Source organism: Bos indicus x Bos taurus, chromosome 26 (assembly GCF_003369695.1).
Source record: "Bos indicus x Bos taurus breed Angus x Brahman F1 hybrid chromosome 26, Bos_hybrid_MaternalHap_v2.0, whole genome shotgun sequence".
Lineage (NCBI taxonomy): Eukaryota > Metazoa > Chordata > Mammalia > Artiodactyla > Bovidae > Bos > Bos indicus x Bos taurus.
This window is the reverse complement of record NC_040101.1, coordinates 38,756,506-38,827,632: the sequence shown is the minus strand read 5'-3', so window position 1 is coordinate 38,827,632 and position 71,127 is coordinate 38,756,506. Positions and strand designations below refer to the sequence as shown.

General features: G+C 42.0%; 3 protein-coding genes across 5 annotated transcripts in view; 1 reads left to right on the top strand and 2 right to left on the bottom strand.

Moving 5' to 3' along the window:
* Positions 1–2,298, bottom strand: part of HTR7 (5-hydroxytryptamine receptor 7) — a 95,965-nt gene extending 93,667 nt beyond the window's left edge. For both annotated transcript variants that reach the window (XM_027529151.1, XM_027529149.1), the window contains exon 1: positions 1,467–2,298. In XM_027529151.1, the coding sequence (XP_027384952.1) occupies positions 1,467–2,011 (545 nt within the window). In that variant the 5' untranslated portion in view covers positions 2,012–2,298. The remainder of the gene's footprint in view (positions 1–1,466) is intronic.
* Positions 2,299–19,149: 16,851 nt separating this feature from the next.
* RPP30 (ribonuclease P/MRP subunit p30) lies at positions 19,150–47,063 on the top strand. 2 transcript variants are annotated; one of them, XM_027528694.1, is made up of 11 exons: positions 19,150–19,265; positions 20,746–20,801; positions 21,344–21,400; positions 22,573–22,647; positions 25,467–25,538; positions 31,321–31,410; positions 40,415–40,531; positions 41,084–41,113; positions 41,524–41,561; positions 41,925–42,004; positions 46,521–47,063. In XM_027528694.1, exons 1-11 carry the CDS (start codon positions 19,184–19,186, stop codon positions 46,625–46,627), a joined length of 804 nt encoding a protein of 267 aa, XP_027384495.1. In that variant the 5' UTR covers positions 19,150–19,183; the 3' UTR covers positions 46,628–47,063. The 2 variants fall into 2 exon arrangements, 1 of the variants encoding a protein (XP_027384495.1); XR_003508838.1 differs by lacking the exon at positions 41,524–41,561 and having other exon boundaries at positions 41,804–42,004; positions 46,521–46,540.
* Positions 47,064–59,071: 12,008 nt separating this feature from the next.
* On the bottom strand, positions 59,072–68,687 carry ANKRD1 (ankyrin repeat domain 1). Its single transcript, XM_027529110.1, has 9 exons — positions 68,363–68,687; positions 67,513–67,692; positions 66,481–66,618; positions 66,034–66,141; positions 64,454–64,552; positions 62,837–62,935; positions 62,631–62,729; positions 62,397–62,495; positions 59,072–59,914 (listed from the first exon to the last, which is right to left on the bottom strand). The coding sequence occupies exons 1-9, from the start codon at positions 68,387–68,389 to the stop codon at positions 59,804–59,806; spliced, it is 960 nt and encodes a 319-aa protein (XP_027384911.1). The 5' UTR covers positions 68,390–68,687; the 3' UTR covers positions 59,072–59,803.
* Positions 68,688–71,127: the final 2,440 nt, after the last annotated feature.

Sequence of the window (71,127 nt, the reverse complement as noted above, 5' to 3'; positions counted from 1 at the left end):
TAGTTCCTGTTGCCACAGTCAGACTATAAATGCGTATTTGCGGTCATGCTTAACTACAGTAATTCAGAACTTCAACTGTCAAGTTTGGAGCTAATATTCTCACGTAGGCAGTTCATGTTCTACTCTTAAAAATAATTCCTTGTTTGCTATCGGAAGCTCCTAATATAATACACAAAATAGCAGGATCAATTTTTTAAAATAATCTATATCTTTAACTAAATGTACTTTTTTCCCTGAAAATATCCCCTTCCTTCAGTAACTGTAAACCCTGGTGAAGCAGTAAAACAGCAGAACATATTAAATATATACAAAACACACACAGAGAAAACAGCCGTGTTTACAGGGAGGAAAAGAAGGAAAATCTCAGTTTTGTGCTAACTATCCTTTGAGACATTTTTTTAAGTGTGGAGGCACCAATTATTTCTCCTTTGCTGGAAGGTCTACACATTTAAAGGTTCCGTAGGTCCACTAAGAAAATAAGCAACTGTTTCTCTGTATCATTAAACACAACAGGATACCAGTCCTGTGCCGATTTTAAAACACTAACAAAATTCTAACTGTGAATATTAAGATTTAACATTTCAGTTTCGAGAGAAGTAAAGAGTTGTTTTGTCTACAAAGAGCATTAGAACCATACTCCAAATTGTCAATTGCACAGTATCTGTAGCACTGAAGGCCAGCTCCATTGCAGAATCTTGTAATGCTCGAGTCTGAAGAAACCTTGCAGGTCTCCTATTCCAATCTGACACCCAAGACAGGAATTTTTTCCTCAGCATCCCTGACAGATGGTCAATCTCTGTTTCAATTACTCCAGTGGGGGAGTTCTCAAAAGAAGATTCCCAAGGGATATGATGAAATGCTAGAATCAACCATTCAGACAGGGAGTACAGCTCCAGTAAGCCTGTAGATACAGACAGCGTTGCCAGACACTAAAACCAGACTTCCAAAAGAAAGTGATTCAGAATCAGCAACGTTAAGACATGGAGACCCCCCAATCCTGGGACCACCCTAGGTCTTTTTATTGGCCTGGGAAGTAGCCTCTACAATCTGGGAAGCAAGGTGGCTTTTCTCCTGCTGGTTTCTTAAAGAACTGATTCTTTCAGGCTCACAGCAAGGGTTTGTTAGCTAGCCTCAGAGAGGATCAAATTTCTTCCTTCTGAAAACCAAGCCAGGGGACCCCCCTGGTGGAATTGCTAATGCTTAAAATACTCCTAACTTTGGTCTTAAAATTCTCACTACAATAAACCAGGGCATTTCAAGCTCTTCTTTTAAAGGTATATACAGGCTAAGCTGTAACTGAAGTAGCTTGGTTGGTGTAGGGTTGACGTGTGGGGGTTGATGGTTTAAGCGCAGCCCTTCATCCCGCCGTGAAGTCTGGTTTATCTGACAAGGAAAGGCGAGCGCGCGGGGCTAAGCTGCCAGCACACCCACTGCCGGACCCCGTCACAGGGCTGCCCGGCCCTTACCTGTCGATGCTGATCACGCACAGGGTCATGATCGAGGCCGTGCAGCACATGACGTCCATGGCGATAAAGACGTTACAGAAGAAATGGCCAAAGATCCACTTGCCCCCAATGAGGTCGGTGACGCTGACGAAGGGCATGACCGCCACGGCCACCGAAAGGTCGGCCAGCGCCAGGGACACGATCAGGTAGTTGGAGGGCTGCCGGAGCTTTTTGACGAAGCACACCGAAATCACCACCAGGCAGTTGCCGGCGATCGTCAGCAGCGTGATGAGCGTCAGGATGGAGCCGATCACAACTTTCTCGGCTCTGCCGTAGTTGATCTGCTCCCAGCAGCCGGAGGTATTGTCCCGCGGCGTGTCCCGGGTGGGCCCGGGGCTAGCCGTCACCTCCACGACCCCGTGCAGCAGGTGAGGCGCCCAGGAGCCCGCGACCGGGCCGGCGCCGTCGGGGCTCAGGTCGGGCAGCCCGCGCCCCACCTCCGGCAGGAAGAAAGAGCGGAGGTGCCCGTAGAGGTCCGGGCGGCCGCTGCTATTAACGTCCATCATCGTGCCGCTGTGCGCCGCTGCCCATGGAGCCGGCGCCCCCGCCACGCGCTGCGGCTGCCGGCCCGGGGGCTTCACCTCGCCGGTTCCGCTCCGCTCGGCCCAGCCATGAGGCCCACGCTGACCGCAGGGGGGCGCCCCGGCTCGGCCTCACGGCTCCGCACGTCCGGGTCCCGCAGCCGCAGCGGACAACACGGGAGCGCGGCCGCCCCGGGGACTACTTGCAGGAGGCGTCTCCAGCACCCGACGGATGCCCGGGACGCGCGGGTTCGCTAGCCGGCGGGCCGGGCTCGGCTGGCCGCACCGCAGTCCGCAGCCCGCAGCCGCCGCGCCGCTCGGCCGAGAGCGCCCGGGAGGCAGCGGCAGAAGTTGCGGAGTGCGCCCCGCCCCTCGCGCCCGCCGCCGCCGCCGCTCCCCTGCGGCAGCCACGCCGCGTTCCCGTCGCCGCCGCCGCGTCCGGCCGCTGACCGCGCGCCCCGGGATCCCGGACGGGCTTCCCCGGCTGGGCAGGGGCCGCCGCCTCTACCGCGCTTCCCCCAACCCACTGAGCGGGGGGAGGCGCTCCTCGCGCCTCCCGGGATCCCGAGCCGCCTCGCTCGGGGGATCTTTCTTTCCGCGGGAGGCTCACACACCCTCCGACAGACCCGAACCCCCTTACAGTAGTAAAGATAGTTTGGTGGAGGAGGACTAGGGAGCCAGCGGATGTCCGGACTCACTGCAAAATGAAGAACCTGGGGAGGAAAAAAATGTTTTTAATCTTAATTTTGAAAAAGACAAAAAAAAAAAAAAAAAACTTTCTGAGCACTCTACCAAGCAACAGATAATTTCCAGTTATTTTGATCACTGATGGGAGAAAGCGAAGATGAAAAAAGAGAAGCAGCTGAATGTGGGGGGCGGGGGTGAGCTCAGATGGAGATAAGGGACAGCGAGGGACGTCTTAGGGTCCTGGCACCTAGGAGGAACTACTGGCTCTGGAGAAGGGCCTTCAGAGAGCTTAAAAAACCCATTGTGACAAATCCCCCAGGCGTATAGAAACCGGCCTTTCCCCTCTGAATGTAGACCTTGGCTATATTCAGACTTCAGAGCCTATGTTCAGACTTTAGAGCCTAATATATTGAAGTATTCACAGCCTAATATATTGAAATGAGGGCTAATTCTCCATGGCGTTCTGGAAATCTTGCACATAAGAAACGACCGCTTTTAACGTTCTCCAGAAGAATCCTGGAGACGTATGTTGATTTAATCCCTATTGCTTAAAATCCCCTTGGTATTGAAACCCAGTCAGGGTGGAGCTGGTTTTTTATTTGAGACTTATTTCATTCCATTTTGTTCAAATATTTTACCGGAAGCTAGCAGTGATTTCTTTAAAGACCCTTAAAAATAAGCAAATCTGTTTTCTAGTTAGGCCCTGCTGCTGCCGCTGCTAAGTCGCTTCAGTCGTCTCCCCGACTGTGCGACCCCATAGACGGCAGCCCACCAGGCTCCCCCATCCCTGGGATTCTCCAGGCAAGAACACTGGAATGGGTTGCCATTTCCTTCTCCAATGCATGAAAGTGAAAGGTGAAAGTGAAGTCGCTCAGTCGTGTCCGACTCTTAGCGACCCCATGGACTGCAGTCTACCAGGCTCCTCTGTTCATGGGATTTTCCAGGCAAGAGTACTGGAGTGGGGTGCAATTGCCTTCTCCGAGTTAGGCCCTAGTGTATCATAAATAAGAAGAAAGGGAACAGAAACCTCAAAATGTACTGATGTGAGTGCTGGGTTGGGTAACACTCTTCCATTCTTCAAGGTTTTTCATTTATCCTGTTTTTCCAGATAAGGAAACATAGTTGCTATTTCAGTCAGCTGGTAATAGGTTTCCAACCCAGGTTATTCTAATTACTATGTTCATATTCTTCCCTCTAAACACTCCCCCAATTTTTTTTTAAGTGGAAAAAAATAAATCCCTAAATCTTGGGCCAATATTGACAGCTCTTTCACTACTGTGAACCTGTCAGGAGCTCTCCTCTGTTTGGGGTAGGTGGATCAGTACATTCAGAGGAAGAGTGAAAGGTACTGTTTCATAGTTAAGAGGATGGGTGAAGAAGTGTCTTCAACCTTACGTAAATTAGTATTAAACGTAATTTCAGACAGAAGAAAAGTAGTTTGCAGTTGGAAGGCACCTGCAAAACCGTTCTCTTCAATGCAGAGAGCGAAGTAAAGGCTGCCACAAGTGACTTGTCCAAGATCATTCATGACTACAATGAAACGGATCAGGTTTTTGGTTTTGTGGTTTAGAATTGTCTCAAGGCCTCATAAAAATTCCTTAATGTAGTAAATTTCACACGATGTTCTCAGCTTTTCTCATTTTGACTTTTTAACTCATTTTGGCTTTTCTTACTTTTTCCTTCTTGAGAACTCTAATCAGGGCCACCTTACTTTCTGTCTTGGCTCTTTTAAGTAATATTCTACATTAATTAATTATACAAAGAATCTGAAAAGCAATATTCTATATTTGAATCTACAGTCAGTATAATTTGCCACTTATACTCTGGCCAGCCCTTACCCAGCCCACTTAGGTTTCATAGCAGCTTCTGACGTTTTTTGCTTTTGTTTTTTTCATTGTAAACATATAAATGCACCAAATAATCGGTAAAATAGTACTTTCAAATTTACTTCCTCTTCCACTTTCAATATAGCATTAGTTCCAAACTCCCCTTTTTATAGAGAAGTCACCTCTATTATATTATCCCTGGTGATGGCTGACTGTATTTCCTAAGAGTTGCTAGGTTTTAATTTATAAGCTGTCACAATGCATAAACACAGTTATCGAAAATCTCAGCCTCTGCAGCATTGCTTATGTTGAGTTCAAATTTCATCTATCATTGTATCATTCCAAAATCCAGACAGAGCAACCTGGAATTCTTGCAGTTTGCCTCTAACCTTGACTAACAAATAATCATATCTTAATAAAAATGCTAAAATCTCATTTATTCTTTTCCATAATTTTCTCACAAAAAAATGCTAAAGATACAGCTTCACAAAATGTTCATTAAAATACCTAACATTCACCTAAATGGGTTGTTTTGCCCTTGGTTTCCTGGGGTTTTAAAATCCATATCAGGGTGTTGTTGTCTTTCCTTTTCTCCTGCCAACCTACTCTGGCTGTTATTTTAGAGACAATAAGAGAAGTGTTGGCATTTAAATCAAATCATGTCTTTAGTTTTTATCCCTTGTATTTCTTTCATTAAAAAAATTTGACTCTGCTAACTCTAAAAAGTACCAGTCCTTGTCTAGACTCTCATCTCCTATAACAGCATTTTCCTAAAATTGTCAATGAGGGCACCTGAAACGACAGCTTTCTGAGGCTTCCAACTGGCAATCTCCTGCTCTCAAAACTGCTCTGGGGGAGGACAGAAGAGCAGCCGCATCCTACAATAGGAATTATCATCTTTTTATAAGCTCTTCTTCCTGTAGGTACTCATCTGGCTCATCTAAATGCATGTGCTTAATCACATCTCTGCAGACCCACACATATCCATCTGGAGAACATAAGCTTAGGAGAGTTTATTTTCCCATAAACCAGCATACTCTGATAGTCTAGATTTACTTTAAGAAACACAAGTAAAAATAAGGCTTTCTATGCCATAGGATTCATTGGCAACACACTAGTTGTTAAGCATACTGACGTCATCGTGACTGAGGCTCCAGTAATTTCCAATGCCCCGTGCAGCTGTCTTCCTGCAGGGTTACTCTTGCACATCCCCAAAGCTTCTCAACTGCTTACCTGAACATCCAATTGGCTCATTCAACTGAACTAATTGTCTGGGTGTTGTCCCCAGAATTAGACCGGAAAAGGCTAGGAGAACAATGCTTAGATAGGTATTGTGCTAAGATTAGTATATATAGATAATCAAATCCTACCCTGTCAGGCTGTAGAGCAGTAGCACAGAGAAAGAACATACATCCTAGCAACTGTCAATTTGCTAGGCCCAGTTGGAATTTGCTAGCAATTGGGAGGCCCAGTTGGAATAAAAGCAGTTAGTCTGGAACATAAGAACGTCCCCTTCTCTGAGACAGGCCCCCGCACCGTGACTAGCCTCATCCTTTACCGGTGCTGAAGACTCTCATGGCACTTTTTTCCACATCTTTATTATAGCACTTACTGCTGCATTATGCTTTTATGTTTAGGTGGCTGGATTTTCTGTCCAAGTGAGAACACCCCAAAGATAAAGATATTTCCTTATTCCCTCCACATACTGCTGCTGCTGCTAAGTCGCTTCAGTCGTGTCCCCGACTGTGCGACCCCATAGACGGCAGCCCACCAGGCTCCCCCATCCCTGGGACTCTCCAGGCAAGAACACTGGAGTGGGTTGCCATTTCCTTCTCCAAGGCATGAAAGTGAAAAGTGAAAGTGAAGTCGCTCAGTCAATAAATGGCTGTCAAATAAATTGAGTGTAGAAAAATGCCTTATAACCAAGAGTCGTTCATGATTTAAAATCACTCCTCAGCTTAAAAGTGAATGGTGAGTTTTGTTTTGATTCAGATGTATGTCTTTTAATTGTGATACTTTCATTTGCATTTTCACTTAATTCTGACTAGAAAAAAATGTAATTTTTTTCCATTGGTTCCTTTTGTTTAGAAAATTTTCATTCTCTTTACAAAGCAAATGTAACCTTTAAAATTTTTCCTCAAAAACAACAACAAAAAATATGAAGAGAAAATCAGAGAACAGATAAATCCAAAAACGCTCATTTATTTTCCTAATTACTCAACTTTTTCTTACCAGGACCATCTTGAAATATAAGTGGTACATGCACACCCTCTAGTGGTGAATTCATTCCTCATACAAATTCCACACAGAGCTTCAGCGGAAAGCGTCAGCTTCCATGGTCCAAACCGGAAGGATTAATTAAAAGAAAAATTAAGTTCCTTAACTTAAAGAAAAACAGATAATATGAATATTCCCTCATTAATTGAGTCAACATTTATTGACTAATACATCCCAGATACTGTTTTAGGAGTTCTTTTTTAAAAAGGACACAGCAAGCTGGAGATCCTGTTGGACATCCAAGTGGAAATATCAGATAGTAAGATATAAGTTCAGGAGACAATTTCTCAAGAAGAAGAGTAGATAGAGAAGAAGCCTGAGGAATTTACCCTAGGATGGATGCTCCAACATCCTGAGGTCAGGGAGAAGATGAAAGACCAACAAAAACTGAGGAGAGACCCTTGAGTTAGGAGGTGAACCACAAGAGATTGGATGCTCTAAGTCAGGGGAAGAAGATGTGTCAAGGAAAATAAATTGATGAACTGGATAGAAGGCCAAGTAAGGAAAGAGCTATTCCAGTGGAATAGCTGGAATAAAAGTAGACTAGAATGGGCTCCGGAGAAGGCAATGGCACCCCACTCTAGTACTCTTGCCTGGAAAGTCCCATGGACGGAGGAGCCTGGTAGGCTGCAGTCCTTGGTGTTGCTAAGAGTCAGGGACGGCTGAGAGACTTCATTTTCACTTTTCACTTTCATGCATTGGAGAAGGAAATGGCAACCCACTCCAGTGTTCTTGCCTGGAGAGTCCCAGGGACGGGGGGCCTGGTGGGCTGCCATCTATGGGGTCGCACAGAGTCGGACACCACTGAAGTGACTTAGCAGCAGCAGCAGCAGAATGGGTTCTAGAGATCAGGAGAAGAGAGAAAATGGCAACTGGGAGGGCAGACAACTTTTGTAGCAGTTTCATTCAAAAGAGTAACCGGGAATTGGGCAGAAGCTAGAGGGACATGTGATATTTAAAGATAATCAGAAAAGAAAAATAGGAAAGTCCTTCTTTTAAAAATTGATAGGATGCACCTTATTCCACATTTTCTAATCTTCTGTATAATTTTAGCAATCCTTCTATAGTCTTCAAAATAATATGTGAAATGAAAATTCCCATCATGTTCATGTCCCCATTTCCAGGCAAAATTATCCTTGATCCATTCTTTCAGTCATTCAATAAACATGTACCAACTATACATTGTGTTCAGTGCTGAGGATGAATAATTAAGACAAATTCTCCATTCTGCAGATGTTCACTACCTGGGGAAAGAGACCGACTAGATACAGTGCAGAATGAAAAGCCTCATAGGGAAGAAACAAAGATGGAGCCCAGAGGAAAAGGGCATTGGCTGTTCTTGGGGGGACCAAAGAATTCACAGAGCTAACATTTCAGTGCCAGCAGAAGTCTCATCAATAGACTGAAGGACAGGGGGGTGCAGTGCTGACAGGTGTTCATAACTCTATGGAAGACTTGCCATAATATGTCATGTCAAATGCGTTGGAAACAGCCAGGGTAGACTTGTTGGGAGGCAATCATAAAGAATCACGTGTGTCCAAACACTCGACGCTGGAGAAGGTGTGGAAGAATGGAACCTTCCTACGCTATTGGTGCAAAGGTAAATTGGTACAGCCACTATGGAGAACAGTATGGAGGTTCCTTAAAAAGCTAAAAAAAGAGATACCACATGACCCTACAGTCCCACTCCTGGGCATATATCCAGAGACAAACATGATCTGAAAGGATATATGCACCCCAGGCTTCATTGCAGCACTGTTCACAATAACCAAGATGTGGAAGCAACCTAAATGTCCATCAGCAGAGTAATGGATAAAGAAGATGCAGTACACATACACAATGGACTATTACTTAGCCATTAGACAGGATGAAGTAATGCCCTTTGCATCAACATGGATGGACCTAGGCAGTGTCATACTGAGTGAAGTAAGTCAGAGAAGGAGAAATATCATATGATGTCCCTTATATGTGAAATCTAAAAAGAAAGGATACAATTGAACTTACTTACAAAACAGAAAGAGACTCACAGGCTTAGAGAACAAACTTATGGTTGCCAAGAGAAAGGATAGTGGGGATGGGATAGTTAGGGAGTTTGGGGTGGACCTGTATGCACTGCTGCTGCTGCTGCTGCTGCTAAGTCGCTTCAGTCGTGTCCGACTCTGTGCAACCCCAAAGACAGCAGCCCACCAGGCTTCCCCGTCCCTGGGATTCTCCAGGCAAGAACACTGGAGTGGGTTGCCATTTCCTTCTCCAATGCATGAAAGTGAAAAGTGAAAGTGAAGTCGCTCAGTCATTCCCGACTCTCAGCGACCCCATGGACTGCAGCCCACCAGGCTCCTCCGTCCATGGATTTTCCAGGCAAGAGTACTGGAGTGGGGTGCCATTGCCTTCTCTGATCTGTACACACTACTATATTTTAAATGAATAAATAATGAGGACCTGCTGTATAGCACATGGAACTTTGGTCAATGTTAGGTGGCAGCCTGGATGGGAAGGGAGTTTGGGGCAGAATGGATACATGTATAAGCATGGCTGAGTCCCTTTGCTGTTCACCTGAAACTGTCACAACATTGTCTGTTCATCACCTATACCCCAACACAAAGTAAAACATTTGAAGAAAAAAGATATGGTGCTACCACCTCCCCCCAAAATAGAATTGTGTGTCATGCAAAGAAGGTATGAACGTTGCTGTGTGCTCATATGGCAGAGATCAGAGAGAGTCATGTTTCTTCTTGTAAGGGCCCTAATCCCATCATGAGGGCTCCACTCTCATGACCTAACCATCTCCCAAAGGTTCCATCTCTAAATGTGATGTAAATACATCATATTTGGGGTTAGAATTTCAGCCTATGAATTTGCACATATGCAAACATTCAGTTCATAGTACCTGCCTTTTAAACAAATATTTTGCAATGATAGAGGAGAGAATAAATAGATACATAAGTGTATGCATGCTTAGTCACCACTGGATCAAAAATATAGTAGATGCCTTTATCTACTTCTAACAAATATGTTTTCATTTTAATATGTTTAAATGTAGATTTGAGATCAACTGAATATTGTCAGTAGTCCCAACTTACATGTAACATTTTGAAAGTGAAGTCGCTTAGTCGTGTCCGACTCTTTGCGACCCCATGGACTGTAGCCTATCAGGCTCCTCCTCCATGGGATTTTCCAGGCAAGAGTGCTGGAGTGGGTTGCCATTTCCTTCTCCAGGGGATATTCCTGACCCAGGAATCGAACCCAGGTCTCCCACATTGCAGGCAGACGCTTTACCGTCTGAGCCACCAGGGAAGCCCAACATTTTGAAGTAAGGGCTAAATACGTATATTAGATGATGGATGGATGTACATGTGGGTATGTCTGGTAATATTTACATAAAAGAATCACCATGAATGTAACTATAAATGAAGACTGATACAGTTTGTCAACTCAAATAATAAAAGTAGCATAGCTGCAATGACATAAGTTTTTGAAATGGGGAACAACTCTTCTGGTTCTCTCATATATAGTTCCAACCAACTCTTATAGGTCCAAGCAAAGCAAAATACAGTCTTCCCTTTATTTACACAATAATTATATTCCTGGAAAATTCTTTGCATATAAAAATTGCTGTGCTTTTATATGTAAAACCTATTTAGGGTCTAGGCTTAGGTAGTGATAAGCAAGCTTTACTCCATGTGAATGTCTGGCAGGATATTCAAAAATCATGCAAGATGAGGGACAAGTGTTCATTATATGATACTCTCATTCACTGCAGGATAGTTAACATCTCTGGCCTCTTCCTACTCTAAGCTAGTGCCAACCACCTCACTTCTCGAGTATAGTGACAATGATAAGCTTACAACAACAAATTACTATGACGAGCAAAAAAATTACACAAATTTTCAAATCCCTCCCCACCCTGGCAACATTAACTGAGAGGTAGAATAGAGCGTATGAACACTGTTGTGGATCATTGATTTAAAAAGTGTTCATCAGATGAAAACAAGGTCCTCCTGTACAGAGCAGGAAACTACATTCAATATCGTGTGAAAAGAATATGAAGAGGAATGTATGTGTGTAAAACTGAATCACTTTGCTACACAGCAGAAATTAACACAATGTTGTAAATCAACCATACTTGAATAAAGTGATGTGAAAAAATAACAAAGGGCTCAGCAAACATTTTCCATAATTTATATCAGATAGTAAATATTTGGGGTTTTCTGGGCCAAGATGCAGAATTGAGGCTGTTTAAATAGCAAAACTTCCTTTTGTAGTTTAAAATTACATTAGTGACATTAGTTGAAGAGGGAAAATTAAGAAGTATTAGCACAAAGTTTCAAGGTTTAAATCAGAGCACACTTTTTGGATCAGTCTTCAGCTCCACAATTTACTGCTGCACTATGAGATTAGACCATAATTTTCATATTTGGAAACCAATTTCTAGGCCAAAAATGAGCTTAATTATTCCTAGTCAGATGAGTTTCCCCAAAACAAAATTTTGCTATTCATAAACAAATCAGATTATATGATTTTTCAAAAGGTGGGGAGAAAGAGTATTTAAAGGGGTGATAGCATGGACCAAAAGAACCACATCTGGCCCAGCCTCCACTGGTCAGCCAAGATGGAGACTTTTTTCCTTGACAGCATCAGTGAAGTAAATTTCTTTCAGCAGTTCACAATCCCCTCAGCATCCACTATACGCACTGCAGCTTTGTGGAACACAGACTGTGTGGGTTATGGTTAATTACCATGGCTGTTACTTGTATAGTTTTTAAGTTTAGAGCTCAAAGTGGTTCTGATCGACAGGACAATAAATTGGCTAAAATTCTGCCTTGACAAAATCTTGTCATATTGTGCTTAGGTTTCATGAGTCTGATGTTAACACTGACCCCTGCAGGAGTCCCATCTGTAGTCATGGTTACCAATTCTGACACATCTACTTTAAAATGGTCAAAATTTCTCTCCATACACAAAAATAAGCCACTTCCTAATGATGTGCCTCGTTTGGGCAGCATTTTCAAAAGACATTTGGTCATATCAAAATTCTCAACCACACCAATAGCTTTTATATATCTACTTACTTATCAGCTGTAATAGAATATGCCAGAAATAACCTAGCTTTTTCGTGCAATTTACCCTGAAAGTTCTAAGCTATATTTCCAACATACTGAAAATAGACTTTTAGTTGTATTTGTCTGTGAATACTAGTTTCTGTTTAGGACCTGCTCTTTCTTGTGCCTTCAATAAATATTCTTCACAAACTAGTCTTAAGTTCAAAAAAAAATTTAGTTGCCTGAGCAGTTTTTCTTCACTTATGGGATGATTTCAAGGCATCATTCCTACAATGATTCTATCAACTTGACTGGGCCACTGGGTGCCCAGATCAGTGTCAAACATTCTGGCTGTGTGTTTGAGTTTTTTCTGAATGAGATTAGCACTTGAATCAGTAGATTGAGTACAACAGATTAACCTCCCTAATGTAGGTGGGATTCATTCCAGTTTGTTGAAGACCTGAATTGAACAATAGGACTGACGCTTCTAAGGGCTTCCCTGGTAGATCAGTGGTAAAGAATCCACCTGCAATGCAGGAGACACAGGAGACACGGGTTCAATCCCTGGATTGGTAAGATCTTCGGGCGAAGGGAATGGCAACCCACTCCAGTATTCTTGCTGGGAATATCTCATGGGCAGAAGAGGCTGGTGGGGTATAGTCATGGGCAGAAGAGGTTGGTGGGGTATAGTCTAAGGAGTCACAAAGAGTTGGACACGACTGGAGAGAATGAACACACACACAGTATGCTCTACCAGGGTCCCTAGGAAAAGTTGGGCAGGTGGTTCACTGAACAAACTTACCACCCATGTGGTGAATAGGGGCAAATGTGAATCTGCCTGGAGGAAGGGCATCTTTTTCTGATCTGCACAGGAGCACCAGCAAGTACTCCATCATTGGGAACAAGAGAGGGGGTTCTATTTGAGTTACTAGTGTACCCTACCAGTCTACCACATGCATGCTGCTGCTAAGTCGCTTCAGTTGTGTCCGACTCTGTGTGACCCCATAGATGGCAGCCTACCAGGCTCCCTGTCCCTGGAGTTCTCCAGGCAAGAACACTGGAGTGGGTTGCCATTTCCTTCTCCAATGCATCAAAGTGAAAAGTGAAAGTGAAGTCGCTCAGTCGTGTCCAACTTTTAGTGACCCCATGGATTGCAGCCCACCATGCTCCTCCGGCCATGGGATTTTCCAGGCAAGAGTGCTGGAGTGGGGTGCCATTGCATAGTTCAGTTAATTTCTGTATTTATGTAACTGAATACATACAGCAGTGCTTCAGTTACCCAAAGTGCTGTTTAAGTAATTGAATAGACCCAGTAGTGCTACAGGGCTTCCCTGATAGCTCAGTTGGTGTAGAATCCACCTGGAATGCAGGAGACCCTGGTTCGATTCCTGGGTCAGAAAGATCCACTGGTGAAGGGATAGGCTACCCACTCCAGTATTCTTGGGCTTCCCTTGTGGCTCAACTGGTAAAGAATCTGCCTGCAGTGCAGGAGACCTGGGTTCAATCCCTGGGTTGGGAAGATCCCCTGGAGAAGGGAAAGGCTACCCACTCCAGTATTCTGGCCTGGAGAATTCCATGGACTATACAGTCCATGGGGTCTCGAAGAGTTGGACACGACTGAGTGACTTTCATCTTCATCAGTGCTACAATTGGGTTGATGTGGGTATGAAGATAAACACAAAGCCATGGGTTGCTTTATTAAATTGGCAACTTCTGACTCAGTACCACCTACTTTATGCCAGTTCTGGATACACCTCAGACCTCTGTGTCTTGTTCCTCAATTTCATGGGCCAAAATTTAATTCAAGCATCACCTCCTCTAGTAAACTGTATGTCCTCCCCAAATCTCTCAAACCTCCCCCTCAGTCTGGAAGAGAAGACTCTGCCAGATGTTCTGGACACACCTGTGCAAGTCATGTTATAGTACTGCTTTCTCGCCTTGCCCAACCTCGCCTTAAGCTGACAGAGGACCAGGGGGTGGGGGGTGAGTGGGCGGGGTGGGCGGAGTGTTTCTGAGCTCACTCAGGAAGGGTGAGCCAAGTGAGAAGAGTAGAAGGGCAGAGACCAACAGAGCATGTACTGACACTGAGGGGCCAGCCCAAGAAAGAGAGGTCTGCAGGGAGAGCCAGATGGGCTGGAAGGTTGCTTTGGATGCTGCTGCTGCTGCTGCTGCTGCTGCTAAATCACTTCAGTCGTGTCCGACTCTGTGCGACCCCATAGACAGCAGCCCACCAGGCTCCACTGTCCCTGGGATTCTCCAGGCAAGAACACTGGAGTGGGTTGCCATTTCCTTCTCCAATTCATGAAAGTAAAAAGTGAAAGGGAAGTCGCTCAGTCGTGTCCGACTCTTGGCGACCCCATGGACTGCAGCCCACCAAGCTCCTCCATCCATGGGATTTTCCAGGCAGGAGTACTGGAGTGGGGTGCCATCACCTTCTCTGCTTTGGATGCTAAAGCCCATTTTCTCTTTCATAGCTGTCTAAGAAAGAGGAAATAACTGAAAAGTCATCCTTTTTGAGTTCAGGATTCCTCCTTGATATAATAGGAATAACAATATCTCATTGGCTGGTTGCATGGATTAAATCAGACTGTAGATAGGAAATATGTAGAGTAATTATATAGTACTATGATTTTCCAGTCAGAAGTTTCCAAGGTCTTCTATCCTTTTTGCTGTAGCTACACCAACCCATCTCACCCCTAGGCCAAATTCTGACCCCTCTTCTCTGCTCCCCTCCCAGTGCCATCTTCTCTTTTTCTTCTTCCCATTCCTCCTCCCCTCTTCCACCTCCTTCCTCCCCTACCCTCTCCTTCCATACTTCTTTCCTCTCTCTCCAGCCCTCCACTCTCCCTTTCCCTCTTCTTCTCTCCCCTCTCCCTTCCCATCGTCCAACTCTCCCTCTGCTTGCTTTGCCCAGGAGACAGTATACCAAGCTTTGCCCGGGAGATAGTACACCAAAGCCCAGGATGAAGATGCTTGGATCCACATGCAGGTCTACCATGATCAAGTTTTAGATGACTCAGACACAAAATGCAGATGTTACTAAAAAGCAGGACTTATCTCATAGCTGTTTTTAAAATTAAATAAGATATATAGGTAATTACTTAACAAATAGGCTTGCCCTCAGTAAAGTGATCAATGACTGTCATCTGCTCATTTTCCTTCTTGCCCTTTTTTTTGCCCTTGTTATCTAAGCCCAGGATGAAGATGAAGAATGAATTCTAAAGGGTACGGTTCACAGCAACAGCGCCATGACTTTCAAAGAGAGAAGCTCTCTGTTGTCTAATGCTGGCATTAAATAATGAGTCATCTTATTCACCTTCACCACACATTGGTCATATTTCTGACCAATCTAGATTTTGTGGTCATAGTATTACCAAAAGGCAAGTTCATGTGCCTGGCATACAGTGAGGCCAAACAATATCAAAATGTCACAGTTTGAAACAGAAATTTTATTACAGGGCCATGCAAGCAGATGGGCAGCTCAAGCCTTAAAAACCCCAAATTCCCTGAAATCTTTCAGCAAAGCCCTTTTCTAGGAAAGGTGAAGGCGAGGTGTAGTTAGTCATTGCAAACTTCTTGGGTCAGATCCTTTGTTTTTGAGGTCAGGTCATGGCCAGGTAACGATGTTTCTGTAACTCTCTACCAAAGGAATGTTATTCTCTGTTCTGACAAGAAAGGGCAAGGTCTCAAGGCACAGCTTTTTCCCTCTGAGGTCAAGGACCTGGCTAAGAGGAGGTAGAGCTCAGCTGGCAGCTCCCTCAGAGCCAGCTCCTTGCCCAGCTGTCACTGCTGAGGGAGCAAGATGCCCAGGACCCAGCTGGCCCTCAGGTTCCCTAAATGGGAGGGAAGAGAAGGTCACACAGACTGCAGTCCAGGCAGATGGTCAGTAATTGCTATCAGGTCGCTGAGATGCGCTTGGGGGAGAGGTTCACTGCTGCCTTACAGCCTGGGCCAAGGCCAGTGGGTGGCCATGATAAGGGTTCTGGAGTCCTACAGGACAGAACCCCCAGTCTGTTTGCTGGGCTCCCCAGCTTACCCAGTGGCCCGGGACCAGGTGAGCTGGAGGAGCCTGGGGAGAAGGCAGGGAATCCACCTCTTACCTGATTTTCCACCTGACAACCACCACTCTGCCTGACTGGAGTTGGCTGAATGAGCCCACTAACGGCCACTCCTTGACAGTTGGTTGCTTGTGGGCGGGGTCCACTGCAGTGCTGACCAATGGCTGAGCAGGACCCCTCATGGTCCTGTGGTAACCTTTCCCTGGTAACAGGGTGCAGGGATAATGCCACACAGCAATGGTGGTGTGCCAAGGGCTGCACTCGGCTGCACTCTATTACAATAGTGTGACAGAGTATGACTGAGTGCAGCCCTTAGCACCCGGCCCTTGCTGTGTGCCATTAACCTCCTACCCTGTTACCAGGTAAAGGTTACCACTGAACTATTAGGGGTCCTGCTCAGCCATTGGTCAGCACTGCAGTGGGCCCCGCCCACAAGCAACCAACTGTTAGAGTGACCCTTAGTGAGCCCCTTCAGCTAACTCCAGTCAGGCAGAGTGGTGGCTGTCAGGCAGAGAGAAAAGTAAGAGGTGGATCCCAGCCTTTTTCCCAGGGCCCTCAAACTCACTTCCTGGCCTGAGGCCCGATGAACTGGAGGGGCCCAGGAAACAGGCATGGGGCAGTGTCCTGGAGGGATCCAGAGCCTGTCCCAAGGCCACCCACAGGCCAGACCCAGGCCTTAAGGTGGCAGTGAACCTCTCCCCACCCCCATCTCTGTGACCTAATAGCAGCAGTCTGCATAAGATGCAGTCTGGGGGACCTGGCCCCTGCCGTGTGGGTGGCCTGAGGAGCCTGAGGGTCAGGTGGGCCCTGGGCACCTGGCTCCCTCAATGACGACAGCTGGACAGCGTCTGGGAACCTGGCTCTGAAGACGCCTCCAGCTGAGCTCTGCTTCCTCTTAGCCAGGACCTGAACCTCAGACGGTGAATGTTGTGGGTTGGGATCTTGTCCTTTCTTGTCAGGACAGAGAATAATATTCATCTCGTGGAAGTTTACAGGAACACCATTACCTCACCATGACCTGACCTCAAGAACAAAGGATCTGACCCCAAGAAGTTTGCAACAGCTAACTACACCCCTCCCTCACCTTTCCTAGAAAAGGGCTTTGCTGAAAACTTTTGGGTTGCTGGCGGTTTTTAAGCATGAGCCACCCATCTCCTCGGATGGCCCTTGATAAACCCTTCTCTGTTCTAAACTCCAACATTTTGGTATTGTTTAGCCTCAGTGTGTATCAGGCACAGGGACTTGAGTTTCCATAACAACTGGTGAAGATCCTGTGAAATTAACACCAGATATTCTGATGAAAAGCAAAGGGTTTGCTTTATATGACTTCATTCTCTTTGCAGAAGTAAATTTTTATTCTTACTTAGGATATATCAAGTGTTGGGAAAGCAAAAGATTTCTTCTTCACTAAACTTAGCCGAAAGGAGAATTGCTTGCTACTACATGCAATTCTAGGGACAGGATTAAAGGCAAAAGGAGAAGAGGGCAGCAGAGGATGAGATGGTTAGATGGCATCAGTCACTCAATGAACATGAATTTGAGTCTGCCTGCAGTGCAGGAGACTTGGGTTCCATCCTTGAGTCAGGAAGATCCCCTGGAGGAGGAAATGGCAACCCACTCCAGTATTCTTGCCTGGAGAATGCCATGGACAGAGGAGCCTGGTGGGCTACAGTCCATGGGGTCACAAAGAGTCAGACAGGATTGAGCAATATACACTTTCACTTTCAAGAGATAGTGAAGGACAGGGGATCCTGGTGTGCTGCAGTCCGTGGTGCGGCAAAGAATCGGACATGACTTAGTGACTGAACAATAATAACGTGGGGCAGATCCCTCTTAAAATTCCCTTCTGAGACCAAGGGGAAAATCATGAGAGGAATACAAGTCAAGATGTGGCCTCAGGCTAGAGATTGTCTGTGTACTCTCTGTGATAAGTTAGCACAGAAATTGGAACTGTTTAGAAACTTTCACACCCATTAGGCCTTATCTGGATACCCAAGTCCCTAGTTATTGGACTCTTCTTATTCAGTCGAGTACACAGGAATTCAGATGTTTGATCAAACTTTTGAGGCCAGATTTGTCTACTGGTCATGCAGGAGGAAACAGGAATGGGTCCTAGAACAATTGGGTGGGTGGGTGGGGAGGGCAGTAACCAGGCCCTTCATCACAGATCCTTTGAAAAAGCACTGATGTTAATGTTGTTGTTGAGTTGTTAAGCCATGTCCAACTCTTTGTGACCCCATGGACTACAGCACGCCAGGCTTCTCTGTCCTCCAGCGTTTGCTCAAATTCATGCCCATTGAGTCGCTGATGCCATCCAACCACATGATGTCATCTGATGTCAACTGTAGTTTCACAGTTTTATGTTCTTGGATCATTGATCAATATTTAAGAAGAGTTCACTTACACGAAGTTCAAAAATGTGGAAATATCAATTGTGTTGAATTTGATTGTACATTTCTTTTTATTTCAATTACGCCCCTCTCTTTTCTACCCAGTTCTTGGCTAAACCCCTGATGGAGCTAACCTCTCATCCTAGAGAGAACCCTGCCATCTGGTGGCTGAGGATGTTGAGTGTAAGGAAGTAGCGCGCTGTGAACCCCCAGTTCAGACAGAGGAAAAAGACCTTTCCCCCTGGCAATCCGCTTTTAGGTCAGTTTCCCCATTTTCCGTTAAGTCCATTTTAAACAACGGAATGGCCTTTAACGGGGAAAAAAAGAACAAGTTCCCTACTACTTTTAAAGCATTTCCAGCCCTTAGCAAAAGGATTTGGTTCAAGTAAGCGCTCAGTTAATGGTGTATTTGTCCAGCTTCTCTGGTGGCTCAGAGGTTAAACCGTCTGCCCGCAATGCAGGAGACCTGGGTTCGATCCCTGGGTCAGGAAGATCCCCTGCATACTCTTACCTGGAGAATCCCATGGACTGAGAAGTCTGGTGGGCTACAGCCCACAGGGTCGCAAAGAGTTGGGCTTCACTTTCACTTTCATGTCCATTTTAAAAGAATTACTTTCTACATTATTTCCAAGGATGAAGGGTGGGAGATGTGAACTCCCACCCCGCAACCCTAGGAGAAACCAGACATTCTCATTTGGAAGAAGACGAAGAAGGACTGAAGCGAGGCTGCTAATCTCCACATGCTAACTTCTGCTGGAGCCTGAGAGCCGCAGACTACTGGAGGGCGGGGCTGACCGAGCCGGTGAACTGCAGTTCCCGGCATGCCCGAGGAGGCGGGGCCCAGAGGCTGCGCCGGCGCCAGGGTTCACGTGACTTCAGCATGGCGGTGTTTGCCGATTTGGACCTGCGGGCGGGTTCCGACCTGAAGGCGCTGCGTGGGCTCGTGGAGAACGCTGCTCACCGTGAGTCTCCCGGGCTTCGCGGGCCCCCGTGCCTGCGCTGTCTCGCTGTCCCTAGGCTGTAGAGCCATGCTCTGGAGAGACCCGGCGGGCCTAGTTCTGGTGTCCTGGGGCCTCCGGCGTGTCCTTGGAAACTGATGCCCCTGCGGTGTTGCTCTGACCCGCGGGAAACTCGAAAGCACTGGGGAGACGTTACCCAGTCCAGCTCCTTCTGTCTTGGGAATTGAGGAAACTGAGGCCCTGACATGGCGGGGGATCTGCATGGGCCTCACAGCTGATGGATAGAAGAAAACAGGGCTCCCAAGTGTACACCTACACGAGTGCTTTTTATATCGCCCCTTCCTGCGTCTCTTGACATTGTCCTGATGCTGTCAAATGCTGGAAACTGATGCAGAAGTACTGTGGGGGCCATGAGAATGGGGAGGGGGGAATGTGGTTCAGAGTGTTGGAATGTTATTTACACGGAGAGTAAGTGGAGGCGGAGGACTTTCTAGGAAGGTGGGAGGAGAGCAGAATGGCTAGAATGTTACTCCTGTTTGAATCCAGGGGAAACAAAAGCCGTGAGAGGTAAGACCTCATCTAAATTATTGAAGTGAATCGCAACTGCTAAGTGGGGATAGAAGGGTTTCAAAAGAAAAGGTTTCTTCAGGGTCTGTTAAGTAATGGATGCTCAGTAAATATTTGAGAGAGGAAGAAAAGGACCTTGGACAAACTGATGAGGGAGGAGACCACTATTTTGGCCTTAATATGCGTTATCTTTTAATATTAATATCCTGTCGTCACCGTTGGTGTTTAAATAGCTTAAAGATTGGAGTCATGATTTAAACATATTTTTGAAGTCCACATGTCCGGAGCAGTGCTGTGTTGAGGCTGATAAAGCCAGGCCCTGGCTTCAGAGAGTTTTCAGTCTCTTGGTGGGTAGCTCAAAGGAGAACGTGGACATTGGTGTGAATTAGTGGTCATCCTGTTTCTCCTTAGCAAAAGGGTCTCTGAAGAAGTAGAAAGGGTAAAAAGCAACAGAAAAAAATGACAACAACGTAAGAATGAAGTTGATAGTGAAAAAAGTATAAATTTGATGAGATGAAAATGAACATAGGGACACGAAAAAGAATAATGGTTGAAAGAAGATAGGCAAAGATAAGGGTCTTTGTTGTCATGCTGATAATACATCACCAAAGTCAAACAAAGCCCTGTGTCTGTGCCAGGCACTGTTCTAAAACATCCAGCGCGTGTTATCTTAATTCTCATGACAGTTGTATGAGATGAATCCTGATATTATCACCATTTGGCAGATGAAGAACCTGAAACTTAAGGTTAAGTAACTTTTAAGTGGAAATGTTCAGGTTTGAGAACAGGCAAATCTGACTCCAGAGTCCATACTCATAACCATTCTTCTACCTTGTAGTCTTGACATGAATTGGTATGAGCTTATGTGTAAAAGAGGTTGTTGTATTTGACAAGAATGTTCAATTTTTCTTTTCAGTGGGCTATTCAGTTGTTGCCATCAATCATGTTGTTGAATTTAAGGAAAAGAAACAGGTAAAATAGATTTCTGACAATAATAACCAGCATTTATAATTATTTTGTGTGTATTGGTAATGTGGAAGCTACAAATGAGCACTCTTTGTGCATTATTTTATATGTTAACAGTTGAGCTGATACATATCTGTGCAAATGATAACTTTTTTGTGAAGTGCTGGGGTATGGTGTAAAGATTCTTAAAGTTGGTTTGATGTTAAGTAACTTTAAAAGTGCATTGTTGTTGTTTAAACTGTAATCACAATATTTAATCTTTTTTATTTTACTGTCATGGACTCATTACTGAATGATTGCCCTTCCGAACATACTAGTAACATACTAGTAAATATGTGTATCTCTCCTTAGACCAACAACTGTTCCTTACAAATTGTTTCATTCTAAAAAATTGTTGTTCATCCTCCCTTTCCATTGATGTTCTCCTGTCCTACTCGGCTTCAAATTTCTTCATTAAAAAACACATGCATGCACATACACACAGCTTATTTAGGGTTTCTGCATGCTAGAAATTAGCTTTCTGAAAACTTATTCTTTATTTGTCATAGGAAATTGAAAAACCGGTAGCTGTTTCTGAACTTTTTACAACTTTGCCAATTGTACAGGTAAGTGCTTTGTTTAAGAAACATAATATGTACTCATCCAGTTCAGACATTCCCAGTCATACGTTTGGTTCTCTAACCTGCACTGCCCCTTCCTTTGTCTACCAGTCTTACCTTTCCATGAAGACTTAGTTTTTCCATGAAACATTATGTACATCTCTTTTTCTCTAGCTATACAGGTATACCTCAGAGATGCTGTGGGTCTGGTTCCAGACTACCACATTAAAGCAAGTCACGAATGTTTTGGTTTCCTGATTCATGTTAAGTTTATGCTTACATTGTTAAGTGTGCAGCAGCATTATATCTTAAAAAAACACAATGTTTATCTTAATTTTAAAAAGTATTTTACTGCTTAAAAATGTGCTCACCATTGTCTGAGTCTTCAGTAAGTTATAATCTTTTTGCCAGGGGAGGGTCTTACATTGATGCTGAAGCTTGCTGACTGATCAGGGTGGTGGTTGCTAAGGCTGGGGTGGCTGTGGCCATTTCTTAAAATAAGACAACGATGAATTTGCTGCATGAAACCTCTCAGTACAGTTTCTCTGTAGCATGCAACACTGTTTGATAGTATTTTACCCACAGTGAATCTTCTTTCAAAATTGGAGTGAGTCCTCTCATACCCTGCCACTGCTTTATTAACTAAAAGTTTATATAATATTCTCAATCCTTTGTTGTTATTGCAACAATAGATTAAGTTCAATGTCTGACATGTGTGTGGTCTTTGACACTGCAAACAATTACAATAGTATCATCAGAGATCAGGGAATTCCCTGGCAGTCTAGTGATTAGGACTTAGGCAAAATCAGTAATCACAGATCCCTGTAACAAATATGATAATAATGAAAAAAATGTGAAATATTGGGAGAAAAATGAAAATGTGACACAGAGACGCGAGTGAGCAAATGCTGTTGGAAAATGACGCATCATAATAGACTTGCTCAATACAAGATTGCCACCGATCTTCAGTTTGTAAAAAAAAACAAAAGCAATATCAGTGAAGCAGAACAAAGCAAAACACAATAAAACAAAGTATACCTCTATTATAAATTCCTTGAGAGTTAGGGCTAGGTTTTACTGATCTTCACTATTCTGTATTGTTAGTACCTTTTAATGAGTACTTTCCACTGGTAAGGAGGAAAATCAGTCATCTGTATTTTGTGCTTTTTTTATTACAGGGAAAATCAAAACCAATTAAAATTTTAACTAGACTAACAATTATCGTTTCGGATCCGTCTCACTGTAACGTGTTGGTAAGTTATTTTTCTTCTCTCTTGGTCTTAACACTTGCTTTTCAACTCACCTCATTCTTACATCTTCCCTAACCCCCAGTGTATGACACTTGACTGCTCTCCTTAGCTCAGAATTCACATGGTATAATAGAGTCTCTTCTATTCATGACACATGTATAAGGATTAAAGCTTTTAAAGATTTAAAGAGTCTTCCAGTGACTGGTATTCATTGAATTTACACAACCCAGACATAGAGTACTGGTGATGTTGCTATGAGTAATACAGACATAATCCTTTGGAAAATGGGAAAAATGTTTAAAAAGTGGGAGATAGTAAATAAGGAATGTTCTGGGAGTGTGTAACAGGAGGCCAAGCTGATGTTCAAACTGTGGCCATACAAATCAGTGAATGTTATTGGTGCCAGATAGGGAGAGGATATTCCCCCAGACAGGATAAATTATGCAAGATTCTAAATCCCAGAAAAACATGGTGCATGGTGGGAAATGAAATGCCAGTTGAGTTGAGCCTGATGAGCTGTCTAACCTAGGATGATGTTAGAAATGTAGGTCTGGGTGAGCAATTAGAAGAAGCCTTTGAAGGTTTTAACTAAGGGAGTACAGTTATGAGATTTGCATTATAGAGAATGGATCAAAGGGGATAAAGGAAGGGATTTGATAAAGGATAGGATAAGGGAAGGTGGGGGAGGGGAGGATTGACAGGATTTGATGTTGATTGGATCGAAGGTGGTGATTCCCTGCTTTGGCCTGAGCAGCCAGATAGGTAGATGGTACCATTTCCTGAGATGAAACATACAAAGAGAAATAAGTGTCAGATCATCATGTTTGAGACACAGTAAGTTCTTGTAAGAGTTCCAGTGAAAAGACAGTCACAATCATGTCCAACTCTTTGTAACCCCATGGACTGTAGCCCACCAGGTTCCTCTGTCCTTGGAATTCTCCACTCAAGAATACTGGAGTGGATTGCTATTTCCTTTTCCAGGGGATCTTTCCAACCCAGGGATCAAACCCCGGTCTCCTGCATTGCAGGTAGACTCTTTACCAACTGAGCCACCAGAGAAGCCGCAAGAGTTCAAGTGGAGCTTGTCAAATGAGTAGTTGGAAAAAAAGGACGTGGCCCTCAGAAGAGGAACCGCAATTCAAGATACTCATTTGGAAGTGGTCACCTTGTAGAGAGTAATTGTACTCATGAGAATGGATGAGACTCCCTGGTCAAAGTATAATATGGGAGGAGAAGGTCTGGGACAGAATCCTAAGGAACATCTGTATTCAGTGGTGGAGTAGAGGGTGAGCTAGGATGGGAGACTGAGACGGGCCATCTGAGGAGTAGGTGGACAATGAGGAACATGAGAAGGGTGAGCAACGTCAGCGTACCTGAGGAGAAGGGCTAAAACGTGTCTTGGACAGGCAAGTTCCCTAATGACATGGTGGTCATTGGTTGCCTTACGAAAAGCCATTTCCATGGGAATGATTGGGCTATGAGAAAATACAGCCAGTGTCTGCTGCTAACTTTGCTTAACCAACTTCACTCCATGGAGGAACAGGAGGCTTGGGATGCTGGTGAGAACCTGCTGTCTAGATTTTGTTTGTTAAATGGAGACTTGCAAATAGCTGGTGCTGATGTGATGAATCAGTGAGGGAGGGAGAGAGTGAGATCTCTGAGAACATAAGCTGTTTCATCATTAGCTGGAATGGCCTCCTCTCTCATAGAAAAGGAGTAAATAAGGAAGGGCTGGTCTCCTTTCTAACAATTAGCATTGCTAAAGAAATTATGAAAAATCAAATTTGGGGTTTTTTTATAGCTGCAGGTTACATTCCAGTTCTCTAAGCCTGGGGAGACATAGAAGTGACTTTTTATGGTCACAGACTTTGATTTTTCTCGTTACCATGAACATCCTGGTGGCCCCTTTCAGTCCCTATCCCAAGTGGGAGTGTCAAGCCGAGGAAAAGAGTACTGGATCCTGACTTTTTCTGAGACCTAGAACCTGCCCTGTCTTGGCATGCATCTGCCCAGTGGGTTTGCTTAGCTGCTCAAGCCCAGTACCTGCTGCATCTCTTCACCCGTTCTGTTTCCTCCTTTAATTTTTATCTTGCTTTTTCTTTTTACAGAATAAGAGGTAAAATATTTAAAAGGTGCCAAAGGGAAAGAAGAAATAGCACATATTATCTCATCATTCAGTGATTGTAAACTTGAATATGTATTTTTTCAGCTTTTTCACATGCATACACATACAGTATCAGTTTGAGACTTTCTTTTATAAATAATCTTTAACTGATAAATCTCTCTCCTTCTGTCGGAGGGCTCTTGGTTATTTTCTTACACATCCAGCAGTTTAATTTGTATTTAACAGTATTCTCATCGTGAACCTAATCACGTCATACTTAGTCATGTATAATTCTCGTCTCACCAAAAAATGATAAGCTCCACTGAAAGCAGACACATGCCTTAAATGATTTTGTATCCCTAGTGCCCTACATATAGCAGGTGCTCAGTCAATTTCTGTCAAGCTCCTCTGCTAGCTTATAAGAGCAGGAGCTGTCTAATTTGATTTTTGTGTCTCAAACAAAATGTTTGATATACAGGTAAAGCATGATAATGTGGGAAGGAAGGAGAGATGATTGATGAGATGGGTGTTGATAACTGGAGTCTTATGTGCTGAGAAAGTCTTTTCTGTCAACATACAAAGCAAGGCAAAAATGTCAGTGGCAGATTATAGGTATTACAAGATTGAAATGTGAGTGCAGCCAGGACACTAGTCAGAATCCCATAAGCATTTGTTGTTGTGTTGTTCCTGTACGGTAACATTCTTTTCATTTTACTAGAGAGCAACTTCTTCAAGAGTCCGGCTGTATGATATTGTTGCAGTTTTTCCAAAGACAGAAAAACTTTTTCATGTAAGTAACAGTAAAAGAAAATAGTACTCATTATTTTACATAAGAAGTCTGATGTTGTACCTTTGTAGATGACCTGTTTGATCTCATCTGGAAACATTGAGGATTTTTCGTTTATATGTGGAGTCCTGGAACTGCCTGAGAGTGTATTTGGGTGGCATATTTTGTTTTGTTTGTTCTGCTAGATATTTGATGGGCTGATACTAAGAGAGTCCATCAAGTTTTCCTCTTTTTAAAAAAAAATAATTTTGTTTATTTTTCTACTTCTGGCTGTGCTGGGTCTTTGCTGTGCAGACTTTTCTCTACCTGTGGGCGCGGGGCTGCTTTTCCTAGTATTGCATGGGCTTCTCTTGTAGGTGGCTCCTCCTGTTGTGGAGCTCTAGGGCAAGTCAGCTTCAGAAGTTGTGGCTCTCAGGTTTAGTTGCCCCGTGGCACGTGGGATCTTCCCATGTCAGGGATCAAACCTGTGTCTCCTGCATTAGCAAGTGGATTCTTTACCACTTCAGTTTCTGTCCTTGCTATTTGCTGCTGCGTATTACAGAAGAAAGGCACGAGATTCTACTGTGGCATAAAAGGTCCTTCTCTGCTTCGCTTCTCCTTTGTGTGCTCAGAGGCGTGGTCCGTATGCTAGCATGATCATGGTCTTCTAGATATCCTTCAGAATCAACTGTCTGCTGGTATTCCTTTTTGTTTAAGAGAACCTTTATGAATTTCTTTTGTCCTTTTCAAATGGCCATTTCTGTGACTTTTTAGGAGGCAGAGTTTAATGTATATGTTCAATACATTTTGTCAGCTTGAGACAGAACACATTGGGAGTTGTTAGTGATCACAGGAGAAAAGAAATCAACTGTAATAATAGTTTTTCAGGAATATGTTTTACCGTGTAAAGTGAGATATAGCTGCTTTTAGAAATTAAGGAATGTTGACTTTGTCTCAGTTCAAGAAAATAGCCATCTACCAAAAAGTGTATCCACCAAAGGGGTGTTACGGAGCTGGTCTTTAATGTTTTAATTTTACAACATAATCGATTTTTAAGTAGTCTGTTCTAAAATTATAAGAAGATTTTCCCTAAGTTTATTCCAGTAGATGGAGCTGTTGACTAAGGAGACTTCTGTGTGATAAATTTAGTTTTTGAGGTACACTCACAATTTTCATTGTTTATATTAATGCAGGGAAACAGCACAAGTTAGCAATGAATTCCCCTTTTTTGCTGACTTCTTTTCTGAAATGCTCAGTTATAGTAATTCTCTAGAATTTCATTTCAGAGAAAAGGAAAGTAGGATCGAGTGCATCTTAGACATCAGAGACCCCTGTGGAACCTTTTAAAATCAGGCAGGCTCAGATCTCCACCATGGGAGATTCTGATTCGGCAGGTTTTGGGGTTGAGCTTGGGTATCTGTTTTTTTTAAGTTCCACATGGGATTCTGATTCAGTATGGAAACCCTTAAGAGAAACATGAATATGTCCAGATTTGTTAAGCAGCAACTTAGTTTTTTATTAAATATTAACAACTCGGTTATAATGTAGATTAAAAGTTGATAGTATACCTAATTTTTTATTGTACTCTTGTGTTTTGAATTGATTTTGAAGAGCATACATCCTACATTTCCATAGCCATTTATTTGATTAGAGAAAACAGCCCAGGGGTAATTGGGATGAATGCTTATTATTATCGCCATTTTGTAGAAGAGAAAATTGAAGCTCAGGCTAAATGATTTGCTCTAAACCTCAGGTAACGTGTCATAGAACTAGGACTATGGTGTTAGAATGCATTATAATTTGATACAGTGAATTTATCTTACTGTTTTCCTCAGATTATTCTCAAATTTTAGGTCAGAAATATGAACACATAATTCATGATAGTGGGTGGAAGAGTCAGAAATATTCTGGAAGATGGATAAAAGCTATAAATAATTGGCAGAGTATTTGTTTGGGATTGACTGTAGAAAAAAGTTTTTAAAATCAGAACATTTTTCCATATCTTACCCATTCTTTAGGATTCAGTTGAAGTTGGCACTCCTTGTTTTCTATAGAAAATCCATTTAAAAAGATTTTTCTTATAATTGTAAAGCTTGAAATTGGATCAAATGCAAGCAATTTGTTGCTTAACAGGTTATGTTCTATTAAGTGATTTTGTTTGATAAGTTGATTATTTAGAATGTAGGCAAGTGTCTCTGTAGATAGGATATTCTAAAACTAAGGTCTCAAAAATGAATCGTAAAAGTATTCCTAAACACATGTTAGCAATTAGTAGTATGAAATCTAACCACCTTAAATAGCGTTGTTTCCATGGGAATTAACATACTAGTTTCCACTCAGAGTATCTGAAAGATATCTCATAGATAAACCCTTTTTCTCTATAGTTACCCCAGGGGATAAGGCAAAGATGAAAGGTTGTAAGCTGAGTCCATTGGCCAGGGCTTCTTGGGATGGGGGTGGCTGTGGAATGTGGCAGAGAGAGTTATATAGAAGTTTCAGGAGCTTCTGAGTTAGTTATTGCCATTTAGGAATTTTTAAAAAATTTTATTGAAGTATAGTTGATTGTTGTGTTAATTTCTGCTGTGAGGCATAATGATTCAATTACACATATTTTTCTTCATATTCTTTCCCATTATTTTTCCCATTTAGGACTGGACAGGGTGAGGAGAATTCAACCTGTTTAGTCCAGCGGCCTCCAATCTACTTTGAGTGTGTACTATATCAGTTTGAAAAAATACTGGTCCTACATCCCCAATATATGTGTTTATTTTCTTTTAAATTATTTGCATGCTCCATTATATCAGTGTGCTTTATGAAATAATATACACACACTGAACAAAATATTTTAAGAGAAGGAATTAAAAATAAGTGAAAATTGAAGTTCTCTTTTCTTCCTGCTCCCAAAATCCATCCCTTACCCTTTGCAGAGCATTTTTGTACTAACACCTGGGGCTACCGAAAGGGCGGATCTTTCCAGGCTCCTTTTAAGGTGTGGTCTGGCTGCACTGGCTCAGATTTGCCATGAAAATTTGTTGAAATGCAGGTGATTAGACCCTCCTTACTGAATTGATTGCTGGGAGTAGGGCCTGGTAATCTCCATTTTAAGCAAATTCTTCAGGGGAGGATTTTTTTTTTTTAAAACATGGGTTTAAAGGTTGGGAGGATCCATTTATGGACATCTCTTTTCACTGGCAAGCCTGGCTCTTCCTTGCATAAAACACCAGGATGTACCAATCTGACATCCATGAAGGATTTGGGGGAGACTGAACCTTCTCCCTCTTACTCTCCTTGTTCCATAAAATCAAAGATAAATGTATGTGTGTATGTACCATTTGGGGAATACCTTCCTTAAATCCTCATAAGAGTCTTTGCCCAGAGGAAGATTAAGAACAGTTGATACGAATTCATATACAACCTGCCAAAACCACTATAATCAAATTCTTAATCACAAGTATTTGGACATAATGTAATCATTTTTAATGATTTAGAAAGTATTTCATTATAATGTGAACATTAAACATTAGCTCTTATTTTATAGTTACCTAAGTGTATCAGTTGAACATTTGGATTAATAGCTAAATAACAAAAGAACTCGGTTTGAGACATTTTAAGTCTAAGGTGCCAAGTAGAGCTGTCCTTTGTAACTGAAGATTTATTATAATGCATGTATTTAAACCAACACAGGGGATTTTCTTTAAATTAACCCTGGGGAAAAAGAGCAATACATAATCAAGTAACCTAATTTAGCTTTACGCTGGGGAAGAATGTTTTACAGGCTTTTAAGAAATGAATCAGCTTTTTGAAATGAAAAATAATTTGTGCTTGTAATAATAAATTCAAAGAGTGCAAAGAGGTGTACGCTGAAAAGTACACCATCCTCCTACTTAAAACGCCTTGTCCCTTTTCTTCAGAGGCAACCACAGTCAGAAGGTCTTGGGTTCCTTTTCAGGAGTATTTTCACCCAGTCCTTCTTCATTCCCCTCTCCCTTTCCTGCCTGCCTTCCTGACGCCTTGCTTTGTTCACCTGCCAGTAGTTCCATAATATCCATTTGAGAGGTGCCTCGGTGCATAGAAGGAGTCAGCGTGTTCTATTGTGTAAAGCAACCCTGTTTGTTTAAGTAAAATTGAGGAATGTTTACTCGTGTCTAACCTTTTGTGATTGGTACTGCAGCAAATGTTCTTTCACTAATATCCTGAAGCATTTATAGGGTATAAAGCTATAGAACAGACTTCCGGTCTCTATAGGATACATTCCTATAGGTACTTCTGGTCTCTGTAGGATACCTTCCTATAGGTGAAATACGCTGATGTGTGCATGTAAAATCTTGATACCTGTTGCCGAAATGCTTTTCGAGACTGATTCTGAAAACCCTGTGAGTCCGTTTGTTTGTTCTTGTGTCACCAGTATATTACTAAACTTTATGATCTTTGCCAGTCTGATAGTGTAAAAATGGCAAACAGAAGCTGAATTTGTTTTAGTTTTACCTGCTATTCAGAGCTTTTCTCATCCATTCTTAGCAAATTTTCAATGACTATAAAAGTCATTGAAAAAAAAAGTTAGACAGCTGTAGCAGTTGGGATGGGACAGGTCCTTTATGAGCCGAGTGTCTGCCAGAGCAGCATTACTTCCCAGGCTTACTAAGTTACTGAGACTATCTTAAAGCCAGGCAGCCTCGGATCACTTCCTGCTTCCTGGAACCCTGAGGTGGGGGTAGCAATGAGAGGAGCAGGGATTCTGAAGAAAAAGTATAAGATGTGCCTGTCCTGTCATCGCTAAAGGTCAAGCCTACCCTGCAGGGCATTGTCACCCTCTCGACCCGTTTCTCTTGGTCATTGCCACTGATGTTAGATTGCCAGCACAGGCACCCTGGCAGCTGGAATTTGTTCATCAAGCCTGACTATACCGGCATTGATAGTGAGGCTTATTTTTTGTCATGGTGGGGAAGAGCCAATTCTTTTCTCTCTCTAAATCAAATAATAGCAAAATGAGAGCCGGATGTGCAGCTTCTAGCCTGCACTTTTAAGCTAGTAACCACTCCTCAGCTTTATTTTCCTTCCCTGTTCTTCCTTTTATCCTCGTTTCCTTATCCGTTTATTTTTGTCTTGCATGTATTTTTTTATAAGCAGTTTCAGATCTCTTTTGGAAGTAAATGCAGAGTGTCAACAAGTAATAGCAAAAATGAGAAGAAAGGAGAGAAATTAACAGTTTAAAAAAATGCATTCAGAATCATTTGATTTACAACAGTTCTCCTTTGACCATTTGTGGAGATGCTTCGTTTCTATCAGCATTTGAACAAAATGCTGTTGGTAGTGCCACGTGTTTCTTTGACCACTCAGTAGACTGATCGGACCCATAGATGTGGGACAATTGCTGGCACAAAAATAAAGAATTTCTGGAGAAAGTGGACCATGCATACGTTCCTTTTAGCTTTGCTTTTTTTTGGATATCAGAACCGTTTCCTTTTTCTGGAACAATCTGAAGTAACCTTCCAGAAATTGAGCCTCTCTTAGCAACCTCTCCTTGTGTAGCTGACCGTGGATTAGAGGGTCTCTGGACCATGTCTGTTGAGATGTTCTGTAGACATACCACCCTACTTCAGCTGGATTGCAGCTAAACCATTCAAACCAAATGTGAATGGCTAACCATTGGTTTTGCAACCGGACGGATGCATTGAACACAGAACCCTGCGGTGTCCATTGAGTGAGCCGTATCTATTGGCATTTCTTTATGGCATGTTTGACCCTACCACACTCTTAACATGTGCCAGTTTTGCTTTTGGTTTTACGTGTGTTTTCTCCTTGACAGGTTGCTTGTACACATTTAGATGTGGATTTAGTCTGCATAACTGTGACGGAGAAGCTACCATTTTACTTCAAAAGACCCCCTATTAATGTGGTAAGTGTCACACTTTGTTCTCTATGTGAATCTCTAGATGTGCGTTACCATGCTGGGAAAGGGGCAGAGGAAACCGTGTTTTTAGAGGGGAAAAATCAAAGGCTGGTAATAAATAGACAACTTAAAGGATTTTATTGTGCAAGCTGACTAAAGGCTGAAAGAAAGCTTAATATAAAAAATAACTAGTAAATTACCAAGGTGTGTTTGAAAGGCCTCAGGAAATTTTCTAAGCGGATAGCTAATAATAATGGACACTTACAGACTGCATGTTGCATATTAAGGAGACAGAGAAGCCAAGAAAGGAGGAGGGAAAAAATAGGGTTCTCATGGCAGCAGCAAACTGGAAAGGGGAGTGGGGTGGCAGGGAATGGAAAGCACAACAGGCGTAGTCTGTGCCCAGTTAAAATCTGCACCGAGGTGTGCCGGCTCACACAAAGAGCCAGCGTTGCTTTGTAATGACCAAAGAAGGTGACCCCACGTTGTCTCCTTCTATAGAATCTTTCTCGTTACCTTTCTACATACTTTCTCATTTTCTTCTACTCATTATCTTCCATCTGTCACACCTTTTTATAAGTCTTATTCTATCATGAAAGTGAGATTGCTTCACATTGGGAGCTATAAGGTTGGCACAGCTGTCAACTATTTGCATTGGCAACCGGATCCTGGGAAGAGTCAGGATGCTATTTTAGAACAGAGTCTTCTGAAGCTGTTTCCCATTCTCAAAAAGTGCTGTTGAAGGAGAAAAAAAAGGTTTAACAGTCTAGATTACATACCCAACCCTGTCAGAATTGGAAAATTAAAAATTTATGGGTTTTTTTCAGGATAGGTAACTCCCCTATTCATTTGTCTCTGGAGAATCTTTTGTTTCCCTCTCTGCTGCTAAGGAGCTGGCTTGATGCTGAGAATAGGCAGGGACGGTAAAGAGGAGAAAATTGATCTGTATGGTATGGAAAAATTGAATCCTGTGTGGAAAAAGTTGAAGATGGCTTATGTTCTACCCCTGAATGTATGCTACTGTAAAGCATTCAAGAGTAATATTTTGAAAAGTATTCAAAATTTTAGAGTTATATATTTAAAGGAAAAGCTATTAAACAGCTCTGTGCTGATTAATAATGAGAATATACTGAACATACGTATAACAACACGCTCAAATCATTGTTTCCCCACGTTCTTGCCAGTACTTATAGATAAATGAGTAAACACTTTTAAAAAAAGGCCCTAAATCATCACATTTTAGAATTGGAAATCTATGTTGTTTTAACAGCTCACTTGTCAAACATGGTCAAATGAAGGCAAGGAGAAGCTGTACAGCTCTTCAGACCCAGGGTTGGGACAGACCAGGTTGATTTCCATTGGGTGAGACCTCCGATGTGCCCTAGCTACCATGTTGAAAGCTCAGACTAACAGAGTACCTGAGGTGGTGACAGTCTTACTGGCCTCACGTGTTGGTCCTCCCCTGCGGAGCAGGCTTTGTCTCCAGAAGTTTGCCAAGGCTTCTTACCAGCTCCAGTTTGCCATTCCAGTTTACATGTAAATGGCATTTCCCATAAGTTGCTCTTAAACTTTCAACTTCTTTACTGTTCTCTTTACCCTGATGAACAAGGAAGGCCATTTTTTAGATGACTTTGCCTGAGTAAACCCACATACAATACTGTGTTCTTGGTTGGGAGGAGACAGTGACATGTGCTGCTAAGGCCAAGTCCGTGGAATGGACAGCAGTTCACAGCACTTAATTCCTCTCATCCCACAACAATGCTAAGCTACCCAGTGGCAGTTTTGGGGATGTCTATTGGTTTCTTATGAACCTGCCCTACTGTTCAACCCAGATTGTAAGCTTCTAGGAAGCACCAACCGTGTCATGGTCTTTTCTTAATTACCCCAATACCTTCTCTTTAATGAGTCCTCCCTAAAATTTTCAGTTGAATGAGTATACATCTAATTTCATATTGTCAAGGTGCAACTTAGGGAACACAAGCAAATCCTGCAAGCCATTAACCCTTAGCTGTTGTCAGGGCTCAGCTGGCAGCCTCCACAGTGAGAGGAGTCGGGCACTGGGGCATGAGGAGGAGACGCCCCAGGACAGCCCACCTTCCAGTTCCATCTGTAAGGTCAGGAAGGTACTATTTTTTGATGGGTATTTTTGGCCACATTCCCACATTTTTCAATGTAAGAATTCTGAAAAGTAAAAATTTGACAAGTGAGACGGATATGCAGTATTTAACACACTGTCTGCTTTTTTTAAAATCTGGTGTGAACATTTTACATATGTTGTTTAATAAAAACTAGATGATGGAGTGGAGGGAAGGCTGTGCAGCCTTATTTTTAGTCTTTGTCTAGTGTATAAGTAGGCTGCGGTGTGAATTGGTCAGGAAGCAGAAGAGTCCCTGTTAATTTCATTCACCTCTTTTTCATTTAAGAGAAACTGGAATTAAAAGTTAAATTAACTAAATTTAAAAGCTAGAAGCATATTGATACAATAAAAGTTACTGAGTTTGTTGTACAGGGTAAAGAGTAGTTGTATAGATGTGTGTATATTATTTATACCTGGTAATTATACCTATTATGGATTTGGAACTGTATCCTTAAAGTATGGAAATACATTCCCCATGAAAATATAGAAGATGTAGTGAACGTGGGGAACAATTTAGTCTGAAGTCTTGGTCCTTGCATGCTCTTTTGGCCCTTAGAATGAATTTGTCTTTGACCATGATAAGTTGTTGGCTTGGTTTATAAGGATCACAGTATTGGGTACAGATCTTAGTTTGGATGGAGTGGTGAAAAAAAAAAATGAGCAGTAAGATACTTAATTCATTAGTCTTGACCTCCTGGCTGTAAGGCATGTGAGAATTATCAGCTCAGAAAGTTGGGATTTTAGGTCAAAGGGTACAGATTTTCACTTAGAAAAAGAACTAGTTCCGAGGCTCTAATATACAGCATGGGCGACCGTAGGTAATAGTCAGTATTGTAACTTAAAAGTAGTTGAGAGAAGATCCTAAGCAGTCTCACCACAGGAGAAAAAAATGTTAACTGTATCAGGTGATGGTTGTGTTAATTATCTTGATCTTGGTAATCATTCTACATTGTAGAGCAATGGTCCCCAGCCTTTTTGGCACCAAGAACTGTTTTCTTGGAAGACAATTTTTCCGTGGACTCGGGGCTTGGGGAGGGGATAGATGTTTTCACTTTGGCCTGCCGCTCATCTCCTGCTGTGTGACCTGGGTCCTAAGAGGCCATGTACTGCTGCTGGTCCGTGGCCTGGGCACCCCTGATGTAGAGTATTTGTATATCAAATGACCACATTATATACTTTAAATATATACATCATATTTTTCAATCATCCCTCAATACAGCTTTAAGAAGTAAAAGAAGGTTGCAATTATGAAGCAGGGCCCAGGAGCTAAGACATACCAAAGCATTCCTTATATATAATTTTTAGCAGCTTTCATCCCTCTTGGTATCTTCACCACATGCTTACGGCACCATAATTTCAGTTATGTTAATTCCCTCTAGAATCTCCTACAAACCTCCTCTAAAGTCTAAGTAACTTGTAATAGAATCATTTTATCGTATTATAGTTGGGTTTCAAGAAAGTTGAATTCAGCTCCTTTTCTTGGATAACCAAATGACCTCTAATAGCATTTTAAGGTTTAAGCTCTCACACTTGCTCTCAGCCCACAGCTTTAAGGTGGGGTAGATGTGAATTCTCTCCATTATGCAGGTGATGTAATTGAGACTCAGGTAGCTTGCATCTCACAACAGGTACACATCTCTCTCAAAGGTTAACTTGGGATTTGTACTCAAGCTTTGATTCTAAATCTGCTGTCATTTTCCTCTTGAGAAATGTTATTTAAAATTACAGCAGAGCTCTTTGTTAAGCACAGAGTAATTTCATATTTTACAATATCTTTATGAATTCAGGTTTTGAGAAGAATTTTCTTTAAGCAACACCTATCTTCACCTTCATTTTGATTTTTTTTTAAACAGTGTTTTGCCATTGAACAACAACTAAAAGTTTTTTGAGCTATTTTCATGCTCTCTTTGTGAAGTTTTCCCTTCAGCATTTTCTCTAACTCTAATCCATTTGTCTTCTTGGTCCAATTAGTCCCCACTGAAAGAAATCCAGTAAATAGTATCTGAAGCAATGAGGTTGTTCCAGGAATCTTTCCATATATCCTTGAGTTGGGTGTAACTGCTCTATAAACTTTATTTTTCATCACACATACTGTGAACCTAAATGTGTTAAGTACTTTATGGATCTAATGCTTGGAGCAGTGCCAGCAAACTTGGCAGTATCAAAAAATGTCTGTGTGGCAAAAAAAAAAAAACACCACCACCCATCAGAAACAGAGTGGAAAGACTAATGACAGACTGGTGGAAATAGTTTCACTTATGTCATAGACAAATGGCTAGTCTCTTTAATATATAAAGAGCTCCTAGAAGTTGATAGGGCTTCCCTGGTGGCTCAGATGGTAAAAAAATCCACCTTCAATGCGGGAGACCTGGGTTTGATCCCTGGGTTGGAAAGATCCCCTGGAGAAGGGCATGGCAACCCACTCCAGTATTCTTGCCTGGAAAATCCCCATGAACAGAGGAGCCTGACAGACAACAGTCCATGGGGTCACAAAGAGTCAGACATGACTGAGCCACTAAGCATGCATGCAGAAGTTGATAAGCTTAAAAAAGAGAGATGTTCAATCCAAAAAAATGGATTAAGAATATGAAAAGGACATTTCTCAGGAAAGGAAATACAAATAGGTTGTTAACATATGAAAAGATGCTTAAATTCATCATGCTAAGAGAAATTCACATCAAAAATCACCTGATTGGCACAAACCCAGAAGTTTGATGATACATGGTTGTAAGGCTGTGGGAAAGCAAGGGTTCTCATACTTTGATTTTAACTGTGTAAGTGGAGCAGTCCATATGAGGGAGGGGATAATTTGGCAACAGCTATGAAAATTATGCATGCTTTACCCTCTGACCTAGTGTATTAGTTGCTTGGGGTTATCATAACAAAGTACCACAAATGGGGTGGCTTAAACTAACAGAAATGCGTCAACTCACAGTTCTGGAGACTGGAAGTCTGAAATCAAGACATGGGGTTATGCTCCCTCTGAGACCAGTAGGGGGATCCTACTTTGTCTCTTCCTAGCTTTCTGTGATTTGCTGGCAGTCTTTGGTGGTCGTTGGCCTGCAGCTGCATAGCTCTGATTTCTGCCTGTCTTTACCGCGTGTCTCTATGTCTTCCTGTGGTCATCATCTTGTAAGGACACCAGTTATACTGGAATAGGAGTCCGCCCTATTCCAGTAAAACTTCATTTTAATTTACATTTGTAGTGACCCTGTTTCCAAATAAGGTTACATCCTAAATACTGAGTATTAGGACCTCTACATAACCTTCATAAGAGACACAATTCAACCTGTAATACCCAGCAATCCCACCTTAGCATTTATTCTACAGATATACTGGAACAACTCAAAGCTATGAGAGGCTTGGCTAAGCATGCCTTACCTCTGCCGTGGAGTACTGCAGCTCTAAAGCAGTGCTGAAGGTAGGAGCTGACATGGAGAGCCCTTCACGTCAGAACCGCAATGTAGTATGCTATCTTTGGGGTAAAAAAGGAAAGCAGATGTTGTTCATCCTTGCTTATATTTGTATGAAGAAACTCTGGGAAAAGACATAAGAAATGAATAAGTGTGATTATGGGAGACGGGGGTGGGGCAAACAGGGGCAGAGAGACAATTAAGACTCTTTGTTGCTTTCTTGTGTTACTTGATAGTGAATCGTATGAACGAGTTACCTGTCTCAAGAATGATACACCAAGAGTGTCCTCCTTTGCAATTCAGTAAGGAACTAATTTTTAGGAAATAAACAGGGAATCTGTATATTGTCCCAGTAATCAGCCCCCTATTTTCTTTCTCTCTTCTTTCTCTTAAGCTTTGCTTTAGTTCTTGGGATTGTGCCACCACTACCTCTCTTCACATGTCACACACCTGCTCTTGGTTTGTAGCATCGTTATGACTTACTTCTCATTAGTAGAGAAATATCTGCTTATTCCAGAACCTTTGGTCAGAGATGCAAACAAAAGCTAATCAAGCACGCGCTGGCATTTCTTATGACAAGGCTGTTATGAACAATCAGTTGATGAGCTTAAGGCAATTTACATTAAAATGGGCTTGGAAGCTGGAGCACAGGTAATGAGTCTGTATTTCATCTATCTAAAATTTTTAAATAAAGTGTTGTGAAAGAAGTGTTCACAGCCTTCAGTAGCACATTATCTTCAGTTTCTGAGTTTTCTTTCCATTTTAAAAGTGAATTTGATTAATGTACTAAGATCAGAATCAGAACTTTTTCCTTAAAAAATAATTAAGTGGATAATTATGTCCATTAACCCTCTCCACGCCCAAAAAAGTTGTTTTTATTTTGCTCTGGTCCCCAGGGGGGCGGGAGGTGGGGGAGAAGCAAGAATACTTTGGGACCTGGTCACCTAGTTCTGTGTGTCACCTGCATCTTCTATTTCTCCTCTTACTGACCTGTACTGTAGTTCAGCAGCTAGAGGGATGAGGAAAAGAAGTACATGTAAGTAAGCCTCTTTGGCTAATTAGTAGTTTTGGTTAGAGAAACAGCCAGGGGGATAGTTGAGAATATGGTTGAAAGACATGATTTGGTTTGTCTGTGAATTTCAATTTGCCAAGTTAACCCTGGTTTCTTTTATGGTGGATAATCCATAGTGAACAGCATTATCATATGACCTCTTTTCCATAAGCTACTATTTATTCCCTCAGAATATTAATGTATTAAATGCTTTTTATATAAAAGAACAGCTCTGTGTTACTGAGAAGTATCATGATGCCAGCTTCCAAATGTCCAAGCTAGATAGGGAGAATGTGGTATATCTTTGTGCCACAAAGAATATCATAACAGACATCATTCCCAGATATAATCAACACAAGACAAAGAATTGGGGGCAGGAAGAAGCTGTCTGAAAAAGAGAGAGGGGGAGGTTGCAGTGTGGAAGACAGGGTGTAAATGCTAATTAAACTAGGATCAGGTATATAGGGAAGCTAAAATAAAATCTGGGCACCTCAAGGCAGCAAGAAGAGGAAAGGGAAGATTAGGGGATGGAAGAAAAGAAGTCTGTGTTCAGAAGACAGATTTTTTGCATTACTTTTTACACTCAGGAATAGACCTCCAGCCGTCCTAGCTGGACAGGTCTCAGCCCATCTACCTCCTGGTCTTTGCCTGCTTTACTTACTTTGTTCCTTCAAAAGACCACTGCAGCCATTGTGACTCCAGTCATCACCTCCATGAGAAAATCCGTAGATGCTCTGTGTGGCTACTAAGATTAATTCTGTCTCTGTTCTAAAGAGCGGCATTGCTGGCCCTTCCCATCCTCTTCTAGCCTCCACTCCCACCACAGGTCTCTCATTCTCTCCTCCCCAGCCTTTGACCTTCTCCACATGCTCCACCACTCCCTCCAACCCTAGAGCCTCTTCATATACCCCTCCCCGCAGCCTGCCTTGCGCAAGTGCTTCACTCTTCTGCTGTTTAACTGATTTAAGTCCTTCCTCACCTACACCTAGACTTCTCCTTGACTTTACTTAGCACAGTGCTGCTGCTGCTAAGTCACTTCAGTCGTGTCCAACTCTGTGCGACCCCAGAGACGGCAGCCCACCAGGCTCCCCATCCCTGGGGTGCTCCAGGCAAGAACACTAAAGTGGGTTGCCATTTCCTTCTCCAAGGCATGAAAGTGAAAAGTGAAAGTGAAGTCGCTCAGTCGTGTCCAACTCTTAGCCACCCCATGGACCGCAGCCTACCAGGCTCCTCCATCCATGGGATTTTCCAGGCAAGAGTACTGGAGTGGGGTGCCATTGCTTCTCCACTTAGCACAGTGGAAGTTTTTAATTTTTGTGTAATTATTTGATGGTCTCCCCCACTAACCTGGAAGTTTTTAGAAGAGAAGAACCATGTAAGCTTTTGCTCACCATTCCCTTGCACAGCTGGCTTGAAACCCCTCTCTTGTAAATGGATGAAGATGCAAATCACTCTTCAGGGAAGCAGAATAGTGTAGTGGTGGATTTAGTCCCATTGCCACCTCTTCCAGGCTGAACAATCAGTTGATGAGCTTAAGGCAGTTCGCATTAAAATCGTCTTATAAGCAGGAGCTCAGGTAATGAGTCTGTATTTCATCTATCTAAAATTTTTAAATAAGGTGTTACCTGTGGATACCTGTGGATTCCACCCTATTAAGAACACCTTAAACAAGAAAGTTTCTTTTTCTCATGTAGAAGGCCAAGCTTGCAAGCTGGGCAATATTGTCAGGGATGCAGGCTGCTTTCCTTGTTTTTGCTGGGCATTCATGAGCCCCGCTTAAGATACTGACTCCATTAATAAAGAAAATGGGGAGATCAGAGCGGGACAGTTAGCTGTCTCTGCCATAGTGCTTTCTAGGCATTGTGGGTGTTGAATAAATACATAAGACTCTCTCAGCACAGTGCCTGGCACATAGCACTTCTTGGCTGTTTGTGTTTCTTCCTTCAGCATATTCACACTAAATCACTTACCCTAGAGGCCTTCTACTCCTGTTCTTAGGATGTTTTTGAGTTCTTCATTCTTGGATCAACTTGGTTGGTTTACTGCATTTGCAGACAGTCTACCCTGCATGTAGGGAACACGTCTCCGATTTCCTTTTGATCGTTCATGGAGTAGTAGCCCTTCTGCCACACCACTGGGACGTTGCTCTCCTCGGCTCTTTATATCAAGTCAGCTTCCCCACAGCTCAGATAAACTCTGTTGACCAAATAGAGCCAAAGGTCTTTTTTTCTCCCATGGATGGTGCCATCCGGGCACAAATATGCCTTTTTTCAAAGCTATACCTGGACATGCAGGAGTTAGGCGAGGAGGGACAGGGTGAGGAAGGAAGTGAGAGGGAAGTTCAGTGAAAATAAAGTAAGACAGTGTGTGTTAGCCTTAACAGTTTTCTCTTCTTCGTTTCCCATGCAGGCAATTGACCGAGGAGTGGGCTTTGAACTTCTCTATAGCCCTGCTATCAAAGACTCTACGATGAGAAGGTACACAATTTCCAATGCCCTCAATTTGATGCAGGTCTGCAAAGGAAAGGTATGGTTCCATAATTTTAGGATGGTTTTCAAATCTGATTGTTTATTATTAATATACTGGGGTTATCCAGCTGATCCTTAGAGCAAAAAGTTCTCAAGGCCCAAGAACAAATTCTACCATTTCAACAGGCTCTGCAGGTCTTAAGAGAAAGAAAAATGCTCTAGGGAAAAATAACACGAAGTGGGGAAGATGTGTTGAAAGTCTTTATCTTTCAGTAAAGAATTGGCCATTTACCTCCTGTGAAAGAATAGTCTGGAGAGCAATTATTTGTCATCATTGAGTTGAATTAAGGTTACATGCCCTTTTCAACTAGTTTTTTAAACTGATTCATCTTTCCTAAGATCTGTTGGGAAGGCCTGTTCTGTTTCTTATTTTAGGCTGCTTTTAGTTTGACATGAGGTCTTTCATCCATCACTTTAATTATGTACCTTATCTTAAGAAGAAGTTGGTGTTTATGTTAAAAATTTGATTGCTGGTTATTTGTATTGTAAGACTCTTCAGTTTTTTCCCACATTTATCTAAGATTAATGTTGATTACTTTCTGTTTTGTAGAATGTAATTATATCTAGTGCTGCAGAAAGGGTAAGTCTGGCATTAAGTACTTTGTTTTCACTTTTCAAGGTTTAAAACTAAAAGGTTTCTAGGGTAGAAATTAAAATAGTAATGTAATAAAAGGTTGTGTTTTCATTTTTAACTTCATTTGCTCATTGTAATTGCTGAAGAGCAATTTTATCCCTATTTATCCCCATTCTTTTGGGGCTTCAAATTTTGTTTATATAAATAGTCTTTCCTTCATATTGTTGTAAAATGCTTTTCAAGGATCTTTTATATTTTCAAAAATGTAAGAAACCCATCAAAATTATAACGACTTAAATTTATGCAGTTGACTTCCTTATTTTTAGATACTTAAGCATCCTATTTACTGCAGATGAAGTCATTGAAATGTTATGAATAACTTTTCTCATATCTATTTTTTGTTCATTTTATTTTAGCCTTTAGAAATAAGAGGCCCATACGATGTGGCAAACTTGTATCCTTTTCTGAATAAGAAGTCATTGCAATTTTCTTTTAGGAAATTTGAATTTAGTATATTAAACTTTAACAAGAGTTTTAAAACTATAAGTCTATCAACTAAGAATTTCAAAAACAAATTACATCAGGCTTAAAGTGCTTTATCCTTTTGTTTTCTGGATGAAGGGTGAAGTAGAAAAGGGGGGAAGAGTAAAAGTTTAGAGTTAAATGAGTCTTTTCTCAAATGCTTTTTCCATTTAGGCTAAGAACTGTAAAATTAAAGTGTCTCTCTCAGTGCCAGGGCAGCTGGCATTGTTGGTTATGTTTCTGTTGGTCTGGTGTCCTCGGCTGACTCTGGGCTGAAATCTTTAACGACCCCCAGAGGGTTGCTGTTTGGGCTGTCTGAAAGTGATGCGAAGGCCGCAGTGTCCACCAACTGCCGGGCAGTGCTTCTGCATGGAGGTGAGCACGTTTTTCCAACAGAATCAGAGTGGTCATGTTAAGAGCCAGTCATTTCTGTCAAACAGCTGAGCCATATCAACTTTTATTATCCTGCCCCTCAGAGTTCCTTTAAAATCATCTTTTCTGAACCCACTAGCCATGTGCATCATTGCTTTTCTTGCCCTTCACTTCAGGCTTTATGTTCTGTAGTGTGTGGAATGAATACACTTTGCCTTGAGTGTTGAATGCGTTCTTTCAAGCTCTACATATGTATCCCTGCCTACATTTTGATAGGCCTCTAATTGCCCTTTCTTCTCCAGAGGGACATGCTTTCCCTGCTGAAAATCACTGATTGAGAGAAGTGAAAAGTGAAAAATACATGTTAAGCCATTGATGAGGAACACAAAAGCACCGAATACATTTTTAAAGATCTAGCTAGCAAACTCAGATCACAACGTTGCACATTTATTACATCTTGTGGTTCTTTTCTCATTTTTTGTTTCCATGTTCAAGTATGCATAGACTTCACGTTTTTTTTTTTTTTAACTCACATTTCATTTACATATATCTACCTCCTTACCCTAATTCTGCTGCTTGAAGGCACTGAATTTATTATTCATCAGATGATAAAAGTTGAACTAGAAGTGTTTGATATGCCAGGACTTTGGAGAATGAAAAAGAGGCTTTTTAAAAGGAAAAAAATGTGTACTTTTGATCTGCTGTTTTTATCTGCATTCTCTTTGTAAATTTTAGTAGTAGTGGTAATGGTCAGGAAGCAGTCTACTTGATACTATCCACATGCGTGTTAAGCTTCAGAACTGGTTGATACATAAAGACTAAGTTATTTAAGAGTAGTTAAGACTAGGTTAAAAGAGTAGTTAAGTTACTGAGGGCTTGTATACTATGTCTGGATTTTAATGATCTGATTTCTGCTTGGCAGAACTGGTTGCTGTATTGACTTACCACGAATTAGATGATTTTGCTTTTGTTTTCAACATTTTTAGTTTGAGATTCTTTTATTATATACATAACCTAGTCCCATCATATAAGCTCTGGGAATGACCACATTAGAACTTTTATCAAGATTTTCTGAAATTAGGAAATAGTTCAAACTGGTGGTTCTGCCATTATTTTTGTCTATCTTAAGGGAACGTTTAAGTATCATCAAGATTTTGGGTAACAAGTAGTGGTCTAAAACAGACTAAGACAAAGAAGGGAAACTAATTTTAAAAATTTAATAGGGAAAAATATGAAGATCTACTCTTGACTTCAAGAACCTCAGGTATTCAACATAAGCTATATCTAAAGCTAGGTTTTTATGGAAGCTAAACTAAAAGAAGTCTTGTGGACTCTAATAGCATTCCCAGTCATTCTAGTTGTGCCCCTGACAGTCCTAGTTTATGCTCTGTCCCTGTAGAATTAATAGCACATCTATAGGATAAATTGTAGTTCCCGTGGTTTTAGTTGACATTGGGATCAATGAGACAGTCGTGTGGTGGGATACTAGGATTATTAATTCAACCTAAGGTTCAGTTCAGTTCAGTCACTCAGTTGTGTCCAACTCTTTGTGACCCCATGGACGGCAGCATGCCAGGCTTCCCTGTCCGTCACCAACTCCCGGAGTTTACTCAAACTCATGTCATTGAGTCAGTGATGCCATCCAACCATCTCATCCTCTGTCATCCCCTTCTCCTCCTGCCTTCAATCTTTCCCGGCATCAGGATCTTTTCAAATGAGTCAGTTATTCGCATCAGGTGGCCAGAGTATTAGAGCTTCAGCTTCAGCATCAGTCCTTCCAATGAGTATTGAGGACTAATTTCCTTTAGGATTGACTGGTTTGATATCCTTGCTGTCCAAGGGACTCTCAAGAGTCCTCTCCAACACCACAGTTCAAAAGCATCAATTCTGCAGTATTCAGCACTCTTTATGGTGCAACTCTCACATCCATACATGACTACTGGAAAACCATAGCTTTGACTAGACAGACCTTTGTTGGCAGAGTAACGTCTCTGCTTTTTAATATGCTGTCTAGGTTTGTCATAGCTTTTCTTCCAAGCGTCTTTTTAATTTCATGGCTGCAGTCACCATCTGCAGTGATTTTGGAGCCCAAGAAAATAGTCTCTGACTGCTTCCATTGTTTCCTGATGAAAGTGAAAGAAGAGAGTGAAAAAGCTGGCTTAAACTTAACATTCAAAAAACTAAGATCATGGAATCTGGTCCCATCACTTCATGGCAAATAGATGTGGGAAACAGTGGAAACAGTGACAGCCTAAGTTTACATGAAAAGAATTACTCTATTCTAAGGCAAGAGGATTCAAAGCCTCACTGTCATCCTCTGTACTGGTAAGACCCAACTGGCACCTGTGTCATCCTGAGTGCCACATTTAAGGGCACCACTGCACAGAAGCACTACCAAACGATGGTTAATTCTTAGAGGGTGTGAAAACCCTATCATGAGAGCAATTGTTGAAAACAGTGCAGGAGTAGATACCTAGAAAACAGAAGAGTTGAAAGCCTTCTCCACATTGGAAGGCTTGCTATAAAGAATCAAAGTTAGATGAGTCCTGTGGGCTTCTAGCAGCCAGTGAATAGCAATTTTAAGGTCAAGACAGAGAAAAGAGGTTTAGGGTCTAAAAGAGTTACTTTAGTAACTATATAAAAATCTTGTTTTTCAGTGATTTATAATCTTGTTGGCTTAGATTAAGAAGTAAATGTTCATGTGATTAAAAAAAATATTTCTGACATAGAACTAAAATAATTTTGAAACTAATCCTTTTTGTTACAAACATTTTTGTTAACTGCTTTTCACAATTTAATTTTTATATTTATTCTGCTGATTTTTAGACTATTACTCATAATCATAGTGATAAAATAGACATCTGTAACATTTTTCTTGGTGAAATGCAAATTTAAGGCAATTTCTGTTTGTTTTGAGGTTCTCTCATTATGTTGCTGTTGTAATGACCTTGAGAGAAGTTTTGTCCCTGTTATAAATTAAAATGCTTTTAAATAACTGACAGAAATTTAGTAGACTTAGTAAATTAATCTTGATAAGTGAGAAGGTAATATTTAACTTTTTAGAAATGACTTTACTTTCTATTACATGAAATGTCTTAATTAAATTTGTGTTTATCAAGTCCCTTTGATTTTATCTCTTGTCACCAAAAGGTCTTGCTTCCTCCCTCATCCTTCCCCATTTCCTAAGGACTAAGTTTAAATCTCTTCGTGGCACTGTGACCTTTCACAAACGACCCCTCCAGCCTTGTTTCCCCTGATTTTTTCACACTCCTCCTTTACACCAGTCATCTTGTCTCCTACGTATTATTTTCTTATCTCTCTCTCCATATCTTTGCAAAGGAAAACTTTCCTTTTTCTTTTCCTTCTTTTATGATAGTGCTGTTTCTTTTGTGATACCGTCCTGATTCCTCCAGGCAGGGTTACTTCTTGTGGGGTCTCCATTCCTACTATACTATTATATTTGCCCCTGATGTGCTGTCAGTATGGGTAGAAAGAAGCACTGTTTAGGCTTCTCAGAATCCTCTGTATATAACACAGTGCCTGGCCCCTTAGTACATTTTTAGCAGAAGTTAGCTAGACTGAAGTTGAACTCTGCTGCCAGCCTGACCTAAACATCTAATAATTTCCATTCTTCTTTGTCCATTGTCAACAACACAAAAGAGATCAATAACCATGTGTATTATTCTTTATTCACTCAACAAGTATTTCTTAAACATTTGTTAAATAACCAGGCATTGCTGTATGTTGGCCATATAATATGATGGATTCTTCAGACAGACACTCATGATCTAGTGAGGGACACAGATAGTGAATGGTCTGTACCATAAAATGAAGTGAGCACACACACCACCATGGATCAGGACGGCTGACTGTTGCACTTGCTATCCTGGCTCATCCATCTCTACCACACTTTACGCATGTGCTGCCCCAACCTCTGAAACTTGGTTTCTGGCTACATGAGATGCCATTAGAGACAGACCGTTGGAGATAACTTGCCCTGTAATTTTACCCTTGAGGGTAGTCCCTTTGGAATGAACTAGATGTTAATAATATACTGATATTTGTATAAGCTAGGGGCAGGTAAAGGTGATCGTAGTAAATGGCATCAGCACTCACAGCAGTTCATACAGGTTTATCATTTACTCATGCTGTAAGTGACATGGGGATTTCTTCGGAAGGAAAGATGCTAAAGCTGAAACTCCAGTACTTTGGCCACCTCATAGGAAGAGTTGACTCATTGGAAAAGACTCTGATGCTGGGAGGGATGGGGCAGGAGGAGAAGGGGACGACAGAGGATGAGATGGCTGGATGACATCACCGACTTGACGGACATGAATTTGGGTAAATTCCAGGAGTTGGTGATGGGCAGGGAGGCCTGGCGTGCTGCAGTTCATGGGATCGCAAAGAGTCGGACACGACTGAGTGACTGAACTGAACTGAACATGGGGATGCTTGTTATACCACCTCTTTAAATCATATCTTAACTTTAAGCACTTTGGTTTCCCTGTTTGATTTATAGAAACTAGAAAAACTGCTTTTGGAATTATTTCCACGGTGAAGAAACCTCGGACATCAGAAGATGATGATTCTCTTCCAGCCTGCAAAAAAGCCAAGTGTGAGAGCTGAAAAGAACCGTCCATCTCAGTCAACACTCCCCTTTCAGAGTCCATCAGCCACTCTGAACAGAAACGGAACCCCCGTATGATTCACTGTTTTCACTTGGAGCCAGATGTCACTAGTCTATAAAAGCAATCTTATATTCAAGCCATTAAAATAACAAAACCTAGTAAAACATTAGAAAAAAAAAGACTGTCCCCGTACATTAATTTAAATATATTTTAGGAGAAAAACAAAGACAAGTTTGTTTATCCTTTGCATTAAGTGATAAATGGCAGGTATACGTAAGATCTTTCAATACAAGAGACTCTTTAAAAATCTTTCTTGTTCATTTTGAAGTTCATGCTTTTCAGCTTCACTTGGTATATATGACTTACTATTTTTTAGTTTTACTGCTCAAAAAGTGATTATTTTGAGGACTATTAAAACTTTGCTAAAGGATTGACTTTTTAGTTGATCTTCTCTTTTAAGCCTCTCTCATTATGTTCATGAAGTCCAAGTCCTTTCTAAGAGCAATTGCTATAAAATTTGTGGAGGAGAGGGAAAGTGCACATAAAATCACACTTGGCCTCTTCCTTTGCTGCTTCTTACCTCCATGATGTCCTTAAAATAGGATTCCTCTGAGTTGGAAGCCCCTGAAAACCTAATACTGATTTTTATAAAACTATAGTGAAAATCTCAAAGTACTAGACTCAACCAAATTTGTAAATAATTTTTTTTAATAGTGGGATCATTATGTTAAATAGAAGTAGCCTTTTTTTTACAAGTATGTGCATTTATGCTATATTGATACTAAGAAAATTGGAGAAAGCTTTACACCAAACTCAACCTGTGAATTTATTTTGGGTTTTTTTCTTTGCTTTTAAAAATGTTTTATTTATTCGTAAACATTTTTAAATTTTGTACAGGTTTTAAAGGTTACTTTGCATTTACAGTTGTTAAAAGAATACTGGCCATGCCCCTGTGGTTACAGTGCACCCTGAGCCCGTCTGCCACCACCTCTAGTTTGTGCCTCCTGCTGCCCCCCTCTGGTGTTGCCCCCTCTCCCTTGCCCCCTGCACTGGTAACCCTCAGTTTCTTTTCCTTATCTGTGAGTCTACTTCTTTTATGTTATATTCTCTAGTTTGTTAAGGACTCATATTCTTTAACTCTGGGGTACACAGGGCAATAATACTTTTAATTTGTGGAATTTAACTGGAAATAGAACTGCCATATGACCCAGCAATCCCACTGATATTCAGATATTCATGCTGAAATATCTATTGTATTATTTTCTTTTTTTAATTTTTTATTATAAATTTATTTATTTTAATTGGAGGCTAATTACTTTACAGTATTGGTATTGGTTTTGCCATACATCGACATGCATCCACCACGGGTGTACACGTGTTCCCCATCCTGAACCCCCCTCCCACCTCCCTCCCCGTACCATCCCTCTGGGTCATCCCAGGGCACCAGCCCCAAGCATCCTGTGTCATGCATCGAACCTGGACTGGTGATTCGTTTCACATATGATATTATACGTGTTTCAATGCCATTCTCCCAAATCATCCCACCCTCTCCCTCTCCCACAGAGTCCAAAAGACTGTTCTATACATCTGTGTCTCTTTTGCTGTCTCGCGTACAGGGTTATCATTACCATCTTTCTAAATTCCATATATATGCATTATACTGTATTGGTATTTTTCTTTCTGGCTTACTTCACTCTGTATAATAGGCTCCAGTTTCATCCACCTCAGAACTGATTGAAATGTATTCTTTTTAATGGCTGAGTAATACTCCATTGTGTATAGGTACCACAGTTTCTTATCCATTCATCTGCTGATGGACATCTAGGTTGCTTCCACATCCTGGCTATTATAAACAGTGCTGTGATGAACATTGGGGTACACGTGTCTCAGTTCTGGTTTCCTCACTGTGTATGTCCAGCAATGGGATTGCTGGGTCATATGGCAGTTCTATTTCCAGTTTTTTAAGGAATCTCCACACTCTTCTCCATAGTGGCTGTACTAGTTTGCATTCCCACCAACAGTGTAAGAGGGTTCCCTTTTCTCCACACCCTCTCCAGCATTTATTGCTTGTAGACTTTTGGATAGCAGTCATTCTGACTGGCGTGAAATGGTACCTCATTGTGGTTTTGATTTGCATTTCTCTGATAACAAGTGATGTTGAGCATCTTTTCATGTGTTCGTTAGCCATCTGTATGTCTTCTTTGGAGAAATGTCTGTTTAGTTTTTTGGCCCAGTTTTTTGATTGGGTCGTTTATTTTTCTGGAATTGAACTGCAGGAGTTGCTTGTATATTTTTGAGATTAATTCTTTGTCAGTTGCTTCATTTGCTATTATTTTCTCCCATTCTGAAGGCTATCTTTTCACCTTGCTTAGAGTTTCCTTTGTTGTGCAGAAGCTTTTAATTTTAATTAGGTCCCATTTGTTTATTTTTGCTTTTATTTCCAATATTCTGGGAGGTGGGTCATAGAGGTTCCTGCTGTGATTTATGTCGGAGAGTGTTTTGCTTATGTTCTCCTCTAGAAGTTTTATAGTTTCTGGTCTTACGTTTCGATCTTTAATCCATTTTGAGTTTATTTTTGTGTATTCACCTGTGAATTTAGATGCTTACATAAAATATTGGCAAAACCATGTATCCCATAACCAGGTGAGATTTATTCTAGAAATGTAAGTATGTTTAAGTTCTTTTCAGTGTACTATACTTTATCATATTAATAGGTCAAATTAGATAAATGAGAATCATCTTAATAGATGCAAGTAAGACATTAAATAAAATATAAAATATACTCCTAATTAAAAAAATAATAAAAGCCCTTAATAAAATACAAGTATAGGAATACTTCACACATATACACCTTTGTTTCTATTTATATATTGTATTAAGCATCATGATTCTAAAATAAAGCATTTTTTACTCCCATCTGAACGCAATATGATGGTTTGGCCTGCTGCACCCCCTAGAACAGATGGCCACTGCTGCTGAGCCCCAGAGCTGCCACTTCCCTGAGTGCCAGCTTGCTTCTGCCTTCACCCTCCTGCATTCACCAAGGGCTGCTGCTGCTGCTGCTGCTAAATCGCTTCAGTTGTGGCCGACTCTGTGCGACCCCATAGACAGCAGCCCACCCAGGCTCCCCCGTCCCTGGGATTCTCCAGGCAAGAACACTGGAGTGGGTTGCCATTGCCTTCTCCAATACATGAAAGGGAAAAGTGAAAGTGAAGTCTCTCAGTCGTGTCCGACTCTATTTTATATACACACGCCCCACATCTTTATTCGTTCATTTGTTGATGGACGTTTAAGTTGTTTCCATACCTTGGCTGTGTAAATAGTGCTGTAATGAACATAGTAGTGCATATATCTTTACAAATATGTGCTTTCATATTCTTCGGATAAATTCCCAGAAGTGTAATAGCTGAGTCATGGTAGTTCTCTTCTTAATTTTTTGAGGAAGCTCCATAGTGTTTTCCTTATTTGCATTTCCACCAATAGTGTATGAGGGGTCCCTTTTCTCCACATCCTCTCTATAATATTTTGGTATTTCTTGCCTTTTTGATAATAGCCACATTTCCAATTGGCAGTCAGGCATGACATAGGTATTAGCATTATCTTTCTGCATGTTGTCTCCTCAGGCAAGGGAAACACGCAAAAGTAAAAGGCTGCACAGCAAAAGTAACCCACCAGCAAAATGAACAAAGACAGCCAACAAGGACCTACTGCATAGTACAGGGAACAATAATAAATATTTTGTAATAAACTATAAAGGAGAAGAATCTGAAAAAGTATCGTATGTGTGTGTGTAAAAGAAAGTTTGTAAAAAGAAACAACTTTTGAGTGGGAAGATATTAAAATAATGTATCAGATGAGGGGTTAATAGCCAAAATATTTTTAAAAATTCATATCACTCATCAACAAAACACTAAATAACCCAATTGAAAAATGGGCAGAGGATCTGAATATAGACATTTTTCCAGAGATGTATAGATGGCCAATAATTGACACATGGAGAGATATTCAATATCACTTATTCAAATCAAAGCTAAATGAGATACCACTTTTCTTCTTTAAAGAGAACGGAACTCAAAAACGAAGATCTCTCATCAATGGATCAGATCAGATCAGTCGCTCAGTCGTGTCCGACTCTGCAACCCCATGAATCACAGCACGCCAGGCCTCCCTGTCCATCACCAACTCCCAGAGTTCACTCAGACTCATGTCCATCGAGTCAGAGATGCCATCCAGCCATCTCATCCTCTGTCGTCCCCTTCTCCTCTTGCCCCGAATCCCTCCCAGCATCAGAATCTTTTCCAATGAGTCAACTCTTCACATGAGGTGGCCAAAGTACTGGAGTTTCAGCTTCAGCCAGCATTCCTTCCAAAGAAATCCCAGGGCTGATCTCCTTCAGAATGGACTGGTTGGATCTCCTTGCAGTCCAAGGGGCTCTCAAGAGTCTTCTCCAACACCACAGTTCAAAGGCATCAATTCTTCGGCACTCAGCCTTCTTCACAGTCCAACTCTCACATCCATACATGACCACAGGAAAAACCATAGCCTTGCCTAGACGGACCTTTGTTGGCAAAGTAATGTCTCTGCGTTTGAATATGCTGTCTAGGTTGGTCATAACTTTCCTTCCAAGAAGAGTCTTTTAATTTCACGGCTGCAATCACCATCTGCAGTGATTTTGGAGCCCCCAAAAATAAAGTCTGACACTGTTTCCACGGTTTTCCCACCTATTTCCCATGAAGTGCTGGGACCAGATGCCATAATCTTCGTTTTCTGAATGTTGAGCTTTAAGCCAACTTTTTCACTCCCCTCTTTCACTTTCATCAAGAGGCTTTTGAGTTCCTCTTCACTTTCTGCCATAAGGGTGGTGTCATCTGCATATCTGAGGTTATTGATATTTCTCCCGGCAATCTTGATTCCAGCTTGTGCTGCTTCAGTCCAGCATTTCTCATGATGTACTCTGCATATAAGTTAAATAAGCAGGGTGACAATATACAGCCTTGACGAACTCCTTTTCCCATTTGGAACCAGTCTGTTGTTCCATGTCCAGTTCTAACTGTTGCTTCCTGACCTGCATACACATTTCTCAAGAGGCAGGTCAGGTCTGGTATTCCCATCTCTTTCAGAATTTTCCACAGTATATTGTGATCCACACAGTCAAAGGCTTTGGCATAGTCAATAAAGCAGAAATAGATGTTTTTCTGGAACTCTCTTGCTTTTTCCACGATCCAGCGGATGTTGGCAATTTGATCTCTGGTTCCTCTGCCTTTTCTAAAATCAGCTTGAACATCAGGAAGTTCATGGTTCACATATTGCTGAAGCCTGGCTTGGAGAATTTTGAGCATTACTTTACTAGCGTGTGAGATGAGTGCGATTGTGTGGTAGTTTGAGCATTCTTTGGCATTGCCTTTCTTTGGGATTGGAATGGAAACTGACCTTTTCCAGTCCTGTGGCCACTGCTGAGTTTTCCAAATTTGCTGGCGTGTTGAGTGCAGCACTTTCACAGCATCATCTTTCAGGATTTGGAATAGCTCAACTGGAATTCCATCACCTCCACTAGCTTTGTTTGTAGTGATGCTTTCTAAGGCCCACTTGACTTCACATTCCAGGATGTCTGGGTCTAGGTCAGTGATCACATCATCGTGATTATCTGGGCCGTGAAGATCTTTTTTGTACAGTTCTTCTGTGTATTCTTGCTATCTTTTCTTATATCTTCTGCTTCTGTTAAGTCCATACCATTTTTGTCCTTTATTGAGCCCATCTTTGCATGAAATGTTCCTTTGGTATCTCTGATTTTCTTGAAGAGGTCTCTAGTCTTTCCCATTCTGTTGTTTTCCTCTATTTCTTTGCATTGATCGCTGAAGGAGGCTTTCTTATCTCTTCTTGCTATTCTTTGGAACTCTGCATTCAGATGTTTATATCTTTCCTTTTCTCCTTTGCTTTTCGCGTCTCTTCTTTTCACAGCTATTTGTAAGACCTCCCCAGACAGCCATTTTGCTTTTTTTGCATTTCTTTTCCATGGGGATGGTCTTGATCCCTATCTCCTGTACAATGTCATGAACCTCATTCCATAGCTCATCAGGCAGGAATCCCTCAAAAGAAATGGAGTAGCCATCTTGGTCAACAAAAGAGTCTGAATGCAGTACTTGGATGCAATCTCAAAAGCGACAGAATGATCTCTGTTCGTTTCCAAGGCAAACCATTCAATATCACAGTAATCCAAGTCTATGCCCCAACCAGTAATGCTGAAGGAGCTGAAGGTGAATGGTTCTATGAAGACCTACAAGACCTTTTAGAACTAACACCCAAAAAAGATGTCGTTTTCATTATAGGGGACTGGAATGCAAAAGTAGGAAGTCAAGAAACACCTTGAGTAACAGGCAAATTTGGCCTTGGAATATGGAATGAAGCAGGGCAAAGACTAATAGAGTTTTGCCAAGAAAATGCACTGGTCATAGCAAACACCCTCTTCCAACAACACAAGAGAAGACTCTATACATGGACATCACCAGATGGTCAACACCGAAATCAGATTGATTATATTCTTTGCAGCCAAAGATGGAGAAGCTCTATACAGTCAGCAAAAACAAGACCAAGAGCTGACTGTGGCTCAGACCATGAACTCCTTATTGCCAAATTCAGACTTAAATTGAAGAAAGTAGGGAAAACCACTAGACCATTCAGGTATGACCTAAATCAAATCCCATCAGTGGAACCATACTTCAAAGAATAGGCTTTGATATGATGTGATTTGAAAGTCGGTCAGTTGTGTCCGACTCTTTTCGAACCCATGCACTATACAGTCCATGGAATTCTCTAGGCCAGAATACTGGAGTGGGTAGCCTTTCCCTTCTCCAGGGGATCTTCCCAACCCAGGGACTGAATCCTGGTCTCCCGCATTGCAGGCGGATTCTTTACCAACTGAGCCACCAGGGAAGCCTGTGAGTGCACACAAGATTGCACATGAGTGTACATTTACATATTTTAACTTCGAATTTTTAAGGGGATGTGTGTTCAACTTATTTTTGGTGCACCTCCATAATCTATGTTTTCAACCGACTATATATTAGCCCCATCCTGTGCCAGATATAATATCGAGGACTTTCATTGTTATATTGGAAAGGAAGTAAAGTTACAGCAAAATGTGAGTCTTGTTTGAAACATTTCAAGAAAAGCAACTGGATAAAGATGAGAAATGCAGGTGCTTCTTAGTTTACATACATCTGTTATCTATTTGCAGTTGTACCTGCTTTTTGTTTATGAATATGCACGTATCCTGTTCAAAGTAGGGCATGATGGCTGGTCACCAGTGAAGAGCAGCAGGCAGGGCTTTTTAAAGTTTGCCTTTGTTAGAACGTGAACTGGTTTAATTGTAACAGGATGACAGTACCTTTATTTCAGCAAGGTGGTCAGTTATAAATATGAAAGCCAATAATTTTAATTAATATAATAGTAACTTTTTATAAAATACTATTTTAAAAGATGGTCCTAATCACAGATATGTTTCCCAGAAATGATGGAACTCATGAAGAAAACTCTTAGAGGATGTGGGAAATTAAAGCCTGGAATATGTCAAGGGAGATGTGGTCAAATTCTCCCCCAGTTTATGAATTTAACAAAATCCAAAACAATGTATATATTATTGTTTGTGTTTACTTTTTGCTTTTAGGCTTCATATTTTGAAAGAAAAAAATTGAGACCAGCTAGGGAATTTTGTAGAGAAACACTGGGAGGGACTTGGGATGGTGATTATTACAGAGTACAACAGAAATCTAGTAACTAAAACAGTATAATTGGTACAGAAATCCATGTAGATGAATAAAAGAGCTGGGAGTCCAGAACAGTCCAGTTATGAGAAGTGACCGGATTGTTCAGTTAGTGGTGTTGGAACAACTGGTCACTTAGCAGGAGAGGCAGGACAGCATAGTACAGTAAAGTGCAAAGACTGAAGACATGCTACCCAAACTGCTAGTACTTACTGCCTGTGACCCTGGGCAAATGATGTAACCATTCTGCATCACTTCTCTTCTCCCAGAGGTGGTATTGCAAGGGTTAAGTAGATTGAAATTTGTAGAAGGCTCAGAGCAGAATTGGAGAAGGCAATGGCACCCCACTCCAGTACTCTTGCCTGGAAAATCCCATGGACAGAGGAGCCTGGTAGGCTGCAGTCCATGGGGTCGCTAGGAGTCAGACACTACTGAGCAACTTCACTTTCACTTTTCACTTTCATGCCTTGGAGAAGGAAATGGCAACCCACTCCAGTGTTCTTGCCTGGAGAATCCCAGGGACAGGGGAGCCTGGTGGGCTGCCGTCTATGGGGTCGCACAGAGTTGGACACAACTTAAGTGAGTTAGCAGCCGCAGAGCAGAACCTGTCATAGAATATTCCTACTAAGTATGAGCTATATTTCTGTCATTTAGGGGAAAAAGTCCACTCCCTATCTCATACCCAGGACACATCATAAATTCAAGTGGATTAAAGAGTTATTTTTAAAAAATAAGATTAGATTGCAAAAGACCTAAACACAGTCACCAAAGCCAGAAAATAGAAAAGCTTAATCAGTTTGTCTCCATGAAAATGTAGTGTTAGAAAAGTACAAACAACTAGGAAGGTACATTTGCAATGCATGTTCCAGCGAGGTTTAGCATTCTTGGCTTTTTTAAAGAGATTGCTTTTAAAAAACAAATATGCAGCGTGACAAATACTGCTAGTGTCCATCCAGGTTCTTTTTACCAGATGGTACCCCTCCCCCACAGCTGCTGCAGATGTTAGGTATTAATTGTTTATCCTCACCCTCCCCAGAGAGGGTCCAGGGCTGGTTGTCCCAGAAATGCTTGGGAAGGTTTATCCCCACCCCTGGATGTTGGCGCCTGCTGGATGCCTGATGCAGGGCATTGCAGCCTGGCCTTCTGGTCTCTGTGGTGCAGTTTATGCTTCTGAGCTCCCCATGGAATGAGGTTTAGGGGAGACTTCTGAAACTACCTCCGTGCCTCTTCTCCTGCCCTATCCTGTTTCCCTCAGTCCCTTATAGAGCACTCTCAAGAAATCACACAAGAATCCTCATTTCAAGTGCCACTTCCAGGGAACCTGACTTAATAGAAAATTGAGCAAAGAAGACTGACCCAGAAAAATGCTTAACAAACCTGAAGATGCTGAATGTTTTGTTAGTAATTGGGAAAATCATCAAAAATACATCTTTCCATTGCTGATTGGTTTGAAAAAATAAAAGATTATAAAATGAGTATTTTCTTGATTGTGGGCAAAGGCTAAGGGATAATTTGATACCAACCTTATAGATACTTCTATAAACACATTTCTTCAGAAATGGTTAGGTGTAAAGGATGGATAAGGATAGTCATTGCAACAATGTCTAACATGGGGAAATGGAAACAACCTCAAAGCCCAATAATGACAGGACTAGTTAAACGATCCATTGTTCATTGAAACAAGACTATCATTTATTAAAATGTCTAGAATAAGTTGTTCAATTGGCAATAAAGTTATAAAGCTAAGTGTATGGTGCCCATACGTAATGTGCACAGAAATAATCAGTGCCATGAAATTAGGGTTATAGGGAATGTTTGTTTTCATTAGTCATTTCCATAATCGGCTTATTAATGAGCATGCGTTGCTTGTTCAAGGGGAGAAGATATTTTTCATTTAGGCGGTAAAGGTAGCATGATAGACGTTATGACACGAAGAAAAAGAAGTACAGCAAGAACACACGAGACTAAAAAGTCAAAGTAAGGATCAAGGATGGCTTCCTGGAGGATGAACAGCTACCCCAAAAGGGGGAAATGAGGAGAAATTATGCAGTGGGGTGGGAAGAAGAGCCTTCCAGGGAGTTGGCACAGTATATGAGAACAAAAGCTGGTACCTAGAGTTTTTTTTAGAAACTGGAAATTCAGTTGAGTTGAAATTTACTGTTTAGCTAGGAAAGTAACGAGAAATGGATGAGAATGAAGAGTTAACAGCAGCCAGATTTCAAAAGAGTTTTCGAAAACATTAAGGCATTTTTATTTCATCCTGAGGGCAATGGGCAGTCACTGAAAATTTCTGTAGAGAAGAATGACCAGATTTGCATTTTAGAAAAATCACCCTGGCTGCAACTTGAAGAACACACTGGAGGAAAGTTAAGCTGAGGCATTGCGTAACCAGGGAGATGACAGGTAGTCTGAACTAGGAGTGGCCCCTAGGACGAGAGGAAGTAGACAGATAACAGAGCCCCTTGGGTAGTATTCTTGGTAAGCAGTCCTGTGGTCATTTGAAAGAGGGATGAGGCCAAGAGCAAGACTACAACAACTTCCAAGACTCCCCACTGGCCAGTGGGACATTCCCTTCACGGATAAAAGAACACAAGTGACAAGTGACAGACTGCGGGCCAGGAGCTGGCTCGGGTTGGAAGACAGCTTATAAATGTTGACCGCCTGTGTGACGGAAACGAAGGCTGTTGCCTCAAGTGCTTATCTTCTCAAGTAGCAAAGGTCACTGAGTTGCCCTTGCTATAATGAAACTTACTCTGTTGATTCTTATGCCCCCTACTTCTGTACTAGTGCAAATCTTCATATGCAGGAACACAAAAGTGTTTTAACCCCTTACTTCCTTCTCTCCTTTACCTTCCAATTCTTGTGGGGAAGGGAACTTGAGGAAGACATAGAAAACTTGGCCACATAATAACACACCCAAGTTGTGCTGTGGGAGACGTCAGTGTAGCAAGGGAGATGCTGCCTGTGTAGTAGCTGCTTTGCTTAGGGAAAAAAAGGATCCTGAACCATAAGGATCTGATGGGTTAGAGCCAGCAGGATCCTCTAGGGAGGTTAGGGGATGGCAGAAGGGTATTGAGAGGGAGGGATATAACAGAATGAAGCTCCTGAGGCCCCCAAGAGGTGGATGTTACAAATTGTTCAGAGACCGGATAGAAAAGGCACAGAAATATTTCACACCATCCTTACAACTCCATGATCGGCTAACTGAAGGATCTTCTGGTTATGGATTGTGCCTGCACACCCTCAAAGTGTTGGCGACATAGCTGAGAGGTCATGAGTATTACACTATCTAAAGTGGTTTTTCGGAGAAGGCAATGGCACCCCACTCCAGTACTCTTGCCTGGAAAATCCCATGGACAGAGGAGCCTGGTGGGCTGCAGTCCATGGGGTCGCTGAGAGTCGGATACGACTGAGCGACTTCACTTTCACTTTTCACTTTCATGCATTGGAGAAGGAAATGGCAACCCGCTCCAGTGTTCTTGCCTGGAGAATCCCAGGGACGGGGGAGCCTGGTGGGCTGCCGTCTCTGGGGTCCCACAGAGTTGGACACGACTGAAGCGACTTAGCAGCAGCAGCAGCAAAGTGGTTTTTGGTAGGGCTACCAGCACAGATGTTTCACCCTGGCCTTCAAACATTTCTGCAAGTGACAAACTTCCCCCATAACCTTGCCCTTTTCTACATTCTCTCTGCTGCCTATAACTCCAGTTTATCCTTCAGACTCCTCCAGGAAGGTCCGTACCTCAAAGAAGTCTTTGTAGAAACTCCCTCCCGCGCCTCCCCATGGAATGATGAGCCTCCTCAGCTTAGACTCTCAGCATGCTGTGCTTGTTACTTCTTTGTACTTATTGCAGATTGTTACCATGTATTTATTTCTGTGATCACTTCTTTAATATTCCTAGGAAGTCCTAAGAATAGGGGGCTTCCCAGGTGGCTCGGTGGTAAAAATCCACTTGCTAACCCAGGAGATGAAGGTTCGATCCCTGGGTCAGGAAGATCCCCTAGAGAAGGAAATGTAACCCACTCCAGTATTCTTGCCTGGGAAATCCCATGACAGAGGATCCTGGCAGGTTACAGTCCATGGGGTCACAAAGAGTCGCACACGACTTAGCGACCAACAATAATCCCAGGAAGGCAGGACAGGGACAATCTGGTTTGCTCATCACAGGTCATAGCACCTGGCCAAGCATGTGACAAAATCACTCTCCTTGGAGGTCAACAATCATTGGCCAGGTGCATTTTTTCTTGGGCAGCTTTGACACTAGTAGCTGGTGTCCACAATAATTGTTAAACCTCAGATTAGTTAAACCCCAGTTGGAACGTTTTAAGGACTCATTAAATTGTAGTAATCATTTTGCCCACCAGAGGTCCCTTTCTCCCCATCACTGGGGCCAAAGAGCTTGAACTCCTGTGTATCCAGTTTTCACAGCCATGCTGCTCATTGAAGACTGTGATATACCATCACCTCTGCATCGCCCAGGGGCTTGTCGGTAATGCAGAATCTCACGCCCCACCCACGGCCACTGGAGGAGTCAGAATCTGCATTTTAACAAGATTCTCAGGTGATCTTTGTAGACATGAAATACTGAGAAGTACGTACAGTTCTACAGAACATTCATAATCTGAAAAGCTTGGAAGACATAACCCCATCTAAATGGCCTTTCCACCAGACTTAAAGAAGGAAAGAGGTTTAGAATCTGCTTTTATTATGAATATAAAATATACATACAACATAATACACATTTACACATTTACAATTTGCAGTTAGTTTCACTTTTTTGAGCACGTTTGGTTCTGCACGGCACAGTGGCCCATGTTCCTTCCACTTACACTCAAGACATTCTCTTCACCTTGGTACATACTTGGGAAGAAATACCAGGCCCAGGCGTCAAATGGCCAGCTTCACTGTCTTCCCAGAATCACGTTCATTCTGTTTCCCCTTCTGCTGCTACAGGCTTTCCATGGCCTCAAACTTCAGCATTAAAAATGCAGGAGAAAAGAGGGCTGCAGTAATCCCCTTCGTCTTTCAAAATCACCTTGAAACATCTCACCTGAGCGAGGTGATACATCATAGGCATTGCTGGTTAACATAGTCTAAGAACTACCTACAGGGAGGCTCTGATGTGTCACATACAAACTAAGCTTGTTCACCAAATGAATGATCACAAAGGATCTGAGTATCGGTGGTATCGCAGTAAATAAATAAATAAGTTAACTGGAATAAATACAAATAAATAGAGTGAGTTTCACTAAGGAAAACGTCAATGCCTACGTCCCTGTGCTCCAAACCTCATTAGGTGCCACTTTACAACAGGCTGATAAACAGAAGCTGGATTTCTCTACGAGTCGCTCTTTGGGGCAACGCCTTCCATGTGCTGGTACAGAGCAGCCAATGGAATCGTTTGTCATCGCTTTTCTCAGAATGCTGCTATGCGAGACGCTTTGTAGGAGTTCTCTTTGAGGCTGTCAAATATTGCTTTGGTTCCGTTCTGCCAGTGTAGCACCAGATCCATCGGAGTCTTCCCAGCCTAATCGAAACAGAGGAGGGAATTTGACTTCCAGGTTGAAGGCATCTATAAGTTCTTCTCCTCTGTGTGTGTATTTGATGAGGTAATGGATAGGTGTATGTTACTGAGGTGTTTTATGTTTCCCACTATGATCTGCAGTTTATTTTCAAACCAGGCCTTTACTGTTTCTCACAGGAATGCTTCTGGCATTTCAAATTAGCAGATCAGCAGTGTTTGGTTTATTTGCCCCCCTGTGGGACTATCCCAGGTGTTGGTAAAAATCCCGAGTCCCTTGACACTAAATAGCAAGCCTAAGCCAACTCACTGAAATTCAAAAGATGCCTCTGTACTTATACAGTATACTGCAGAATGGGCATGGAGAGGCAGCAGTATCCACCTGGTCAAAAACCAGTTCCTATCAGTTTGGAAAATGATTCCTGACTGATAAAAACTGGTGGGATATGAGCTGCTGCAACACCTTGGCTTAATTACACAGGTACCACTCCAGGGAGTAGATTTTTCACAGCTGCTCAGAAGTTACGCTGGGCTCTCCCAGGAAATTTATTTTTCTTGGAGATAATATCAATGATTTTTGAGACCAAGTTTTTGTTTTACTTTATGTCTCAAGATATTTACAAAAATTAAAATTATGTCACCTCTCAATTCTTGCCTCTCAATTTGAGAAGTCCTAAAATTTTCCATCTCTATTCAGAAGTCTCTCTTTATCCCAGAGATTGCAAACTGGCAGCTTTGAGATGCAAATAAGTCTAGAGACCTGTGTTGGCCCAAACAGCTTAGAGTTTTAAAAAACTGGAATTAATTGGCAACAGTTGGAAATTAAGAGATTTCCCAATTGAATCTGTGATCTCTCTGAAAAAAACTGGAAGGCTTGGCAGCACGATATCCATGGTTTCATGAAGCAAGAAGGGACTGGATTAGGGAAGGACCACTACCTTATGTGCACAGAGCCTGCAGCCACCATAAAGTCATTTATGTGATCTGCCTGGGCCCTAGGCGGATTTGAGTTAACGTCCCTGCAACCTTAATTTTGGACCTTCTCACCCTGTAGCATGTGCCCTGGGGAACACTTAGCAGCAGATGTGAAGACAGTTTGGGACAATGATACAATAATGATACAGTAATGTATTGTTTACAACTCCCTTCAAGATGGGGTCCAGTAACATCCTTTTTTGGAAATATCCATCCATTGGGTCAATGACATTTATAGTTCTAGAACCTTTATGCTGGGGTCTTACTGAAAATACAGAGCTCTAAGGCCTATTTGTATATTTAGGGCTATTTTTCCATGAATTCCTTAAACTCCTTTGTATTGAAATTTATCTCGTGATTCCCTGGCGACTTACACAGTCTCTCCAAATCTATATGCTTTTGATCTCTGCCTGAAAAAAAATTATATTTTCTGCAGCTTTAGGGGTTTTGTTGAATCTACTCTTTCTGATGGTTTAAATTATTTGATAAGATCAATCCCATATCAAGGATGAGGGGACCCTACTGTTAACACTTTCCCAACCCAAGCAGTCTCTATCTGCATTTATTTTGTTCCTGTCACCAAGACAGTTTTATTTTCCTTTTTGGAATGATGAAGTATTCCTCTCAGTCTTATAGTAACACAGTAAGAGGAGGAAATGATTCACAGTAAAAGATGACTGGGTTTTTTTTTTTTTCCCCTTTCTTTGTAAAGTGATTCTCCAAAAGCCTCTTTCAAATTACTTCTTCAGTACTTTACACTCATTCCTCCCAGTGGTATTTTTAAAGCTTGTATTAGATGATGCTTGACTAGGAATTGGGACCATGAGGAAAATCTGGTTACATTCCCTGGCTTACAGATGAAGCTAAATTAACATGTACTTGTAAAAGGGATTTATACAAGCATTTTCTGGGCCTAAATATAAGAAACTATTTTGAGGGATGTGCAGCTAAACCAAAGAGGAGAATGAATAGAAATTAGCTCAAAAATAAAGGCAAATAAATGCATGGCTACCTCTGTAAGAAAGTGGTGGCATTCATGCCATTTTAAGAGGGGAAGGACTATTCACAATTACTCGGATTCAGTGTTGAATCATTTGAATTCCTTGACCCTTGGCTGCACTGACCACTGTGGAATTTTCAAGAGCTTCAGGAATGGTGGGTGTCTTTATTCCTGACTATTCCGGCCTAACTCAGCCAGGCCAAGGCAGACACTGCTTGTGTCTGTGAAGGTGGGTGGTTTGACCATCTTTTATTTTCAATACCAAATTCTAAAAGAATTCCTAAATGCTGTGTTAGGCATTGAGGGCAAAGGAGGCACTATGGCTTCCCCATCTCTGACTAGATGACCTGAGTCCTTGCCAAGGTCAGCAATATCCTTATGGGAAGGAACAGGGCATTTAAATCATCAAAAGACCCCCGAAATGCTACCTTTGTAAGGCTATTTTCAAGTATGTGAGCCATACTTCTGTTCATTAGAAAGCCGGCAAACAAGGCCCCTTGCCTGAGTACTTACACAGTTCTTAACGTTGAGGTCGGCACCATACGTGATCAGGAGTCGGATCATCTTGTACCGATTCAGCCTCACGGCATCATGCAAGGGAGTATCTCCTTCCTAGAGAACAGAGTGAATAGGCTAAAGGTGGGCCTGAGGCCAGGAAGTGGGTCCCGAAAAGGTGCCCAGCAGGGGTAGTGATCCCAAATAAATGAGTGAAGGTTTTAGGAGGCCAAACTCTGCCGGCCTACTCACCCGGTCTTTGGCATTGAGGTCTGCCTCGCAGGCGATGAGATGCTCTGCGCACTCGTAGTGGCCGGTCCTCACCGCGACATGCAGCGGGGTGCTGAGCAACTACGAAATGGAAGAGCCCGTTGGGTCCCTGGGCGTGAGGACAAAGGCTGTCCCAGACCCCAGCGCGTGTGTGAAGGGGAGGAGGGGAACGGGAGTAGGAGAAATACCTTATCCCGCGCACTGATTTTGGCGCCTTTGTTCAGCAACAGTTTTAAGACATCCAGGCTTCCTCCGCGGCTTGCCCAGTGGATTGCTGTGGATTCAAGCTGTACGAGAGAGGTGAAAGGACATGACTCAGTGGAAGAAGAACCTGGTCAGAGGAATTAGTTCTTGGTTTCTAAGACCTAGGAATACCAGGTTTGCTAGGGCATCTGTGATGGCACTGGGCTGTCCTGGTCTAGGTTGCCAGTTCTAACTATTGTAGTTCAAATCTCTTGCCAAATGTTTCGGCAAAAATGTGGGAACGTGTATGCTCTCCCGTGTATGTATCTGTGTGCATGTTTGCATCATTAGGAGGTTCTCAAGAAACCTAATCTTTTTAAGAGAGGATAAGAACTAAAATGTACTGAGAATTTCGTGGTGCCCACATGGTGCCACATACTTCAGACGCATGGACGCTCCCAGCAACATTGTGAAGTGGGCGTTCCTGTGCTCATTTTGCAAATGAGAAAAAGGAGGTGCCAAACTATTCAAACTTTTTGCCCAAGGAAACACAGCTAGTAAGTGGCAGAAGAGTTATTCCAACCCACAGTGTGCCTGGAACGTTAAACCACTTTTGCCAGGTAAACTCAAAAGTTCTAGACAAATGTACGGATTTTAAAATTCTGGCAGAAAAGAAGTAGTCCCTTCCAAAAGATATTCATCTGGATCTGACGCCTCTTCCTGTGTCCCTGTTGTCTTTTCCTGGTCTCTTCCTGGTTCTCTGCTAGCACAGTCATCTGCCTCCACCGTCCTCATTTGTAGTTACTGCACTTAATCATACTAGAAAATTTGGTATATCCTTGGCCCTCCAAATATCATGCTCATGAATTTTTGTGTCTTTCCACGCAAACTTTATATTTTGTTTCTTTACTTGTTTTTCTGCGTGTGTATCTTCTGGGTTCAGGTTTAGCCAAATCCTTTGGACTTTTCCAGTCCCTTTTCCACTCTGCTTAAAAAGTCAAATTGAGCTGTATTTAAATAAATAAAGCATTTTTTTCCCCCAGTTCAATCTTCATTTCATAGGATATGCTATATACTGGTCTGCATATAAATCACAGTGGTTGAATTACTGAAATCTGAATAGCAGCTACTTCCCATAGATGCAATTCATTTTGTGTGCAGTCTAGCCCCAAATCTCACTGACGGCAATCAGCATCTATCAAATAAGGTGTGCAGCCAGAGAATTCTGAGATGTTGCTGGCAGCCAAAGGTCAGGAGCAGGTGGCCACATATGATGGAAGGATGGGGATGCTGAAAGGCAAGTGTTGACTGTATTACTTCTCAGTAAGGCTACTGACTTGATAACGACCCGAGTCTTTGATGAGGATATTGAATTCTGTCCAACAGCTCTCACTTCCTTCTTTTCCCTGAAATACTCCTCTCCTTTTCAGTATATATGGAAAATACTTTTCACGTGACCTAGTCCCATCTCCCAACTTCCCTTTGTATGGAGAAATAAGCTTCTGCCTAGTTCTCTCAGATCAATCTTCAATACAATTGGCCCCATTTTTCATGGTAGGTTTTCTCAAGCTTCACATAGTCTACTTACTTTGGCTCATTTCCAAACAAAGAGATATATTTACCATATCACGGAATTCAATCTGGGCTCCAGCTTCTATTAACTTCTCCACGATTGCCAAATGTCCTTCCAAGCATGCTCTGTGAAGAGCTGTCCGTTTATACTGTCAGAGATTTTAAAAAGAGTGAGAGAGAACAATGCATATAAAAATGAGTATAAATCCTTTCTAAGAAATAGGAAGCTAGGGATTCTGATGACCTAGCTGATAGAAACTTGAGTTCTTTTTTATGAGTTAGAAATGTCAAATTTACTAAAATTATCGACTGGAACCATTATTCTGCAACTGAGATTTGCGTCTCCTACAATACACGTTTCTAAGTGATTAGAGGTCTTCATCGAGGTGCATGGACTTAAAGATTCAAAACTACCCAAGTGCTGACACTTCCCTTTCTTGTGTTTTGTGCCCTCATGATTTCTGTAGTATCTGCCATGTAGTTCAGGCCATTTCCTTCCTTTGGGACTGCTGTTAGGTTGAATATCAAAAAGTATTCATTTTTAAGATAACGGAAGACATTTTTCTTTCAGCTTCAGAAATGATTCCCCATTCCAGTTCATAGGGGAAAGGAGTCAAAAAAGGATTAGTGATGTCTGATAAATTGGCTTCAAATAATGGATTAATGGACTTCCCAGGTGGCTTCCCTGGTGGCTCAGAGGGTAAAGAATCCGCCTGCAATGCAAGAGACCCCAGGCTTGATCTCTGGGCTGAGAAGATCCGCTGGAGAAGGGAATGGAAACCCACTCCAGTATTCTTGTCTGGAGAATGCCATGGACAGAGGAACTGGCGGGCTACAGTCCATGGGGTCACAAAGAGTCAGACACAACTGAGCAACTAACACTTTCACTTCAGGTGGCTCAGTGATAAAGAATCTGCCTGCCAAAGTAGGAAACACATGAGGCAGCAGATACCATCTCTGCGTCAGGAAGGTCCCCTGGAGAAGAAAATGGCAACCCACTCCAGTATTCTTGCCTGAAAAATCCCATGAACAGAGGAGCCTGGCAGACTGCAGTCTGTGCAGTCGCAGAGTTGGAGACTCCTGAGCTCACACGCAAATGGATTAATAGGCTATTTGTGCTGGAACACTATTAGGCATTATTTCACTCCAATGCCCTCTCTTTTTAGATAAGGAAACTGAGGTCCAGAAAATGCAGATTGGCTGCCAAGAATCAAATAAGTGAGTACTGATAGAACTGACACTTGAACTCCGGGCTAGAGATTCCCTGTGTAGAGCTGATATATTTGGGTCCAGTCAAAGCTAATGCTAACAATATATTTCTCCAGTCATGAGTGGTTGGTCCTGCCATACTAAAAGTCTATCCGAAAGATCTCAAAATTAAAGGCAAACTGAAAAAGCAGTGGGAAGAAAATGAGAGTGCAAAAAAATAATGCAATCCATAGCACTGATCCAGCATTTTCTTTTTCTGGCCCACTGCACTCCCCTGTTATGCTACTGGCATATGTGGCAACAGCTGGGGCGACGGTTTCAGGTGGATTGATTTCTGGCACCAAACTAGCAAGGCTGCAGTAAAGCATAAGAAACACAAAATTAACAAGCTGGATTTTGCAGTGCTTTGTATAAACCTTACCTCATCACAGACATCTGGATTGTTCTTGTCTGACAAGAATTTTTCTATTACTGGCAGTTTATTCTCCAGGGCAGCTTTCAGAAACATAGGCACATCCACAGGTTCTGTCTAAAGTTTAAAAGAAAACAATGTGAGAGTTACCATGGGCTTTCCGACATTCAGTCAAACCCTCCACAGATAGTTATTTGCTTGTAGCCTAATGCCGAGGTTTTCCCTGGTGGCTCAAACAATAAAGAATCTGCATGCTATACAAGAGACCCAGGTTCAATATCTGGGTTGGGAAGATTGCCCTGAAGAAGGAAATGGTAACCCACTCCAGTATTCTTGCCCAGAGAATTCCATGGACAAAGGAGCCTGACAGGCTACAGTCCACGGGGTTGCAGAGTCAGACATGACTGAGCAACCAACTCCCACCCCCACAACATAAGGAAACCCAGCAGTGCTTACCACAATTTCAGGTTCAGGTTCCTTCACAACTGGAACTTTTGTTTTCTTGTATTTTTTCCTTTTCTTCAGTTGAATGATTATTTCAAGATCTTCTAAATTTTCCAGTTTTGATCTTTGTTCTAGTTTTTTCTTCTTGAGCTAAAAAAGAAATGCATGTTTCAAAATATGGTGAGTTCTACTGACAAGCATTCTGGTTGTGTCAAAACAAAATCTGCAAGGTCTGAGCTCAGTATGTGAACAGTTTGAGCAAAAAGATAAAAAAAAATATTTATAATAAATCTTTGACTTGGATTTAGTGATTTCTTATTCAAGTATTTAGGGGTCAAATTTTTCAGCTAATTGCCTTTATCTTCACTTCCCTTGCTTGTAGCACCAGCTTCTTCCTGAAGATAGAATCTAGTTTCTAAGTGATGATTTTGTAATTATTTCCATAAACAGACCCCAGATTTCTGTAGAATTTTTTTATCATGCTCATGAATTTTTTTAATTGAAAAGACTTTACTAATAAGTTTCAAACTCTTAAAATTTCTATGCCAGTGTCTTTTAGGTAGCTCACTGAGCAGCGCTCATGAAACAGACTGTCTGGGGACTACATCTGTGGTTAGTAAGTAATGAAAATTCACCCAGCAACACATTTTCTCAACACGAAAAGTTGCCACAGTCAAACAATGATCCATGAACCACAAACCACATTACTGAGGGAAAAAAAGGCTCCCTTCCTTGGGATTAATTAGACTATATAAGACATCAGAAATTCACTGGACACTTTTCTCTTTCCAAGTCTTTCAGTCAAAACAGTCAAAAACCATTCGGTGATTGATTTGGAATCCAGAGGTCATAGTCTTGCCAAAGAATTATTTTCTACAACCTGTTCCATAGAAGTTGCTTCTTTGTAAGTTAGAAATTGATAAAGAAATACCTTTGGGATGGTTGCATTTATTTGGTTTCTCTCTTTTCTCCTTGCTATCTGACACCTGTGTCCTCTACGCCCTCCCCAACCTCCCACTAGTGAACCTCCCAGAAGGCCCTTACCTCTGCCTCTCGCTGTTTCTCAGTTTTCCACTGTTGCTCCCCCAGGCTGACAAAGTGGACCGGAAGTGTTTTCAGGTCTTCTTGCTTCTCTAAAGTGACAGCAGCTTCATATTCTCCATCTCTGAAGTCCTCAGGAAGGAACTCCCCAGCATCCCCATTGCCTTTCTTCTTCCCTGTAACCTACAAGGGAAGAAGGTGGCCGGGTCAGAATAACAGAGTCCGTCCTGGGGTCCTTCTCCATAAAGGATGCTGCAGGAGGTCCCTGGGCCCTTCCTCCCTGCTGACAGTGGCTTCAGAGCAATGCACTCTCAGAGCTCAGGCTGTGATGCGCTGCCCCAGTGTTTCAGGAATACCTTTAGATACTTGTTCTCTTCTATTGGTTAAATCAAGGTTTAGGTTAGGTTGATGTGTTTAAATCTGCTTTTAATCCACTTAATCACATTTCTCCTAAGAAAATCCCAACCTCTTCCCCCCATCCCCACTGATGATTTTAAAATTCTTTCATTTTTCAGTACTTTTGATGATCCCTTGCCTTCCTGTGGTTTCCAGATATATATTGTTGCAATAGAACTTCTCCCCTAAGGCATTTTGATTACTGTACATGATTCCACACTTTAGTGATAAAACCAAAGGAGAAGATAATAAATAGGGAATATGTAGAGAATTCATTACTGCCAGCTCCTTTTTTTCTAATTTTACTTATTCCATCACATAAATCAACCATTTTCCACATATGACATTTTTCAGAATACCTGTGCATTATGCCTGAAAGAAAAGAGCATTTCAATTTTCAAATAAAAGTCAAGGCTGCACCATTTTTCACTGCATAAAAATAATGTGCTTTACATACCAGCTCTTCTACCTTCAGAACCATCATGTTGACCCGAAGTTCGTCAGTCTGTTTTCCTCCTGAGGAATGAACCCTTGAGTTGCCCTGGGGAGCCCATCTGCTCCAGTGAGCTTATATAGCTAGAGCTGGGTGAGATAATCTTCCAACCTGGGAACCCAAGTAACACCCCTGCCCCCCCTCCCTCTTGGGGCCAACTCAGAGGCAGGTGAATTTTTCATTTCAGACTCAGTGTCTGGGAAGCAGGGGAGGGAGGGGATGATAAGTAACCCCACTGAATATGTGAATCAGGAAGAAATGTGAGAGGGCCATTCCTTTGGCAGTGACCACACCGCTCAGCAATGCAAGTCATCCTATTTATCGGGGAGCCAGAGGACAGCTGTCTGTTGACATTGCGCCACACCGCTGCTCCTTTTCCTTCTTTGTCAGCTTTCATATGACTAACCCTATCAAGAAAATGTAAATGCCCTGCGTATCACACCGCCAGTAATATCTTTCTGATAACCAGACTTATCAACACGTCACTTGGGGGAAGTGTTGCTTTAGGACATCCTATTCCCGTGGGTAAACAGCCCGAGAGGAAAGGACTCAGGTCCTAATGGCCCTTGTCTATATCTGTTTGGAATCCTCTGGAGTGATGTCGAGGGCTAAAAAGGCCCCATGACAGGCCACCTTACCATCATTATAAGAAATTGAAAGCATTCAGTAATACAGTTTTATTTCACGGTGTCACAGGCCATAATTAGCACATGACATGCTTACTGTCTTCTAAAACAGCATACTTACTGGAACACTTTTTATTCAAAAAAGTTTCAAAATGTCCTGAGATAGATTATATGAGGCCGATTGTTAGTTAACAGTATGACCTTGATCAGGTCATTGAGCCACAGTTCTCAGTTGCTGTGGAGAAAAGACACCTGCCGGAGCTGGTGAAAACTGCAGGTCCCTGGGCCCCACTCTGGGGCGTTCTGTGTCAATTTATGGCTGAGTCCTAGGAGTCTGTGTTTTTCAAAGCACTCGAGTAATTCTGATGAAGGTTTGAGACAGGTTGCCAGAGGAACAAAGAGCTTTGTTTGGGTTGGAGTGAAAAAAGACCTCTGATCCTGGTTTCTCATCTCTGAAGTGTTAAATTATGTAAAAATGTTTACTGTCTCTTTACAGTCCAAGGAGAAACTAGAATTACTATCTCCAAAGCCATTTTAAAATGTTTTTTTTTTTTTTTTTTTTTTTTCAGTAAAAGAAAGGAGGGGAGAGTGAGAGAAAGAGAGTGTGAATGGAGAAGTGTGTTCATTAGATGTTCTGTTGACCTTCTGTGTCCATCACTCCCTCAAATGCACCCCACTCAGCACACATGGCTGCCAATCTCTTCTTTCCCCTGATCAGCCTGGGGGTGGTTTTGCTGAAATTTTCAGAATGACACACTGACACCCCCCACCTGCCCCCCGACCAAAGTGCTGACAAAGAGGGATCCTCCCAATTACCCGGGTATCTGTTCTAGTCTCCTAATGTTCTATCCTAAAAGGGGTTTTACGAAAATGAAATTTCCTGGTGTTTTCTTTGAGGTGGAGACAGCGATGACCATTTTCACTGGTTTCTTTAAATAAGAAGTAGCCATTAAACTTTTCCTACCGTTTCTTATCTTAGTCTCTTTGTTCCAGGCCTGACCCAAACTGCGGGGAGCCTTAGGAGATCTCCTTGAGGGAAGGGTCACCGGTTGTTGAAGCGTCTTGGATATTGAATCCCAGAGCTGGTAATGCCCTCAAAGTTCAAGCAAGGCCAGTGCTTTCATTCTACAGAGAGGGCACGGAGGCGCAGAAACGTGACAAGTCACTGGCTGCAGACGCACAGCTGGTTGCTGGATGCTAGGTTGAAGAGTTTGGATTCCGTCCATCAGAAGCAGAGAATCATTGAGGTCAGAGCACATTTTCAGAGTAGTTCAAACCTAGACCCACTCAGGGCCCAACCAAGACCTATTAAAAGGTCCTTCCATGTTCAGGACACCTCAAAAAAAAAAAAAAAAGGCAAGTCAAAGTGGGTGGGATGGTACATCAAGCCTATTTCTTCCTCTGGTCATTTAATTATCCCCTCAAACCTGGCTGGTTTTACGCAGGAGAGTCCAATAGGTCTACAGAAAACTGCAGAGGATGACGCTTGAGGAAGGCTTGATGGGATGGGCAGAACTTAGAGAAAGGAGCCTGCTGGCCAGATCCCTGGGTATCATCAGGTGAGTAAATTCTACCTGCCTCTCCACTCGCCGCTTCCAGTATTGATCCCATTGGTCATTGTAAAACATGAGAAGATTTTGCTTTTCAAAAGAGCTTCTAGATACACATAGCTCCCTAACAACAGATCAGATGAAACTGTATTTTCAAATCATTCCTATTCATCAAAATTGAGAACCAAACTTCGCAACTGGAGGAGAGTTTTCTGTGACTTGCTTTTAAGGAGCTTCCTTTCCATGAAAGTTCCCATAGTGGAGTAAGTTCTGAAATTTGTACATTTGACTTGATCACAACCTCAAACTAAGCATAACCTTTCCTTATCAAGACGAATTAAGACAAATTGGTTCTAGAATGATTTAGCAACCCAGTGTCAAATAGAATGAGCAAGGAAATGGTCCCTGAGACTGGCCAGAGTCATCTTAAGAGCTTTTTCTCCTTCCTCTCAGGATTTGTGCATTTCAATGCGACCAGGATTATAATCCTATTTACAGGTAAGGAAACTGACGGGCAGAGAAGTGGAGTCTAAAGCGTTTATTATTGTCACCC

Bases quoted from the DNA above. Each gene is read 5' to 3' on its own strand.
- RPP30 (XM_027528694.1), top strand. From the start codon at position 19,184: ATGGCGGTGTTTGCCGATTTGGACCTGCGGGCGGGTTCCGACCTGAAG. The intron at 40,532-41,083 runs GTATGGTTCCAT...TCTGTTTTGTAG, and splicing joins TGCAGGTCTGCAAAGGAAAG to AATGTAATTATATCTAGTGC. The intron at 41,562-41,924 runs GTATCCTTTTCT...AACGACCCCCAG, and splicing joins CCATACGATGTGGCAAACTT to AGGGTTGCTGTTTGGGCTGT.
- ANKRD1 (XM_027529110.1), bottom strand. From the start codon at position 68,389: ATGATGGTTCTGAAGGTAGAAGAGCTG. The intron at 62,730-62,836 runs GTATTTCTCCTA...TCCATTTCGTAG, and splicing joins AAATCAGTGCGCGGGATAAG to TTGCTCAGCACCCCGCTGCA. The intron at 59,915-62,396 runs GTAAGTACTCAG...TGTTTCGATTAG, and splicing joins ACCTCAACGTTAAGAACTGT to GCTGGGAAGACTCCGATGGA.